Below are 70,338 nucleotides of genomic sequence, written 5' to 3'. Positions count from 1 at the left end.
GATAGCCATTTCTTGCAGGGCTTTAAATAAATGTATCATAGAATGGGTGACAACAATTGCATAAAAAGCAGAAGGGAGTTAATGTAGTTAAAGGTGTTTCAAAGTCTTCATTGGTAAAGCGGTAGAAGGAATAATTTATAGTACACCGTAAAAAATCAAGGCTATATATTGCAATGGCAAGCATGAACACCAAAAGAGTAGGAAAAGAATGAACAAGTTATAAGCTGATAGAGGAGGTGAGAGGATAATAAAAATGCTCAATAAAGACGAGAGAAGATGAGGAAGGAGAGGAAAAGAACAGAAACAACACTGTGTGGACGTCCACAAATGCCCAAATATTGCTGGATGGGGCCACACCTACACTCCTACTTGAGAGTTCCCGTGGCCGGGAAGAACAGCACTGGCCCAAGAGGAGGAGAGCTTGATATCTTTTCACCCATTCAGTTTCATCCCTCAAATCACAAAGGCTCTCTCAGTTCTGCTGATGTGAGTTGGGGAGGAATTGGCGATGGGAAAAGACTCTTCATCTCTTCATAAGCTTGCTTTGCTTCTTTTTTTTTTTTTTTTTTTGAGACGGAGTCTCGCTCTGTCGCCCAGGCTGGAGTGCAGTGGCACGATCTTGGCTCACTGCGCAACCTCTGCCTCCCGGGTTCACGCCATTCTCCTGCCTCAGCCTCTCAAGTAGCTGGGACCATAGGCACCCCCCACCACGCCCGGCTAATTTGTTTGTATTTTAAGTAGAGACGGGGTTTCACCGTGTTCACCAGGGTGGTCTCGATCTCCTGACCTTGTGATCCGCCTGTCTTGGCCTCCCAAAGTGCTGGGATTACAGGCTTGAGCCACTGCACTTGGCCTTTTTTTTTTTTTTTTTTCCTTTGAGATGGAATCTCGCTCTGTTGCCCAGGCTGGAGTGCAGTGGCACGATCTCAGCTCACTGCAACCTCCACCTCCCAGGTTCAAGCGATTTCTGGTGAATTTTTGTATTTTTAGTAGAGACAAGGTTTCACCATGTTGGCCAGGCTGGTCTTGAACTCCTGACCTCAAGCGATCCACCCGCTTCAGCCTCCTAAAGTGCTAGGATTACAGGCGTGAACCACGGCACCCAGCCTGCTTTGCTTCTTAAAATTAATGTTCAGTTTCTGAAAGCTACAAATTCGAAAACTCAATTCATCCTGAATATTTTAAGTTTGGCTTACAGTTCTTGTTTTTCTATTTATAAGACCTGCAAATCTTAAAAGTCACCTTTTTAAAGCTTTTGGATACCATAAATTTAGTTCTTTAAATACCTGCGAACATTTTAAATTGCAATAAAAAGTGGAATACGCTCGAATTTCTCCTTCAGTGTTTCAGTTGTCTAATGAGAAAAATCTCCTTAGCACTAATTAATCTTAAGAAATTTAATAATTTAACTTAGAAATGCAGTGCACCCAAAGTCTCTTAAGTATTCCAATACTGTGTATAAATGCACTAAGATTTCCATGTAAAATTACAAGATGATTTTGATTAGCTAGTTCCACATTTTATATTGGATTTGTGAGGTTCTTCATAATAGGCCAAATTATGTAAACATTTTAAGACTGTGAAAAATCAAACCTGTCCAGATTCCTTAATACAAAAGGCATATTTTGGCCAGGCACAGTGTCTCACGCCTGTAATCTCAGCACTTTAGGATGCAGAGGCGGGTGGATCACTTGAGGTCAGGAGTTCAAGACCAGCCTGACCAACATGGTGAAACCCCATCTCTACTAAAAATACAAAAAATTTGCTGGGCATGGTGGTGTGCACCTGTGATCCCAGCTACTTGGGAGGCTGCGATCATGCCACTGCACTCCAGCCTGCGTGACAGAGTAAAACTCTGTCTCAAAAACAGACAAACAAACAAACAAACAGACATTTCTATGGCTATTTTATATTTATATTAATCGTATTTATATTTTATATTTATATTAATCGTATTTATATTTTATATTTATATTAATCATTTCTAGACTTAACGCTGAGTCTTCCTAGGTTGTAAAAATGCTTACCTACTGAGGGACGAAAGTACTCTCCCAGTGGTGGATTTTGTGATGGACTAGAGATTGTGGCAGGGGCGTGGTAGGGTCTGGTTGGCCCCCAGTGGGCTACAAGGACTTCTCCTTACAGGTATTGAGTCAAGAACACTGGACATCAGAGAAGGATGTGCCTGTAGCTCATGTTCCTGGATCTAAGCAAGTGCAGTTTCTTTATAAGTAGTTTTTAAATTGTGGAACATAACATGTATCCAAAAGTGCATAAAGCAAAAGTATAGCTTAATTATTTCCATCACTGGTTAACAAACATCCTTACAGTCACCACCCAGGTCAAGAAACAACATTGCCAGGACCCCAAAGGCTTGCCCCTGTCCTGTCCCAGCCACCATGCAGTCCCACCCTCAAATACAATCACTTTCTTATTTTTCCTGTATATGTTTACCACCTAAATATGCATCCAAAATACCATCGGCTACTTTTGTTTCTGAAAAACTTTATCTACAATGGAATCCACAGCACACACCCTCTTGAAAGGGCTCCTTTTGCTGCCATGTTTGTGAGACTCACGCTTCTCGTGTGTAGGTGTCACTGTGTCATTGTCATGGCTGTCTGGCGTTCTACCCAATGGCTATCCTTGCACGTTTTCACATCCATTCTCTTCCTGATGGGTATGTGGGCTGATTCCAGTTTGGTGCTATGGTGAGTATTTGGCTGTAAAGATTTCTGGCCATGCCACCTGGGACACAAGATGGCCACATCCAGGCCCTGAGGTGGAATAGGCAGGTTACAGGACTGTGTGTCTTCTACTCCAACAGTTGATGCCAAGCCATTTTCCAGGTTGGTTCCATGAATTTGCATTGCTACCAGCAGTGTATGCACACCCCCCTCCCACAGTCACCTCTGACACTGGTGCTGTCTCTCTTTCTAACTTCTGTGGCTCAGATGAGGGGGATGTAGCAGTGACTCCTTTGGGTGCTAATTTGTATTTCTCTGGTAAGTGAAAAGTGGAGCACCTTTTGATAAATACCTTGCTCCTCTGCATGACATCTTGTGTGAAGTGTCTGTTCACGTCTCATACCTTTTTTTTTTTCCTCCAAACTGAGCTGCTCTAATTCTTTTATTATTTGCAGGAATTCTTTCAGATAGAAACCTGTGATATATTTATTTTTGTATAGGGCCTGGTAGGCAGAATAATTCCCCGCCCCCACCACTGCTCAGCCAAAGATGTCCTGCCCTAATACACACAAACTCAGAGCCTGCAAATGCCTTCCATGGCAAAAGACACTTTGCTGATGTGGTTGGAGATAGAGACCTGGACATGGGAGAGGATCCCAGATTATCTGGGTAGGCCTACTCTAATCCCATGAGTCTCAGGAGTGGAGAGACTGTCCTGTGGGGCTTGGGGGGAGAGGTGACAATGGATGAAGGGTCAGAGACATGTGGTGCCGCTGGCTTTGGGGTTGGGAGAAGGAGTCTCAGCCAATGAATGCCAGTGACCCCTGGGGCTGGAAAAGGCAAGGAAGCAGGTTCTCCCCTAGAACCCTGGAAGGACCTGCCACTGCTGAGTCCTGCCTGCTGGCCTAGTAAGGCCCTGGGACTCCAGACCTACCGAGCCAGGAGGTGACGAGTTCCCGTTGTTTCAAGCCACTCCGTTTGTGGTGACTGGTTGTGGCAATAGTGGAAAACTAAAGATGTGTGTGCCACCCAGCGATTCTGCCCCTCTGGCTTTCCTTCGGTTCTCTTAGTGTCCTTTGGTAAGTGGGAGCTCTTGATTGGAATGGGGTCACACTACCACATTGCCTTTGATGGCTCTTAGGTCATGGTTGAGAAATCTCCCGGGCCTGGGAGCTGGGGAAGCCCCTTCTCCATCATCTCCTAGCAGCCTTGTGCAGCTTTTCCCTCTGAGGTCCGCAGTACCCCCTAGCTGAGGTCTGTGTGTGGGAGGAAGGCCTCTTCGGAATCTTCTCTGTGCAGGTGGCTGACCAGACGCTCTCTTCCTGGGGGTGAGTGCTAAGTGTTTCTCTCTTCTCAGCAGCCAGCCGGCCCAAAGCACGAAGTCTGCCGTGGTGGGAAGCAGAAAAGTTCCTACTAAACTTTCCCCCTTTTTCATAAGTGTCTTCTGGACCCCAAAGTGACTTTTCTCAAGGAGTGCGAAGTGCTGTGAGTGAGGCCTGGGGGGACGGGGCGGCCTGGGGATGGAGGTGGGGATTGCCCTTTGTCAATTACTGGAGGTGGAAAATCGGAGGTGGGGATGGAGTAATCACCCTGTGTCAATTACTAGAGGTGGAAAATCCTTGCAAAAGTCACTCAACCTCCCTGAACATCGGTAATGCCATCTGCTAAGTGAAGGTCCTGACTCTTCCTGACTTGGCCAATTCCAGGGAAACACCTGCCGTGCAACAGATGTAGGAAGGTGATCAAAACCACTGGTGTTCAAGAAACACATACGGAAACTGTACAAACTTGTCTGTCCCAAAGCAAACATATTTAGAAGCATAATTCTCCCTCTGGTGAGGTTGTGGGCATGTGGGAGGTTGACCGGGCTGGGGGCAAAGGGGCAGCTGTGGGCGTCATGGGAGTGCGTCTGGCTGGGGAAACGGGGTAACTTCCATGCCGCAGCGTTTGTGGGTGTGGCCTCCCCACCAGCAGGTGCGTGTGGAGGGGTCCTGGCCCAGCTAGGCGGGCCGCATCTTCATCTCTGACACCTTGTAGCTATAGTTGTACCCCTTTGCCGCACTCCAGTTGATGCCGTTGGCATAGCTCTCATGGGGTCCTCTGAGGTAGAGACCATTCAGGTTTGAAGCGTGACAGTCGGAGTACCACCAGGCTCCCTGGAACTTCACAGCACAGTTCGAAGAACTCACATCGTTGTCTTGGTCTTTGGTGGAGAAGAAGTGGTTGTTGTGGGCCCCTAGAGAATTACCTGCTCACAGAAAATGTGGGGTTTGCAGATGCTAGAAAAAGCCGTGCCACCGTGAGACTCTCCCCACATCCTGCCCCTGAGCAGAGCCAGCCTCACTTTAGAGATGCATGAGCCGAGGTACAGGTGCGCAAAGGACCCACCCAGGCCTTGGAGGAAGGGGAAGCAGGAGGCAACCTCTGGCAATCTGGTCTGGAAATTCCTCTCCACAACCTGAGGCCCCTGCTCCAGCAACCACCTGTTTCCTCCAGGGCCCCCCTAAACTGTACGGCCTCGTGCTCTCTCCTGGGATGGCCTCCCTCCTCCAGCCTGCACCGCTCCTTCTGGTCTCTCCCCACGTCCCCTGGGGCCCTGGTGGCCCTTGGTAGGTGCAGGACAGCCCTCACCTGGGGGCTCTTCCTCCGTCTCAAGCCCTGAGCCCGAAGCTCATCCCTGGCTCCTACAGCTGAGAAGTGTCACCCCCTGAGCCTCGGTTTTACCACCTGCAAAATGGGGATGACATTCCCTGCCCTGCTGCCTTCCTTGGAGGTCACGCGTGAGATCGTGCCTGAGAGAGGACCGCACAGACTCCAAGGCTGTCATTTCCAAGGCTCCCCTGGGACTGGGTTGCTCCGTGGAGCAGTTAGTTACACAGGCTTCCTGCCGTAGCAATTCTCAGCGCCTTTCATGAACGAATGTGCACTGGGAGTTCCCCAAGCAGACGCCCTGTAGGAAATGCCTCCCCAAATCATGCAGCCCGAGACTCCCTTTGGTAGAGAATGTCCCACAAAGCTGGTGTTCCATGGAGCACAGTTTGGGAAACAGCTCCAAGGCACCCATGAGAAAAGGACATTGTCTTCCAGGTTTCAGCGGGTGACGCCGGTGGGTCATCTCAGCCCTGCCCAGACGGCTCACTGTGCGGCAGACATAGCCTTAGGAACGCCAGCCGCTATGTCCTGTGAGCCTCACACTCTATAGAGACACCAGTGCTAGTGTCTGCTTGACAGATGGAGAAACGGGATTCAGAGAGGGGAGGGCCCAAGGTCACCAGGGGAGACACAGCCAGGATCTCTCTGCTTCCCAAACCCCACTCAGGCCACCCGGCGCCCAGCAGACACTCACCCGCACTGCCCTCAACAAAGGCTCCCAGTACTAGCTTGTACTTCTCCGCCTCACTGGCCACCTTGAATGATCTATACTTAGCAAACTGGCGATTGCCCTCAAAGTCCACCAGGTCTACACGGAGCTCGCTGCTTCCTGTTGGAAAAAGATGTTAAGGTCCCAGCCTTCAAGATCTTTCTGTCACCAGGCGTGAGAGCTGGGGATGGGTAATTTTTTTTGTTTGTTTGTTTTGAGACAGAGTTCCACTCTCGTTGCCCAGGCTGGAGTGCAATGGCACAACATCAGCTCACTGCAACCTCTGCCTCCTGGGTACAAGTGATTATCCTGCCTCAGCCTCCCTAGTAGCTGGGATTACAGGCATGTGTCACCATGCCCAGTTACTTTTTTTTGTATTTTTAGTAGAGATGGAATTTCACCATGTTGGTCAGGATGGTCTCGATCTCTTGACCTTGTGATCCACCCGCCTTAGCCTCCCAAAGTGCTGGGATTACAGGTTTGAGCCACCGTGCCCAGCTGGGGATGGATACATTCTTAAGGGATATCTGAATGTGGCATCCAGGAAAAAAATCAACCGGGAATGGTGGAAAATCTCTTGTTGCTATCAGGCCCTCAGGGATGGCTTTCTGTTTCTAAACACCTTTCCCGCTATTTTGGAGACCTGAACATGCCCCACTGGAGTTCACTGGGTGGAAGGGAGCATTCTTTCATTTTGAAAGTGTACCTTCTCTTTCTAAGGGTTGGTGAGCCACTAATGCAGGAGTGGGCAAAGCTATAATTGTAGTTTCTCTTGCAGGAATTTGAGGCACCTGAGTGGATACCTTCAATCATGCCATGGGGCAGTGGGCAGGGATAATGGACCAGCGATGATACAGACTGCCTCAGGGCCAGCTGCAAAACTCATTCCCTGCCCCGGATGGTTGGGGCAAGGCCCTCTCACTCGGGTGGGTGCGGCTGCAGGGGGCCTGCTGAGGCGTGGGCTGGAGGAGGCAAGCATGGGCTCTCCATGGGACTAATATGCAAGCTTCAGAGGCACATCAACAGCCGGAGATGAAGGCCACCCCAAGCCCCAGTGGTCTCTCTCCTGCTTCCCACTCTCAGGATGTGAGATGCCAGTGGGGCCAAGACCTGAAGAGGCCTTCAGCCCAGAGCTCTATTTCCCTTCCCGGTGCTGCCAGAGCCTACGGCAGGGGACGCAGCCCTTAGAGGTCCCAGTGCCACCCTGAGTGTGCTCAGGGCCCACTCCCCTGTGGGCCAAGAGGCGCTTATGTTCCTGGTGGCCCAGGCCTAAGGGGCAGGGGCACCCCCATTCAGGGCCCCCTGACCCCCAAGCCCCAGCAGCGGCCCTACCCTGGGTGGTCAGGGCGTGGATGTTGTCGTTCCCCAGCCAGAACTCCCCCAGCCGACTGCCAAAGCCCTGCTTGTACGCGGCCCAGTCCCGGTAGAAGTCCACGGAGCCGTCCATCCTCCGCTGGAAAACCTGTGGAGGAGCCAGGGGACGGGAACAGGGGGGACAGACCGACGTCCCACAGCACGGGGGACCCGCCCTCCAGAGGAGCAGCATTTGTAGTTGGCAGAGCGTCGCAGGCTGGGGTCCCCAGCACGCCCACCTGGTCTCCTCACAGACCCCACGGGAGGAAGGAGGAAATGGGGGCTCAGATGGGGGAGGCAACAAGCCCCAAGGCACACAGCAAGAGAGCGCCAGGCCCCTCCCAGCCTCCCCCACGGCCTGGACTTTTACCCACGGGTCACCTCCCCCATCATCTCTGTCCCCGACCAGGGGAATAGAGAATTCCAGAGTGTGTTCTCCAGCCAGGTGTGCAGCCTGGACTCCGGGTCTCCCAGGTTGACCACCTCTGCCCAGGGCCCCTCAGTCTCCCACTCACGGTCCAGCCCCCTCCGTCCGTGTCCATGTCACAGAGCACAGCCAGCAGCCGGCAGTTGGTCAGGTAGATGGTGTACCAGCCACTCAGGAAGTGCCCTCGGTCTAGTAGGTCCTTGCAGGTGCGTGGACCTGGGAAGGGAACCCAGGGAATGGCTGCAGGATGGGGCCCCTGGGCAGGGCAGGGGCAGTGGGAGGGAGACCTGGCAGGGAGGAGCAGGGCCACAGGCTTCTGTGCGGACAGAGGAGGACTCCGAAGCCTAGACAGGGACATGGCTCCCAGGGCCATGCAGCTGTGATGGCCACGCCCAGTCGGCCTGACCCTCCCAGCTCCCAGTGTCTCCCCCACCTTTGGCTCCTGGGCACCCGGCCTTCTGGGGTAGATTATAATAGTGGAGCCCAGGTTGTCACGGAAGGGATTCAGGCGATGGCTGCCCATTACTCGAGTGATTGAGGGGGATGATAGGTGCAGACAGGGTTCTTCCTTAGAGTCTGTGGCGTGAACGCGTGCAGCTGGCCCTAGAGGTCGGGGCAAGGCTTGGGTACCGAGGTCAGGGTATGACCAGTCACCTGTCGCACAAGACTGAGACTGCCCAGCATCTCCTGTGTGGGGAGAGGAGACACTCATCATAAGCTTGAAATCAGAGCATCAGAACCCTCGTCCCGGTCAGCCCCGGTGGCTCCCTGAGCACAGAATAGAGAATGGGCAAAGGCAGCTCCTCTGATGTCTCCAGGACACGTGGCACAGGCCTAGGGGAGGGTGGCCACACTCTGCTTCCCCAGAGGCACCGGCCACATGGTTGTCCGTAGGCCCCTGCTGTGCAGCGGGAGCTTCGCGGGCTGTGGCAGGTGCTGCGGGTCCTGCTGGACTAACTGGACCCCTAGTGGAGCCTTCACCGCTGGTAACAGCAGAACAACTCTTCAAGCCTGGCAGGGTCGCTCCAAGCTTGCCCTGCCTCCGCCCTGGCATCTGTTTCTTGGGACACAGATATCGGTGGACCCTCAGCCCCCGGCTTTGCTTCTCATTTGCTTTTGTAGGCAGAGTGTGGGACTGTGTCTTAGAGTGTTGCACATTCGGCTTTTTTAAACTTTTACAATTTTTGAATAAATAAGCATAAGTGAGACAGAAATTGAAATATTAAAGTGTCACCATCTACACACTGATGTGGTCCTGCTGGCCACTGGGAGTGACTGCTGTAGACACCGGGGTTTGAGCCCTCACGGATTCTGACAGCAAAGCCCACCGGGTTCCTTCCGCCCCTCCCTGCCCACAGCCCAGATTGACAGGGAGGTGAGCGGTGGGTGGGTGGACTGAGGCCTCCGAGACCCCTCCCCTGGACAAAGGCTGCAGAGGCACCTGCCTGTGTCCACCGGTGGCTCACCTTTCTCTCCACGCATCCCCTTCTCTCCTCGGTCTCCTGGAGGAAGATGCAGGAGAATGAGCTTTTGGCCCCGGACGTGTGGGCCACGGAGAGGCCGGCCCCAGGGTGGGCTCCTGGCCTGGGGCACTGCATCTCCCCAGCCCTGCAGGCTCACTGAGGCATCACAACGCTCAGGTCTCAATGTTGGGGAGGGGCCCCGAGGCCTGGAATATGACAGGGCCCCTGTCTACCTTCCTCTGTCTTTCTCTGTTGATGTCTCCCCACCCTCTCTTTGTGTCTATGTCTCTGTCTCGCCCTCCCTCATTTCATTACAGACAGCTCCAACATCCCTGCTCAAGGCCTCCTCGCTCCCTGCCCCCTGGTTACCTTTGGGTCCCACTGGTCCCACCTTTCCAGGGGCTCCAGGGATACCGCGTTCTCCTGAAAATTCCAAAGACATATCATTGAGAAAAATGCAACCTAAACAATTCTCCCTGGAAATCTTTGCCCCAAGTGATAAAGTCCTGACCCTCCCCAACTCTGCCTTGAACCCATTCTGGTTCCAGGAACCCTCAGAATTGCGAGCCGTGGACTTAGCCGGGGGGTGACCGCAGATGGAGGTGAGGGAGTGATGGAGGGGCCTGCACTCCACCTTGGGCTCAAGGCAAGGTGCTCCTGGCTCCTGTTTGTGCCTTGGGAGCATCTTGGGTTTCACCCTTTGTTGACCATAAGCCTGGGCCCAAGTCACCGTCACAGAGCTCTACTGTCTAGCAAGGGACCATGTTCTGGAGCAATGAATGCGTCCTCTGAGAGCCTCGTCCTACCACATCCCCACACAGAGAGGGTGAGCCCCACGTGCGGCCGCTGCCGTCAGGGAGGATCCGGTTCCACCGTGCGCCTGAACTCCCGTGGTGTTACACAGCCCTCCATGCGGTTCCGACCAGAAAGGGGACCCTCCCGTTCCCCGATGCCAGCCAAGAGGCAGCCCCCAGTCCATTCGCTGATCCCGGTTGCTGGCTAGAGTGTGTGGGGACTGGTTCTTGCTTTAGGGTATACTGGCCAGCCATGCCCACTGGTAGAAGCCTGGTTCAAGGGACGTCCGAGCCAGACTTGATTCTTCTCCTGCCAGGGAATGGCTTCCTCCCCAGTGTTCCCTCAACAGGGGATAGAGACCCCACTCTCAGGTCCAGCCTGCGGAGTGGACACAGAGGACCTGGCCCTGGACACCCACACGGAAGCCTGGACACGTCAGCGAAAGTCCAAGTCATGGGGACATTTGAGCTTGTCCCATCTACATTGGGACATCCCCGCCAAGTGCTCTGCAGGCATCACCTTGAATGCCTCCAGGCATGGGGAGCTCACCCTCTAAGGCAGCGCCCTTTCCGAGCTTTTATGCACATCTGCCTTACACCATGCTTAGGGGGTACCCCAAACCACCCAAGGCAGGTACCTGCTGTTGGCTCTCCCACGTTCCCTGCAGACCCGCATGCAGAGCTCAGGGCTCAGGATTAGGGCACCCTCTGTGCCCTGAAGTAGACTGGTCCAAGTCCCATCCCCACTCCTTACTGGTTTGTCAAGTAGGAAAGTCTCTGACTTCTTTGAGCCTCAGTTTTCCCATATGAGGCAGGTGCAGAAGAAAGTGGTCACCTCAGATTTCAGGTGAGAAGGTGGAGGGACATAGAGCTTAGAAGTCATGCCAGTGGCCAAGCAAAGCTGGAACTGGATCAAGGACTAGGAGACAGAGCTACAGAAGCGTGTCCAAATGTGAGCTCATGAAATAGTTAGGAAAGACACTGCCTCCATTTCAGAACCCTGTTGGGCCCTGGGAGTCAGCTCTGTCCCTGGCTCTAGCAGGGGCCCGACCCAGGCTCTCGATCTAGGAATCATGGTGGGGGTGTTGCTCAACTCAGCATCTAGCTTCAAAAAGAGCAAGAGCCAGTGCCCCCGCCATGCCTGGCCTCCCCACCCGGCCCGCACCTACCTGTCTTTCCATTGATGCCTGCCTCTCCCTTTGGTCCTGGGGCCCCAGGCAGCCCCGGGCAGCCTCGGAGAATGGTGAGCTTGTCAGAGCCCTCCAGGCCCACCACCTTCACCTCTGCAGAGAAACACAGGCGCCCACTCAGTGCCTGGCCCAACAGTGGCTGGGAAGTGAGGTTTTCTGCTCTGCTGGGGCCTTGGTCTGTCCTCGCCCCTCGGGCACTGGTGAGGCGGAGACGTGGTGGGGGCAGAGTCCTGGCGTTGGAGACTACCCCGACATAGCGGAGCCTCATCTCCTCAGTGCTGTGTGTCCTGGGGCAAGTCACTTAACTCCTCTGGGCTTTGTGCCCTGGGCTACCAAGTGGGGATAATAACAAGGTTGTGGCCAGGGCTGGATTAGAGAATGTGCATTTTAATCTCTTAGTGTAATTCGTGGCATTTAGAAAGAGTTAATAAACAGTGGGCTCTTGCAGTAACCAATGACAATCAATGTTTCTAAGAAACTTGGGGAATTGAGGCTGACAAAGCCTTTTCCCTCCCAGACCTTGGGAATGTGGTTGTGGAATTACTGGGATGGAAGGGGCCTTCTAGATCCTCTGGAGAGAGGCAGTGTGGGGTCCAGGGACATAGAGCCAAGTGTGGCGCAGCTGGAGCCAAACCAAGGTTGTCTACTTCTTTGAAGAAATATTTTTCATTTTGTTCATTACAAAATCTACACGCCCTGCTAAGGGCCCTCTTAGAGACTGGAACGGAGCAGTGCTTTCACTGGAGACACGGCAGCTGCCATCTTTGGGGTGTTTCCTCTCTGTGTTTCCTGTCCTCCTTCCACTAGGCTGTAATTTACTATTTATGTTTCCTCCATAAATATGTTATCAGCCAGGGAGGCCGGGCCGTCCTTAGGAGCAGTCTCTCACTGACTGTCACAGAACCACCTGCTCCTGAATCAACGAGGGAAACACCTCGTCACTGTCCAAACCTTTGCCCCTATCGACTGATTCTGACTCTTTTGGGGGAGAGCCAGAAATCTGCCTTTTTAACAAACCCCCCAAGTCAGTGTGGCAGCCACCGTATTAGAGGGCCTCTCCAGTAAGCCCGTAAGAAGATAAAGTCAACAGTATTTTCTTCCTTCTCAGTGACAGATTCCAGACCCATCTGTGAAGCTCCATGGGGCAAATCCTGGGCTTTTGAGGCAGACAGACCTGAAGTGACATCACCCCCCTATCCCTCCATGACCCTGGGTGACGCCTCAGCTGCCCTGAGCCTCCATGTCCTTGCCTGAGGATAGAACAGACCTGCTGGGCATCTTTGCAGGAAGATGTGCATAAAAGGTTTTGCCTGGGACACCCGAGTGTCAATGAATGGGGTTGTTACCAGCTTTTTGGGACCAGAAAACCTGGGTTCTTCTCACCTGGACAGGTGTCAGCAGCCTGGGCAGGCAGGTCCTTGATATGCAGGAACAAGACTAGTAGGACAGCGAGCCCCCGGGCCATGGTGGCTCCACTCAGCTCCATGCTCTCTGGCCTTTGACTCCGAAGAGTCTCCCAGCTCTAATGGGGCAGAGGAAGCCAGCTCTCGCCTTGTGCCACAGTTTCTCAACTCCCTGGGGGACACCCACTTCCTATGGGCTGCTTCGTTGCACCAACAGGAGGTATGAGGTCATCTCAAAGGGTGTTTCCTTCCACTAGGCTCCAGCAAGATGCCCGCCCCGTTGGGCTCTCTTCCCCAGCAAAGACAAGCTGCTTCCGGTCCAGAGATCTCCCAAGACCCCTCTGCTGGAAAGGGTTGACTTTGTTTGTGGCTTAAGGAGAGCACACTCCCACACCCCTTTCCATTCCCCAGCTGTCCCCAAGCAATAATTGGAGAACTTGACCTTATCCTTGGGGGATAAGGAAGGCTTTGCTGAAGACGTTTCCTTGCCTCATCTATTCCCAGAAAATTCAGGGTGTGTCAGGCATCAGGCGATTAACGTGGATGGGGAGGAGAAAAATGTCGAGCACCTGTTATGTCTCAAATACTATTTGCATCATATCATCTTACGCCAGCCCCATTGGGTGGAATCAATTATTTGAAAGTTACAGCTGGAGAAATTGAAGTCCCTCCACTAGTAAGAGCCAGGCATTGGACTCAAGTCTGTCTAATGTCTTGTGGATCACCGGGATTGTTCATTTCACCTGAAGGTGGGGATGCCTCTTGTCCCCCCAAAATCCTTGAGGCCATGTTCCTACTCCACATCTCGTGCCGTGAATCGTGCTTAGCCAGGACGCGTTGTGGGCACTTTGTGTGGGATTGGTAGGAGGTATAGAAATGGTCACTAAGGAGAGTCAGATGGTAGTGGGACCGAGGAGCAGGGAGAGGTGCTGTTTTGTGGTTTGCAACTTCTCTGGGCCAGCGTGTGTAAACTGGGTTTGCAAACTCACTGGCTCCCCACATGGGAGAGAAGTGGAGGGGGGTCCAGGGGTGGGGGGCCCAGGAGACACAGAACCTTGTGTCCAGGCTCTGTGGGCACCACAACAACTCTAGGCTCTGTGTGTTTGTGTGTGTTGGCTCCAGCATGTTGAGAGACAGGGGCGGGGGGCTTCATTGCCTCAGACATCGCTTAATGTCCCTGAGCTACTGGCCCAGGCGGGAGAGGTCTGGGTGTCAGTGGTGCGACCTCCTTTATTGGAGAGGATCCAATTCAGGAGTGACATTCACCTGGGATTGGGTCAGAACAGGGAGAGAGCCAGCAGGTCTGTGCCCCTCAATTCCATTTGCCAGCTGCCCCCTGGGTGTGAGGGGACCTCCTCTTCCTTGCATCGTCCATAGGTTTATTTCAGGTAAGAAGTCAACAACACATTCAGATATCAAGCTAACGTTCCCAAGAGTATGTGAGCCCAAGAGTATGAAAGAATGCAAGATTCTGGCAAGTTAAAATATCTTAACATCAGATCAGTAAAAGTCATTTGACTCCTGGCAATGGCAGTTTAGGTATTTGGTGCCATCTTATTAAGAACAAACAGACGAAACCTTTAAAAAGAGATTTGCTTGAAGGCACAATCAAGCTAGCGATGTAGTAAAGGATCACTTTGCCAAGGTCTTGGGAGCCACAGAAATCTTAGAGAAGTGAAACTAGTCATGGAGACCTCTTTTTGCACAGGGATTTGCCAATCTCCAAAAGAGAGGTGAGAAGCTGGGCAGTTATTTCACTATCTTGCAGAGCTTAAGGTCAAAGACTGGGGCTAGGGCCTGCCAAAGGTATGGGTTTGGGGTCGGCTTTCAGAAGGGCTGCACCCTAGCAACAGCCCATGTGAAGCAATAACCAACCTTCACATGGGCTGAAAACTGGTTTTGAGACATCTAAATGTCCCCAGGAAAGGAACCTCAGCTCCTGGAATTATTGCTTGTGACCCCAGGCTCCTAGCTAAAGGAAACAAAAATCTTCTGTGAAGGAGAATGGCATCATCCCAGGTCATTATTTCTGCAAAGTGTTTTATTTTTTTCAAATGAAATTTTAGAACACAATCAACGATAACCAGGCTCGTGGAAATAAAAGACAACAGGTATAAGGACCAACAGAAACAACAGAATATAGAAAGGGGTGTTTGGAAGCTGTGGATACTGAAGCTGTGACATAATTAACAGGGAAAATGGAAAACCATCCTCAGAGACTGAGAACAAATAAGGATGCTTGTCATCACCACTCTGGTCAACAGTGTATTGCATGTCACTGTCCAGTGCAGTAGGAAAGAAAACAAAACCATAAAAAGATGGGAAAGGCAGACACAAGATTGTTATTTTCTGAAGATATGATTGAGGATGTAGAAAATTCAAGAGATTCTAAAGATAAACAAGCAGAATAAAAAGTTTAGCAAAAATCAATTGTGCTTCTAAAAACTAGCCTCAAAGAATTTCAAAATGAAATTTAAAAAATTTGTATCAGCAATGCCGAAGTCAAATAACTGTGAATAAATCTAACAACATCCATGCTGGTCTTCTGTGTACAAAACTATCAAACAGGAACTGAAAGACCTAAAAGAAGATTAAAATAATTAGAAGGATATTCTATGTGTGTGGATTAGAATACCAAATATAGGAAAAATATTTGTTTTCCCTTAATTTATCTAGATATCCACTGTATTATCAATTAAACTACCATTTTCTGTGACAATTGACAGGGTGAATTTAAAATTTATATAAAGGGCCGAGTGCAGTGGCTCACACCTGAAATCCCATCGCTTTTGGAGGCCGAGACAGGTGGATTACTTGAGGTCAGGAGTTCAAGACCAGCCTGGCCAACATGGTGAAACCCTGTCTCTACTAAAAATACAAAACTTAGTCAGGCACAGTGTTGAGCACCTGTAATCCCAGCTACTTAGGAAGCTGAGACAGGAGAATTACTTGAACCCAGGAGGCGGAGGTTGCAGTGAGCCAAGATCGAGCCACTGTACTCTAGCCTGGGTGACACAGTGAGACTCCTTCTCAAAAAAACAAAACAAAACAAATTTTGCAGAGGATGGTGGTTCATGCCTGTAATCCCAGCTACTCAGGAGGCTGAGATGGGAGAATCGCTGGAACCCGGGAGGTGGAGTTTGCAGTGAGCCAAGATTGCACCACTGCACTCCAGCCTGGGCAACAGAGTGAAACTCTGTCTCAATAAGTAAATAAATAAATAAATAAAATTTATATAAAGGCAAAGGGCTGATAGCCATGATACTCTTGAGCAAGAAAAAAGAAGGGCGAGTTGCTTTAAGTGATGCCAACAGTTGTTATCAAGCGATAGTGATGGAGGCAGTGTGGTACTGGCTTGGGCGTACACTGCAAACCTGGGGAAGTGAGTAGGGAGTCCAGAAACAAATCCAGGCACATATGGACCCTTGATTTATGACATGGTGGCTCCGCAGAGCAATAGTGAAAGAATAAACTTTCAGTGAGTGGCACAAACTACTGGATAGTCATATGGAAAAACAAGAAGTGACACTTAAATTTTATCAGACGAAAAGCATTCATGTCAGGAGAATGGTAGACCCAAATGTGAGAGGGAAAACAGCAGTTTTAGATCATATTACAAGATCTCCAATAGCCTTGCAGGTATTTCATATAAGATGGAAAATCACAAACCATAAAGGACAAGTCGAAAAATTGATCATGAAAGTACATTATTTCTTTTTCAAAATATATCACCATGGGAGGGAAAAGACAAGCCAGGGAGAAGGGAAGGAGGAGGGATTTCAACACACAGAAGTGACAAAAGACTTATATTTAGAATAAAGGGTTTCTATAAATCAACAATGTTGTAGAAAGTGGGAAAGTGACTTCAACAAACACTGATAAAAGATAATATTTAATAGATGATGGGAGTATGAAAACATGCTCAACTTCACAACTAATCCAAGAAATGAAAACTTCAATCTCATGAGGTGACTGCATACACTAAAATTTTTCAAAACAGCTAACCCTGCCAGGTTTTGGTGAAGATGTGTCGGAAACCTTAGTACAAGCACTTTGGAAAACTGGTCGTATTCCCAACAATTCCCTATGACCAGCATATTCCATAACCAGCCATGTTCATCTCAGTTCTCCTCAACAGAAAGGTATGCCCAGCTGGAGATATTCCATAACCAGCGATGTTCATCTCAGTTCTCCTCAACAGAAAGGTATGCCCAGCTGGAGAGAAGACACATGTGAAAATGTCCAACCCCATCCCGGAAATAACCCAAACATCCATCTGCAGCAGAAGGGGCCCGTCAGCTAAGGTTCGTTCATACTGGAGCATCCTCGGGACCCATACAATGATCGATTCCAGCTTCATGCAAAAGCTTTGTTGAAATCCGCAAGCACAGGGAGCATCCAGGACGCCAGCACTAAGGAAAGCAAACGGTTCAGTTGCATCTGTACAGAGTTTGAAAGTGGGCAAAGCTGAACCACAGTGTGAAGGAATGCACACTCAGTGGCAATGTGGAGGGAAAGGTGCAGACCATGCCAGTCAGATGACTGCTCCCTTGGGAGGGGCCAGTGAGACGACCGTTCCCTTGGGAGGGGCCAGTGAGACGACCGCTCCCTTTAAGACCGCTCCCTTAGGAGCGGGAGCCTTGAGGACTGGAAGGCACACCGGGGGCTGGCGATGGGTTATGGTTTCATTGGGTGATGCATGTTTAGTTTATGCTCTCTGGTGAAAGGGTATTACATTTCACTTAAAAGAGCAAGCTTAAACAAACTATTTAAATAAAATAAACAGAACACGTAAGGGCCATCATCGTCCTTTATTGCTCCCACCACAAGCTGCAGCCCAGCTATCTCCAGGAGGCTTGGGGAGGTTGAGCGGCTGCTGGTTCGCTTCCCTGTTGCGGCTCCGGCTTCTGGGAGGTTGAGCAGCCCCTCGCCTGGCTGTTGCTCCACGTGCTGGGTCTGCAGCCTGAGATGAGCCTTGGAAGGATCCAGAGGGAGAGGCCAGCCAGTGAGGCTGGTCAGAGTGGGGCTGGTCGGAGTGGACAGAGGGAATTCCTTCCCCCTGGACCATGGTCACCCCCAAGGGGTGCCGACCTCATGGGTCAGCAAGGCAGAAACTCTCACGAGGTAAAATGCGACGGTTTATCATGAAGTGAAGAAGTGTGGCTGCAACAAAATGAAAATATAATCTAGCAAAAAGCCTGGCTGCCCAAGCCCCAGGAAGGGTCCTTCTGGCAGATGACAGAGGATCAGTCACAGGCTGCTGTGTGGATCATGGTGGAGATGCCCTCACCACACCCTGCCCCTCGAGATTACAACCAGGGCAGCCAACGGGGTCCTGCTCCACTTCCTCCCGGAGTTAGTCATCCCCAGGACAGCCTCTGTGGCCTCCTCACCCCCAGGGTGTGCCGTGCAGTACTTCCCCTCTGCTTCAGTGGACCTGGGGGTCCTTGCTGTTTCCGTTTTTGTTTTTTGTGTTGTTTTTTGTTTTTTGTTTTTGAGACAGAGTCTTGCTCTGTTGCCCAGGCTGGCGTGCAGTGGCGCGATCTCAGCTCACTGAAGCCTCTGCTTCCCAGGTTCAAGTGATTCTCCTGCCTCAGCCTCCTGAGTAGCTGGAATTATAGGCACCTGCCACCATACCCAGCTAATTTTTTGCATTTTTAGTAGAGACAAGGTTTCGCCATGTTGGCCAGGCTGGCCTCAGGTGAGCTGCCCACCTCAGCCTCCCAAAGTGTTGGGATTACAGGCATGAGGCACTGTGCCCAGCTGTCCTTGCTGTTCCTGAAATAAAGAAACATCCTTATAACCGGTTTATGCTTGCCATGGGCGTGCCACACTGTGCTCACCTGTTGAAGCTCAGGTAATACAGTTAACAATGCCACGTAATAAGAAGCCACCTAAGAGAACGGGGGGGCTTGCTGCATACCTGCTGTGGGTCTGCACACCCCAGAAGCTGCATGCTGATGACTGCACAGAGAAGCCCTCCCAGGCACTTTAGCTGGGGACTCCACATATGCGGGAGGAACGGCAGAGACTCAAATGACACTGTCCAAATATCCCCAACAACTGTGGACAGGACAAAGTTGAGTTCCTGGCTCACCGCAGTGAGGGACAGTCCCAGCTCAGAGTGCCACAGCAGTGCCTCGGAGCAGGAGAGGAAGGAAAGGGAAGGTCTGGCTTCTCGAGAGCTCCAAGTCTGGTTTAGGGTGGATCTTCCAGTGGTGTGGGTCAGGGGATCACGACGGAGTAGTTTAGGGTGGGTGCACACAGTACAGTCAGTACCTTGAGATGAAGAGGGTTCAAGAGTCCTGGAGCATGCACTGTGGATTCCTGTTGAAGAATCAACGGGAAGAGTCTCTTGGTTGCAGAGATTAGTCCCACCATCAAGGACTTGAAAGACTCAGGGGTGGTGATTCCCACCACATCCCTGTTCAACTCTCCCATTTGGCCTGTACAGAAGACAAATGGATCTTGGAGAATGATAGTGGATGATCGTAAGCCTAACTGAGTGGTGACTCCAATTGCAACTGCTGTACCGGATGTGGTTTCATTGCTCTCACAGATTAGCACATCTCCTGGTACCTGGCATGCAGCCATTGACTTGACAAGTGCCTTTTTCTCCATTCCTGTCCATAAGGCTCACCAGAAGCAATTTCAGCTGGCAAGGCCAGCAACATACCCTCACTGTCCTACCTCAGGGGTATATCAACTACTCAGCTTCGTGTCGTAATCTTGTTTGCGGAGGTCTTGATTGTTTTTCCCTTCCACAAGGTATCACACTGGTCCATTACATTGATGAGATTATGCTGATTGGATCCAGTGAGCAAGAAGTAGCAAACACACTGGACTTATTGGTGAGACATGTGTGTGCTGGGGGGTGGGAAATAAATCTGACTAAAATTCAGGGAACTTTTACCTCAGGAAAATGTCTAGGGGTCCAGTGGTGTGGGACCTGTCAAGATATTCCTTTTAAGATGAAGGATTAGCTGCTGCATTTAGCCCCTCCTACAATGAAGAAAGAGGCACAATGCCTAGTGGGCCTATTTGGATTTTGGAGGCAATGCATTCCTCATTTGGATATGTTACTCCAGCCCATTTATCGAGTGACCCACAGGCTGCCAGTTTTGAGTGGGGTCCAGAACAGGAGAAAACTCTGCAACAGGTCCAGGCTGCTGTGCAAGCTGCTCTGCCACGTGGTCCATATGACTCAGCAGATCCAATGGTGCTTGAGGTGTCAGTGGCAGACAGGGATGCTGTCTGGAGCCGCTGGCAGGCCCCCATAGGTGAATCACAGCGGAGGCCTCTAGGATTTTGGAGCAAGGCCCTGCCGTCTTTTGCTGATGACTACTCTCTTTTGGAGAGACAGCTCTTGACCTGTGACTGAGCCTTAGAGGAAACTGAAAGTTTGACTATGGGTCATCAAGTCCCCACGTGACCTGAACTGTGTGTCATGAACTGGGTGCTTTCTGACCTATCTAGCCGTAAAGTGGGTCGTGCACAGCAGCATCCCATCACCAAATGGGAGTGGTATGTACGTGATTGGGCTTGATCAGGTCCTGAAGGCACAAGTCAGTTACATGAAGAAGTGGCTCAAATGCTCATTGTCTCCACTCCTGTCACCCTCCTTTCTCTCCCCCAGCCTGCACTGATGGCCTCATGGGGAGTTTCCTATGATCAGTTGACAGAGGAAGAGAAGACGAGGGCCTGGTTCCCAGATGGTTCTCCACGATAGGTAGGCACCACCTAAAGTGGACAGTTGCAGCACTGCAGCCCCTTTCTAGGACATCCCTGAAGGACAGCGGTGAAGGGGAATCTTCCCAGTGGGCAGCTTCGAGCAGTGCACCTGGTGCACTTTGCATAGAAGGAGAAATGGCCAGATGTGCCATTATTTACTGATTCATGGCCTGTAGCCAATGGTTTGGCTCAGGGACTTGGAAGAAGCATGATTGGAAAATTGGTGACAAAGAAATTTGGGGAAGAGGTATGTGGATGGACCTCTCCGAGTAGTCAAAAACTGGGAAGGTATTTGTATGCCATGTGAGTGCTCACCAGTGGGTGACCTCAGCAGAGGAGGATTTTAACAATCAAGTGGATAGGATGACCCGCTCTGTGGATGCCACTCAGCCTCTTTCCCCAGCCACCCCTCTCATTGCCCAGTGGGCCCATGAGCAAAGTGGCCATCACCACAGGGATGGAGGTTACACATGAGCTCAGCAACATGGTCTTCCACTCACCAAGGCTGACCTGGCTGTGGCCACTGCCGAGTGCCCAGTTTGCCAGCAGCAGAGACCAACACTGAACCCTTGATATGGCACCATTTCCCAGGGTGATCAGCCAGTTATTTGATGGCAGGTTGATTATATGGGATCTCTTCCATCATGGAAAGGGCAGTGGTTTGTCCTCACTGGAATAGACACTTCAGATATGGGTTAGCCTATCCTGTATGCAATGCTCTGCCAAGACTACCATCTGTGGACTCACGAAATGCCTTATCCACCATCATGGTATTCCACACAGCATTGCCTCTGACCAAGGCACTCACTTTACAGCTAAGGAATTGTGGCAGTGGGCTCATATTCACAGAATTCACTGGTCTTAACATGTTCCCTATTGTCCTGAAGTAGTTGGAAGTAAGACCTCTAGGCCAGCAGAACATAATATTGTCCTGAAGTAGTTGGATTGATAGAATGGTGAAATGGGCCAGGTGCGGTGGCTCACGCCTGTAATCCCAGCACTTTGGGAGGCCGAGGCGAGCAGATCGCCTGAGGTCAGGAGTTCAAGACCAGTCTGACCAATATGATGAAACCCAACTCTACTAAAAATTAGCCAGGCATGGTGGCGTGCACCTGTAATCCCAGCTACTCCGGAGGCTGAGACAGGAGAATCGCTTGAATCTGGGAAGTAGAGATTGCAGTGAGCCAAGTCATGAGTATTTCGTCCTTATTTTATTAGGAATATGTCTGTGCATGTATACCCTTGTACTAAGAAAATATCTTCACTTTATTTCTTCTTTTTCCTTCTACCATGTGACATAAGATGTATTGACTTCATATCAATATTTAAGTGTTGTTAACTTCATGTAATACCATTTAGGTTAAGGATTAGTGTGCTTCCAGTTGTACGAAGGACAGCAATATTATGTTAGGCCTAATTATGACTTTATTATTCTCTTTATTTGAAAATTACATGTGATCTCAGGAGATGTGTATGGGTTCAAGTTGACAAGGGGTGGGCCTGTGATGATTAATACTGAATGTCAACTAGATTGAAGGATGCAAAGTACTGTTCCTAGTGTGTCTGTGACGGTGTTGGTGGAGGAGAATAACATTTGAGTCCGTGGACAGGGAGAGGTAGATCCACCCTCGATCTGGATGGGCATCATCTAGTCAGCTGCCAGCACGGCTAGAAAAAAAGCAGGCAGAAGAAGATGGAAGGACTAGACTTTCTGAGTCTTCCAGCCTTCATCTTTCTCCTATGCTGGATGTTTCCTGCCCTCGAACATCGGACTCCAAGTTCTTCAGCTTTTGGACTCTTGGACTTACGCAGTTGTTTGCCCAGGGCTCTCAGGCCTTCAGCCACAGACTGAAGGCTGCACTGTCAGCTTCCCTCCTTTTGAGGTTTTGGGACTCGGACTGGCTTCCTGGTTCCTCAACTTGCAGATGGCCTATGGCGGGACTTCACCTTGCGATCGCGCGAGTCGATTCTCCTATTCAATTCCCCTTCATATATACATCTGTCCTATTAGTTCTGTCTCTCTAGGGAACCCCGACTAATACAGGGTCTTTAGGGAGATTCCTGCAATGAGCAGTTAAGTCCTTTGCAAGTTTCATCCTCCTGAGCAAGAGTCTCCAGGAACACTAAAGTTCTGCTAATGCAGACTTGGGGGTAGACGTCCAAGCTGTGGCCCCAGTAGGCGAGTAACATCACCAAAAGCCCAGTGGAGAGCCGTGGAGTCAGGAACTGACTCAGAGCAACACCTAGAGCCAGATTCTCCTTGAAATGTGCACCCTTGCTGGTGGAGCTTTCCAGGACCTGCCGGCCTCAGTGGGCACCTGAGAGCAGCAGGTGTGCCCCCCGCACCCACCCAGAGACCTGGCTCCTCCAGGCCCCAGAGCGGCTGCAGGGCAGTTGGCTCCCTCCAGAGTGGGGGTTGGAACCAGTGTCAAGGCCAGGCGTGTCCCCTGGGCTGGACGGTCCCAGTCCCTCTGATGGGACCTGCCCCCTCATTTTCCGCTTATCATGTCTGGTGGGTGGTGGGAAGATGGACAGCTCACCTGGCTGGACCTGGTGGGGCCCTGCACACACTACTCTTTAGGGTCCTGTGAGGAACCAGAGGGCACCTCTTCTTGGCTGTGAGGACAGACTGTGCCTGCAGCCCTGCCGCTGGGGAGAGGTTCTCTACTGAGTCAAACCAGAGCCCAGACCCCAGGAAAGGGACCAAGGGCTGCCTGCTGCATCTCTGTTTGGTTATTTCCTATTGGGGGAGAGAGGAATCCAGGACTTCCCTTGAGCAATGCCAGATGTGTCCACACCCACGGGCTTCCTCTCCTCAACCTCAGGACACACGGCCCTGCTTCCTCCTTGTGGCTAACTAGCCCCACGTTTGCCCCTGCTTCCTCCTTGTGGCTGACTAGCCCTACTCTTGCCCTAGGTTCGAAGGTGGCTCACTTCCTCTTTCTCTCCTCCAGAGAGGCACGCTCTGTCACCATGTGCCAGCTCCAGGACAGGGGTTTTCGGAAGACCCATGGAATCCTTCCATCCCCAACCCCTGGGCAGGGACCCAGCAGCTCACAGAGTTGACCCAGCCTGACCCCCACTACCTCTTCCTCACCAATATCCCATCTCGCCCAGTCCTCAGGACAGCCCAGGCCACCCTTTCCTCCTGGCTCAGGCACCAGGCCCCAACCTGGGAGCATGAGGTTTATTGAGCGCCTGTTATCCCCCTGAGTGGGAGGCCATCCGGCAGCCCCACACCTGCATGAGGAGCAGGGACTGTGGGCCCACACAGACCTGGGCTCTCCCCACCCGGGATGCAGGACCTCGGACCAGCTCCCTGCAGGCCATGCCAATAAGGGCAGGTGAGAGCTGCGGCCCCTTCTACTGAGAGGGGGAGACAACCCTGCTGACAGCTGGGATAGTCATGCTGAGAGCAGGGAGTAGTGGTGCTGAGTTTGGGGGACAGTCATGCTGAATTGGGGGACAGTTGTACTACACACAGCAGTCTTCCCCCTCCCCTCTCCTCATGTCCCCATGTCCAAGCAATGCTTTCTCTTGGCCTCCTTCCCCTTTGCTCCATCTCCCAGTCAATGTCCAAGCACTGGTTTCTCTTGGACTTCCTCCCCTTTGCTCCGTCTCCCAGAGAGACGGCCATAGTCCTCCCGAGGGTTCTTCCCGCAAAGGGAGCCACCTGGGTGGAATGCCAGTCCTCCTCGGGTCTCCAGGGAAGGGTGGGTAGATTTGCTTTCCCCACCTCCCGGTAGGTGTGCTTGGGGGGAACGCTGCTGCAGAGAGCAGCGTGTGAGGATGGTCTGGGGCTCGGTAAACACCAGCGGACACCAGAGAAGCCGAAAATCCAACCTCAAAAGGCCTGGGGCTGGAGTAGGCACCATCATCCACCAGTGCCACGTCCCCACAGACTCCTTTCTCTCCCTCTGCCTTTATACCGCACTCCTTCTTTCCCTGCCTCTCCTCCATGCCTAAGCACCACTTTCATGCGTTGAGTGCATAGCTTTTTATTTTAACCATGTTCTTGCAAAATGAATCTGTGTGTGTGTATTTTTAACTTAGGTAAATGGCATCTGTGGCACCTGGCTCTGAACATTACTTCCTCCACCGAGCTTGCATCGTGCACGTGTGACTTTTACCATCACGCATCGTGGTGCATCGGCGTTCAGCTCGATGCTTTCCACAGCCATGCCACGTTCCCCAGGCTGCACCTACTGGGTGATCCAGGTGGCCTCTAAGCTCACCTCCACTCCCAGCGCCAGTGCTGCAGTGCCACCCCCGCACCCCCTCCACCGCCTCCCCCAACCCCTGCACCTCCGCCAGAACCTGTGCCAGAGTCCTCCTGGCTCAAGCCAAGGTGAGGACTTCCGAGCAGTAAAACTGGACTGTTTAGAAAGCCTGGTGGGGACCGTGCTGGTTTCTTTTCTTTTCTTTTCTTTTCTTTTCTTTTCTTTTCTTTTCTTTTCTTTTCTTGAGACTGATTCTCACTCTGTCGCCCAGGCTGGAGTGCAGTGGTGCGATCTCAGCTCACTGCAAGCTCTGCCTCCCGGGTTCACGCCATTCTCCTGCCTCAGCCTCCCGAGTAGCTGGGACTACAGGTGGCCACCACCACGCCCTGCTAAATTTTTTGTATTTTTTAGTAGAGACGGGGTTTCACCGTGTTAGCCAGGATGGTCTCGAACTCCTGACCTCGTGATCCGCCTGCCTCAGCCTCCCAAAATGCTGGGATTACGGGTGTGAGCCACCGCACCTGACCCGGTGCTGGTTTCTACATTTTCCCACCAACTCTTTGCATGCTCCTGCTTCCTAAGTGTGCCCGGGATTTGGAATATCCTGTTGGTACTCACCAGCTTCACAGTGGACAATGTCAGCTGTCAATCAAGCAAACTGCTCCTTCCCAGCTTTCTCTGCGGGGACTGCTGCCTTTCACTGTTCATACCTTAGCTCTAGACGTCAACCTTTGTGTGCTTCAGACATTGCAAATCTCTTCTTCCATTCTATCAGCTCTCCAGGGACTTTGCCCCTATAGTTTTTTGAGCTAATAATTTTGGCTTCTAAAGTTTTCTTAGTTGGGTGTGACGGCTCATGCCTGTAATCCCAGACCAGGTGTGTGCGTGTGATCCATGGGGCTCTGCAGCAGAGAAGACAGACCAGGTGTGTGCCTGTGTATGTGTGTGTGTGTGCACGCCCATGCGTGCTGCCCCTTTGGAGCCTCAGTTTCCCTATGTGTAGCAAGTTTGAACCAGAATCCCAGCACTTCAGGAAGCTGAGGTAGGAGGATTGCTTGAGCCCAAGACTTCAAGACCACATGGTGAGACCCTATCTCTACAAAAAAGTAAATTAGCCAGTTGTGTTGGTACATGCCAGTAGCCCTAGCTACTCAGGAGGCTGAGGTGGGGGGATCCCTTAAGCCCAGGAGTTGGAGGCTGCAGTGAGCTGTGATTATACCACTGCACTCCAGCCTGGATGACAGGGTGAGACCCTGTCTAAATAAATAAATTTTCTTTAAGAAGTATTTTGTAGCCCTTAAGCTCTAAAAATACTCTCCAGTCGTTTAGTTTACCGACTTTCTTCTTCTACTTTTCTAATCTGGCCCTTTAATCCATGGAGTCCTCCTGTGTCTGTGACCCACAGGTGCAGAAATGCATTGCTGACCTCCCTCTGCTAAGCAAACGTCCCCATTGGATTTGCAGTGTTGCCTTTGGGATTTAAGTTCCCATGTGGGGTCAGTGTTGGCCGTGTCTCTGGGCTCTTGGTTCTAGGCCATCGCTCTTCTTGCCAGTGCGATGTGGCATTTATTTCTGTCTTTGCAGGGCGTCTTCCTATCTCACAGGACGAGCTTATGCCCTTTGCCCTTCTTTTCTGATGTTGAGCTAGCCATCTGAGGACCTTAACTCCTCCATCACGTCTGATTTCCCCAAACACTGTTGATTGTGATTGCATTGAATTTGTGAGTTCGTCTGGAGATACTCGGCACTGTCCTGACATTAGGCTGCTGCGTCTGAGAGTGTGGAAAACGCAGAGCCCTGCCCGTCTTCAGATGGTCTTCCACGTCTTGTATCAGAGTGGACAGTTTTGGTTGATTCCTAGATACTTAATGAATTCTACTCCTGCGGCGAATGGCATCTTTTACAAAATTATATTTTCTAGTTGGCATTGCTGGGGAAAAGGAATGGTTTGGACTTCTGTAGGCCCAATATGTCTAGCAGAAATAGGCCATGTATCTGTCAATCCTACTGGCTTTTTTTCTAGGTAGATCATTTGATTAGGAAGAAGTCAATGACTCGCTAAAAATGAAGCCCAGAAAAACTAGTTCTCCGTTGTCTAGAGTGGTAAGAACTCATTCTTTACACACGTGCACGAACGCATGCATGCGTGCACACCCCCCTATCCCCGATACACCTGGTCTGTCTTCTCCCCTGCAGAGCCTCATGGGTTCTGCTTGGTGTCATGTCTCGTGCTCCATCCACAGCACACCAGGGACACAGGCAGCAGAGCTCAAGCCTGCTTGAACAAACAGGCCAGGTATTCATAGAGTTCTGGTAGCAAGGGAGCAAATTCTCTCCCATTTCTGTCCTCCAGCCTCAGAGGTGTCTTATTCCTCTTCCTGGAGTGACTGGGGAGTGGCTACCAAGTTGGAAAGGCAAGAGACACCCCGGCAGACCCAGTCCCCGGCCCCTGGTAGCCTCACTGGAGGACACCTGATGGCGGGCCTCTCTGGAGGACGGGTGCCTCCTGCCACATGAACTCCCTGACTCCAGGTAGTCTAGGCTGCAGTGCCCAGCGGCAGCCCGGGCCAGGGGAAGGGTGGGCAAGAAGCCAGGGCTCCAGTCCAGCTTTGAGCAGGCTCTGCAACAGGACGGACTCCCCTGCTCGGAGCCTCGGTTTCCCCGTGTATAACCCGCGGAATGTCATCTGCAGCAGAGTCTGCGGAATGTCCCCGTGTATAACCCGCCGAGACCAGATGACATTTCAGAGCCTTCTCTGCTGAAGCTGAGGCTCCTTTCCACCCTCTACTCCACCCCCGCCCCCCTGCTGGCTCCATCTTCCAGCTCCAGGAGTCACTGTCGCCGTCAGCTGGTGATCCTGCCACTACTCAGGCCTCATGGGCAGGCAAGGGTCCCCCGGCTCTTGTGTCGGGATCTCCTTTGCGGTAAGAGATCCTGGCATCTGTAGAGAATGGGTTTAGGAAAAGACACACCTGCCCTCAGGGTGGTTTGTCCCAGGGCTTAAGGCAAAGCAGACCAATAACATGCTTAGGACGTGGGAATGTGAGATGGGGCAGCGGTGGTGGAAACAGGCTGGCAGCTCCCCCGACTGCCCCCAGCAGCAACCTCGGGGATATACCCAAGAGAAATGAGACAGGCCTCCACACAAACCCTCGCCCAAGCATGTTCACAGTAGCACACTTCACAATCAGCAAAAGGTGGAGGCGACCCGGGTACCCTGGACAGAAAGGAATGAACACAGTGTGGTCTCCCCACACAGGGGAGAGTCCCTCCCCTTTCCTCTGTCCCCGCGCCGTCACCTCCTCCCTGCCCAGACCCCTGGGCTGGCAGCAGCATTGCCCTTTCTAAAACCCCCTACCAGCTACAAAAGGGGAGGTGCTTCTCAGCCCTTATGAGGGAGCAGAGGGCAAGAGTGAGGCACAGAAGGCACGGAACATGGGTCCAGGCAACTACAGGGCAGCCCTCCTAACACGCCCCACATGAGAAGCCAGGCCACACGGCCCAGGATTCCACTGATGGGAGCTCGCCACAGTGGACCGATCCACAGACAGAGAGGAGATTCCTTGTGGCCAGGGGATGGGAAGAAGGGTGGCAGGGGGATGACAGCCAAAGGGTCCAGGGTTTCTTTTAAGGTGAGGAAAATGTCCTAAAACTAGAATATGATGATGGCCGCACGACTGCGTGACTATACAGAAAACCATGGACCTGTGCCCTTTAAATGGGTGGATTCCGCCAGGTGCAGCGGCTCAACGCCTGTCATCCCGGCACTTTGGGAGGCCGAGGTGGGTGTATCACTTGAGGCCGGGAGTTTGAGACCAGTTTGGCCAACATGGTGAAACCCCATTTCTACTAAAAATACAAAAATTAGCCGGGCGCGTTGGCGCACGCCTGTAACCTTAGCTACTGGGGAGGCTGAGGCAGGAGAATCACTTGAACCCAGGGGTCGGAGGTGGCAGTGAGCTGAGATCGCACCACTGCACTCCAGCCTGGCCAACAGGGCGAGACTCTGTCTTAAAAAAGTAAATAAATAAAACAAAATAAATGGGTGAATTCTATGGTATGTGGTTTACATCTCAACAAAGACTTTACATTTTGCAAAGAGTGCTGGGATGAAGGTACTGAGTAGGCCTCCCCCAGCACCCAGGCCCAGGGGTTCTTAAATGGCGAGGTGGGGGAGCCTAACTCTGAATACTTTAAAGGGGGGATTTTCTCTATCCCAGGATTGCAGGGTGGGACAGGCCCCGCTCTGCTACACAACATGGTCTTTTCTTCCTCTCCCCTCTTCCTTCCTTCTTTTCTCCTTCCCCTTTCCTCTGTCCCAGCACTGTCACCTCCTCCCTGCCCAGACCCCTGGGCAGACAGCAACACTGCCCTTTACAAAGCCCCCTACCAGCTACAAAAGGTGAGGCGCTTATCAACCCTTACGAGGGAGCAGAGGGCGAGAGTGAGGACGTCGGGCAGCACCAGCCAGAGGGACAAACACATTCATGCTTGGAACTATTTGGAGGTCAGCCGGGGCCTGGAGGCAGAGGCACCTGGGGCTCCAGCAGGAGGTATCCCTCACCCTGAGGCCCACTTTAATTTCCCAGAGATAATAACACCGGCGCCGAGTATCTGCCAGGCACCTGAAGACGGATGACCAGTGTTTGCAGGGTAATAGTTTGTGTCAGAGTAAATTGGAATTTATACCCCAGGAGGCAGATAATCCCCTTTAGAACTCTCCAGCCTCCCTGGGACTGGAGGGGCTTTCACAGGCTGCTTGCTGAAGACATAAACAAAGACAGCTCCACAGAAGCACCCTGCTGGCCTGAGTCCTATTTTTAATATCTTAATTGAGTCTCCAAGCCCTAGAACACGGTGGCGCGACCAAATCTCCAGCCTCCACCTCCAGCTCTGTGTAGGAGAGAGGTCAACGTCACCTTCTGCGAAGCCGCGGAAAACAAACTGGGAAGTAGGGTCTGTTTGGGGGAAGGGGCAATTGCTGGTATTTTGGTGGTGGTTGTTTTGTTTTTGTTGTTTAGCTTTGTGTATATTTTCAAAGCTTATGAAAAGCTGAGAAAAATCCAGGTTCACGTTCTCACCTAAGTTAAACCAGTGGTTCTCAAAATCCCAAATTATTTTATTGCTTTTTGTTCCCCGGAACCAGCTCACAATCTGCTTTGTGCTTGATTTAAAGGCGCTGACAAGCTGCTGCCCGTTCCCCAGCACGGTGGCGAGACTGGATTGGGACTGTCATATATAATGCATGGAGTCGGGGCTGGGAGCCGTGTTGGATGCCTGTGTGATCCGCTTTGGAGCGCTGTTCCCAGAGCCATTGTGCAAACATATTTACTCTGCATAAAAGAATGGGATGAAGCTGCAAAGGACATTCATTCATCGGAGTGGATTTAATTTTTAAACTCGCATTAGGACAGGATTAACCTTGCTGAAGGGTATGGCGATGTGGGTGGAATGTATAAAACTAATCTAGGATCCACGTTGGTATGGGAGGAGCGCTGGGTGGAATTAAATATTTATTGCACATAAATGCCTTCTCCTCCACCTCCCTCACCCCTGCTCAGTCACCTCTGTGTAGCGGGTTCTCTGCTACAGTAGAGGGCAGAGCACGGGACCGCAGCTTCTTCCATCCTCCCAGCACCCCGATCTGGTCATGGCAGTGACAAGAGACACCGGGGGGTGGGCACGTGGGTTTGCAGGCTCACACACACACACACACACACATGCATGCACACACGTACACACTCTGTCCCTGCCTGGGTTCTTTCTCTCCTTCTACAGAGGAGCACTCTCTCAGAGGCAGAGAGAGCCCAGCCAGCCATGGTCACCACTAAGTCACCTCCATCATACTCTGAGTTAGGGGGGCAAGTGAGCCTCCCATCCCCAGTGAAGAATCCTAGGGAAGAATCTGATTGGCTAGTCACCTGCCAGTCATCACAACTGAGGGAAATGACGGGTGGAGCTGCTGGGCGCAGACAATGACCAGGATGCAGGCAGGCTGACCATCCCTTCGTTTTGCCTGGAACTGTCCCAGTATTAGCAATGACAGTCTCACGTCCCCAGGGCAAACCAGGGTGGCTGGTCACTGAAGTTCAAGTCTCTCTAGAAATTTCCACATCTAATGAGCAAGTTGGGTAAGTGGGCTATAACCTGTTTCTCAAGCACTTTATTTGTGTGATTTGCCCAGAAATTGCTTCAATAAGAGATGTTCAAAAAGGAACAACAAATAAGAAGTGAAACAGTGTCGGAGGGTACCTTGCGGTTTCTTCAGCAAAATGCACATCCCTCCGTTATCTTGTGGTTTAAACCAAAGCTGCCTTTTGGAAACTCCCACTGATTCCCCAGCCTCGTGGAGGGTGGCAGGTTCCTCTTTTAAGTGTTGCAGGCTAGGAGTTGCGTGGTTAATGCTGGGGTCATACACACTCTGTATTTGCTACCACAGCCCCCCACCGCTAGAAGTCTCCCAAGAGGAAATCGGTGGCGTGGTCATGCACAGCTCCTGTGCTCCTGATGGAGACTGTCATGGATCCAGGGCCATCTAGACATCTAGGTATTTTCGGCTTTCTTCCCTTAGGACGAGAGGACCAAGGCCTGAGCAGCCCCGAATCGCTCCCATGAGGGCCCAGACAGGCACGGAGGAGGGTGATTGGTCCCTGAGAATGTGGATGCCTGGAGCGGTGCATGGGGCTGTTTCTGCCTCGTTCTGAGCCTGCACTGGGGCCTCGGGTCCCTGCAGAGCTGGTGGCCCACAGCTGGTAGCACTGTCCAGTTGCAGGTTGCAATCATTTTCCATGTAAAGGATGTGCACGTGACCTAACAATAGTGGCCGACCTTCAGTAAGAGCCACCTGGGATGGTGCAGGTCACCGGACTGCCTTTCTTCACCCGTGTCCCATCCGCAGAGGGGAGGGGAGACTTCACTGTACATTTTACATTTGGGGAAACTGAGGCAACCTGGAGGCGGTCGCAGAGCTAACCATTAGCGGGAGAGCATCAGGCACATGAGGACCTGCAGCTTTGCAGGAGGAAGCCCCTGGTGCCCCTGAGTGTCCTCACGGGCACTCTCGGCTGGAGGTTCATCTTTCAAATCAGCTCTGCCTCCTCCAATCAGCTCCGTCTGGTTTAGCTCAGCTAACAGGATGCGTCAGCTTACCCAATTAAAACACTTTACACTCTCGGCCGGGCGCGGTGGCTCAAGTCTGTAATCCCAGCACTTTGGGAGGCCGAGACGGGCGGATCACGAGGTCAGGAGATCGAGACCATCCTGGCTAACACGGTGAAACCCCGTCTCTACTAAAAAATACAAAAAACTAGCTGGGCGAGGTGGCAGCGCCTGTAGTCCCAGCTACTCGGGAGGCTGAGGCAGGAGAATGGCGTAAACCTGGGAGGCGGAGCTTGCAGTGAGCTGAGATCCGGCCACTGCACTCCAGCCTGGGCGACAGAGCAAGACTCCGTCTCAAAAAAAACAAAAAAAACTTTACACTCTCACGTAAGGACCGATAAGCTTAACCTTTAGGGACAGGTTTGGTTTTGGTCTTGCATCTTCCTGTCACAGGCTTTAGCTGCCGCATGGATGAGGAAGTCAGGGAGGTAACTGACCAGACCAGCGCACCTTCTCCTTGCCCCTGGCTGGCTAGCTGGGACTTTCCCCCTCTGCCTCTCCAAACCTGAGGCTGGAAGGGGCCCATGGGCTGTGTTTGGGAATCTGGGAGGTTGCCAAGCCCCATCTATCAGGGTGGCTGGTTCTGTCCCTAAGTTGGAGCTCAGGACTAGCTTCAGCCAAGGCAGTGCCCAGAGCCTGTGAGAGACCCCAGGTTGGGGTCCGTGGGGTGGGCCTGGCTCTTCAGGGAAGGCTGCTGTCAGGGAGCATGGGCCGCCGCACGCTCTCCTCCTGGTGTTGACAGTGACGGATGTGGTCAGGGCAGGACCCAGACAGGGAAGAGCTGAGGTTCCTGGCGGGTCACTTTGGCTCTTTCCTGCTCTGCTCTGTGGCTGCAAATACAAACCTGGGGCCCAGCAGGGACAGGCGTCCCCACCTGTCAAAGGCCTACAGGCCCAGAGAGGGGGACGCTGCTCCTCCCGGCCCTGGTGTCGGAAGCACGGGATGACTGGCCTTTGTCAAGAGGCGGAGGAGGGCGGGATGCCTGCTGGGCACAGGGACGCTCAACTTCCAAGCAGGTCTTGCTGCTCTCCTGCCCTGCAGGTGACAAAGCTGAGGCTCTGTTGGGAGTGGCAGTCTGCCCGTCATCCCTGGCAGTGGGTCACCATGGAGCCTGGCTCTGGGACCTGGAATTGGACCTGGGTTATGCAGCTGGCCCATGCGGGTGCTGGCCTTGCCTCTCTGGGCCTCCAAATCCTGAGCTACACAATGAGGACGAGGCCGGCTCTGCACTGAGAGCAAAGCCGATGGCAGAGGCCATGTACCGCAGGCCTGGACTCATCCACCTCACTATGCAGGCAGGTCCCAACCCCCAGAAGCTTCTGGAACTTGGAACTCTGTGCAGAAGCCCTCAGCAGAGCAGCCCAATTCTGCCTCTCCCAGCTTCCCCAAGAGCCTGCTGCCTCATTTGCAGGGGCAGGGAAGACCATGACGCCCCCCACCCTACATCCAGGCTCCCCCACAATCCACAGACCTGTCCATTTCACCTTCGTCCACGTCCCTTTCCCCTGCTGCCACTGCCCAGGCCCAGCCGCCCCCACCCCTCCACTGCTGGCACGCCTCTCTATCCCAGGCAGTCCTGCGCCACTGGGCCCAGCTGTGAGATGGAGCATAAGGGGCATGTGGCACCCCTGAGCACAGACCCTCCTGGGCTGTCCTGTTACAGAGAGAGGCAGATCGCCCTCCTCACAGCCTCTAGGCCCTCTGGGTCCAGCTGCGTTCCCTGCCCGACTCATCGTGTGAGTGCCAGGCATGGCCCTCGCCTGGGCACTCACCCTGCCACCCCCAGGACTCCCAGGGCCGGAGTCTCTGCCCTGGGCACTTGTATTTGCCTGATAACTGCTACTCGTCCTTCCATCTTGTCTGCCCCAGCCAGTCATAACCCTCCCGTCTCCCCACTGACAGGACACGCTGCACCTTCAGAATCCCACCGTGGCCCTGGGACCACTTCACGTGTCTCTCAGCACACTGAGGCCAGGCACTCAGGGATCACATCTCTTTCCTGAGCAATGTACCTACAACCGCCACTGAATGAATGATGAACGGACAAGTGAATGAACACAGGCAGGTCTCAGGAGGTCCCTCCAGTCCTAAAACTGACTCGGGAACTTGATGAATGCCAGTGGGTGATTTTCTGGCTCTGAAGGCAGATGGGGGGAGTGGAGGACTCAGCCCTGCGTGCGTGCAGTGACCCAGCACTAGGAGAGGTGGGTGGCTCTGGCGGGGTGGCCGCCTGCGAGATGCTCCCCGGGGCTTGCTGGGGAGAGGGATGAGTAAACATCAGTCAGAGTTTTGTGACGAAGCCTCTGCCAGGGGAAGCCCACGGTATCACGGAGACAAGACAAGGGCATCCACCACAGGAGGGTGGACATAAACAGGGTGGGTAGGTGTGGGCTTTGTCATTCATCACGGCCAGGGCTGGGAGTCCTCAGCGCTTCCAGCTCTGGAGACAGGCCCAGAGCCCTGGAAAGGGGAGCTTCCATCAGTCCACAAAGGGCTGGGCCAGGTGTCCAAGGCAGACATCCGGGGTCCTTCTATTTGAACTGATGGGTGGACCCTCAGCTGCTGCGGGGGCTGGTCCAGGTTCCATCCCAGTTATGGCTGTCTATGCAGAACGTGGCACCCAGGCCCCAGGACTAGCAGATAATCCTTCAAGAGGGTCAGAAATGGTGTGCCGAGCACAATTCTCCATGAGACAGAGGCCTCTGGACACCGGCCTGAGGGGCCCACATTGAAATAGGACTCTCTAATCACAACTGGGCACCAATTGGGCACCGGCTTCCATGGCTGAGGCCTGCTGGCTTCTCTCAGTGAATCGTGCTCTCGGCAGCCTCTGCGTGACATCCCTCAAGGCCGCAGCCACCTCTTGCTCTGCATCCGGGAGCAGGAGTGTCCGGGGTGGAGGCTCTGCCGCCCCATGGGCTATGGGACTGTCTGTGCCAGGAGGAAGGCCCCCTACCCGTGCCCGCTGTGTGCCTACTCAGGGGTTGAGGCAGCTGCACAGCTTACGAAGAGGATGGCACCCCCGTCCCAAGCTGCCAGGGTGCTCTGTGACCTCCTGTCCTTGGGCTCCTCTGCTGGTCCCCTCCCGTTCCTCCTAAGCCATCCTCGTGCCCTCCCCTTCTTTCCTGGAAAGCTTTGCATCCACTCATCAGAGCTTCACTGAGCACCCAGCCCGGGCCTCATGTGCCCCAGAAACACAGCCTTGAACACAACAGCAGGTTCCCTCTCAGAAGGTTCCCCACCTCCCCCTGGGCGGGGGAGAAGGAGACCAGCATTGGCATGCACTGTGGCAGGTGGAGATCAATTTGAAGAAAAGCAAAATGGGGCGGTGGTGGGCAGGGGACCGCAGGGGGTGCTATCTCAGAGCTCTCTGTAGGGGCGTCTGTGCAGAAGCCCATTGCCATCACTTGTAGCTCATCTGTCCTTGTGGCAGCCCCGTGCCAGTTCTGCAGACCAAAGGACAAGGTTCAGAGAGGGTGAGCAGCTGGCAGGAGAACACACAGCAGCTAGTAGCAGGAGCAGAGCCCCGTCTTCCCTCTATCCGAGCCCTTTCCTTCTTGTTAGCTTTGCCCACCAAAGCCCTTCCCGTCTCCTTGCCTAGAGACAGTCAAGTGTGATGCTGTGTTCAGGATGACCCTGGCCAGGTGGAATAATTACAGTCCTAGGAAAAATGACAGAAAACAAACATTCCAAGATATTAGCAAGCTGGTGTGGCTTTTTCTACTGCTTTACATTATTTTCTTCTTACTTTCCAAATTTTATGCAGTGAGAATTTATTACTTTCATTACCAGGAGCAAAAAAATAGAAACAAACAAAAAACCCTGTCTGATCGTTCAGACTAGTTCAAATGTCTTCTTTTCTAGAACTGGGATGACCAGGACATCTGCGTGTGAAAGGCGTGAAACAAACCTTAACAGATACTAAAGAATGTCAGACAAGCAGAATGAGGATGGCCCCAAGCAAGGTGGACCCTGCCCCAGCTGCAGGGAACAGAGAGGCTGCAGGTCAGTGTTGAGTGGCCCTTTACAAAGGACCATGACCCAGGTTGGGGGCAGTGGCTCACATACTTCGGGAGGCTGGATCACTTGAGGTCAGGAGTTCGAGACCAGCCTGGCCAACATGGTGAAACCCTGTCTCTACTAAAAATTAGCCGGACATGGTGGTGCACACTTGTAATCCCAGCTACTTGGGAGGCTGAGGCAGGAGAATAGCTTGAACCCAGGAGGCGGAGGTTGTGGTGAGCTGAGATTGCGCCACTGCACTCCAGCCTGGGCAAGAGTGAAACTCAGTCTCAAATAATAAAAACAAACAAACAAAAGAAAAAAACACATACACACACACACACACACACACACAAATCAAAGGGCCGTGACCCACAAGGACCTGGGACACGGCTTTGGCTAAGCAAGCCCGGGTGTCCAGTGGCTATGGCCCCAGGAAGGGTCAGCAAGGCAAGTTCCGTATCCCTAAGACTCTCCAATGACCGAGTCTTGAGACAGAAACAGACAGTAGGCTCAGCTCTCTGGAGGGCCCTAACCAGGACAACACAGGTCCAACTCCAGGCAAAGTCATGCTCCCTGCCCCGCTCTGCCCCTTGGAGCAAGCTGTCGGAAGGGCCGAGGACTCCTCTCAGTAGGCTTGGGAGGAAACAGGACCGAGTTCTATTTTTTAAATCACAAAATTAGAGCCATTTCTGTCTCTCCCTGGTCTGTCCCCTCCGAACCTGGGAGGCCCCTCTCCAGCAGAGGCTGCTTTTGTTCTCTCTCATTCTAGAAAAACACTCCCGAGCCTTTCTCCTGCTGCAAAGAGAGCTTTGATTCTTTGCCGAGAATCTGTACCGCGGGCTCCGAACGGGAGCGTTTCTCCGGAGAGGAACAGGAGGAGAATCATTTTGTCGAGGGCAGGTAATTAAGTCGGCACGCAGAGAGGGAGGATGCGTTATGCGATGATTAATCCCCAAGACGGCAAGGACATTTTTCATCTTCAAATCTCTCCTCGGTGGTTCATGAATCATCTCAGCTCCTGGGAGAGAAGGGCTGGTGCTCACCGTTAAGAGCAAGGGAAACTGAGTCAGCCGTGCCCACCGCCCCCGCCGGAAGCAGGCTCGGGAGGGCATGCTCTGGGAGACCACGGGGTTTCTCCCCAGGCACCTCGTCCATGTGGCTTCCTGCCTCCCCAGTCGCGTCTGGGCAGGAATTCAGGAATCAATAAAAATGTTATTTTAAATAAAAAGTAAGCCGCCCTGCTCTGCTTGGCACAGGCTGCCACTGACCGCCTTCTGCACCTGCTTTTGTTCTGTTTTTCTCAGGTACCTGCCCATTTCCAGCTCCCAGCCTCCCTCAGAACACAGACTGTCTTGCCATTTTCTTAGCGAGCAGTTTGCAGCGAAGTGCTATTTCGCTCTCAAACGCCTTCCTTTCCAATTGGGACAAACGGCTATGAACACGGCGCACCCTGTTTTGCATTCAAATTGTTGTGAAAGTTTTGCGGCCGTAAATAACAGGCTGTTGGTGCTCAAGACAGAATTATTATTACTTTTTTCTCAGTTCTCGGAACCAGTGATAAATTAAACATTTCTTTTGCCCCCGCCCCTTGCAGCTGGCAGGCAATGTGGAGCTGATTGCTCTGCCTCTGTCCTGACTGATGTGCCCCGAGGCCGGGAGAGGAACAAGACGACAGTGACTTGCCAGGGGCACAGGCACATGGGTGGGGAGCAGGTGTAAATGGGGGAGGGGGCACGTGCAGGGGGCTTTTCTGAGACAGGGCTTCTCTTCGGTGTTTTCTCTGGACAATCTTCCAATGATGAATAGAGTTTACCCTCAACGCTCAGAGGCTGACATTTGACATAGAGGGAAACTGAGGCACAGCGGAGGTCTCCAGAGAGATTCTCTGCCTACACACCGTTCCCTTTCCACAGTCCGCTCTGGGTCAGATCCTGGGAAGTGGTGTTTTTCCTCCGGGACGGGCGCTGGGCATGTGGATGTGGGAGAGCCTGGTTCCTGGGCCCTGCCAAGTGGAAATGGAGGGTGCCGTCCCTCTTGGACTAAAAGGATGAGAGCCTGGTAGGTGCACTGGCCTGACTCACGTTCCTGCTGCAAGGTCCTGAGCACCTCCTTGGAGCCTCGGTTTCCTCACCTGCAAATGGTCTTGAAGATGTTCAAATGCCTTCTTCCTTCCCAAGGTCCTGAAAATGGCCGAGGGAGGTCCGGGCGGGGAGGATTACATGAGACACATGGGATCCGCCGTGACTCAGACCACAGGGTTCGCCGGGCACCCTGCCCAGACTGCCCCCCACCAACAGCTGCCATGCACAGGTGGGTGGTGGAGGCTCCAGCCCCGCTCAAGCCTGCAGGCACACTTTCTCATCGACGGACCCTAACGCATCCCTGTCTGCGGGCCGGGCTGGCAGGGGATTCACGCCCACCTGCCCCGCAGCACCCCGCCGTTCTGCCTCCACCCTGTCTGCCTCGCTCAAGTGCACGACGGCCAGGTGGATGGACGACCCTCCCAACCTCACCTGCCAGGTTTCCCGGAGGGAATGCAGCCCCTACTGGATCTTACTAGACCTGGGTTCTCAGATGACCCTTCCACATGAGAAAAGAGTCCGGGGCTGATGGGGGCATCGCAGCTTCCTGGGACCCTGCAGGAGACGGAAGAAGCCAGGGTGCTCATCACACAGGCCTCCAGCTTGCTCCAGGAGCTGGACCTGGGGACCAGCCTCGGGGATGGGCTCTTCCCTCTCCCTCTCCCTCTCCCCGTCTCCCAGCCCGCCAGCCCCTCCCAGGTGGAGGTGGGAGTAAGATGCCCCCCACGGAGCGCCTTTTTCTGTAGCTGTGCAGAGCTGGGAGTGGCGGAGACAGGGCTTTGTCTAATAAGAGGAATCCATCTAGTTTGCTAAACCGCTTTCCCCTCTGGCGTCGTGCGGCTCCTCTCCAGGGAGCTTGGCCTGGCCGGGCCTGCAAGCGGCGCCTCCTCCCAGCCCCACCCTGCCTTTTGTCTTTTGTCTCTGATACCTGCGTTCCTCCTGCGTGTGCTTTGCTTCTTTCTGCTGCTCGCTGGCTAATAGGATCGAGCGGGAAGGCGCCAGGGGAGCCGGCAGCCTGGCCTGGGAGGGGCTCTCACTCTTCCTCTGCCAGGAGCCTTACTGAGTGCAGGGTGTTTGACTTCAGAAGCGCGTCCCCACGGCTTTCCTTTCCGCCTTCGTTCTGGGACTGATTTGTTTACTTATTTCAGAGTCTTGCGGTCCCTCTTTCTGGAGGGGTTTGCTGGATCACAGCTCCCCATTGCCCCGGGCCTAGTGTGTGGAGAATGTGGGTATGAGAGATACTAACATAGGCAAAGTCGGCTCATCTCATCCAACTTCACCACCCTGCACATTGCAGCCCCATAGTGCAGTGTAAAGATGGGAAAACTGAGGCCCAGGGACTCAGGAGAAATGGAATGAGTGGAGGTTGACGCTGAATTGGACCCGGATCCTCCGGGCCCCACAGCTGAGCTTGTCCCAAGGCTGCGTGCTGCCCCGAGAGTTCCTCGGATGGAGAAGTGCTCCCTGCCCCTCCTGGCTCCATGCCTGGCTTAGACACAGGGCACCCCTGCTCATGCTCGAAATTCCAAGCTTAGCCAACCTCCTCTGTCCGGCATCGCCCTCGCACCTCCTCCTGAGGGACACACAAACCCTGCGTATGGGTGTCCTCACTGCAGGTCTCCCTACCTGGCAGGCGGGGAATGTTTGGGGGGCAGGTGGTGGGCGAGGGGGAGATACAGTAGGCGGGGATTTCATGAGGAAGAAAACCAGTAAGCAGGTCGACAAAACCTCACCTGTGTCAGCTTGCACACCTTTTGTCACTGGAAAGCCTGACCTTAACCTTGCACTTGTAAGATCTGATCCTGGCCCTCAAAGAGCATGGAGATCCTCTTTATACAAATGGGAATACTAGGTATGGAGCTCGAGAGGATTGACCCAGGCCGCCTGGCTGGTTGAAGGTAACGTCCTGGGTTCCTAATTTCTGCCAGGAGACCCTTGCTCCATTCTCTTCCCAGGGCAGAGCCGCACTTGGTCCTGGGGAAAGTCACCTGGAGAGCAGAGGGAGGACAGCGGAGGGCGGAGGGCAGAGGGCAGAGGGCAGAGGACAGAGGGCAGAGGGCAGAGGGCAGGGCGGAGGGTGGGGAAGCCCTCCGTCACCTCTGCCCACGCAGCCTACCCCGTCCCCAATTCACAAGACAGTTAACTTGGTTCTTGCCCTAAGCCAGGCCCTGGCCCGGAGCCTGGGGCCACAGGTGCCCTCAAATGCACATGGGACTCAGGTTCACGAGCAGTGGCCTCACGGCAGGAGGGTGGTCACCGTGGGCTGGGGAGGCTATGTGGCTCCTCTGGCAGCTCCCCTGCGAAAGCCAAGGTCGAAGAGTGAGTTGAGTGTGTCTGACCCTCTCCCTCTCCGCTCAGGGCCCAGAGCCGCCCAAACAGGCAGCCGTGACTCTGACGAAGCCACCTGGTGCTAGGGGCGTGGGGTGGGGTTGGGGGCACCAGTGGAAGCCCACTGCTTGGTGGTCCCAAATGTCACAGTCTGCGACCCATGAAGGATGGCTGGGCCACTCCTTGGGACAGGGTTACACCAGACACACACACACAGACATATTCACACCAGACACACACAGACACATTCACACCAGACACACACAGACACATTCACACCAGACACACACACACAGACACATTCACACCAAAAACACAGGCACATTCACACCAGACACACACACATTCACACCAGACACACACATTCACACCAGACACACACAGACACATTCACACCAAAAACACAGGCACATTCACACCAGACACACACACACACACATTCACACCAGACACACACACAGACACTTTCACACCAGACACACACAGACACATTCACACCAAAAACAGACACATTCACACCAGACACACACACAGACACTTTCACACCAGACACACACAGACACATTCACACCAGACACACACACAGACACTTTCACACCAGACACACACAGACACATTCACACCAAAAACACAGGCACATTCACACCAGACACACACACATTCACACCAGACACACACACATTCACACCAGACACACACACAGACACTTTCACACCAGACACACACAGACACATTCACACCAAAAACACAGACACATTCACACCAGACACACACACAGACACTTTCACACCAGACACACACAGACACATTCACACCAGACACACACACAGACACTTTCACACCAGACACACACAGACACATTCACACCAAAAACACAGGTACATTCACACCAGACACACACAGACACATTCACACCAGACACACACAGACACATTCACACCAGACACACACACAGACACTTTCACAACGGACACACAGACACTCACACCAGACACACACACAGACATATGCACACCAGACACACACACACGTTCACACCAGATACACACACAACCATTCACTTCAGACACAGACACATTCACACCACACACACACAGATACATTCACACCAGACACACACAGACACATTCACACCAGACACACACACAGACATATGCACACCAGACACACACACACATTCACACCAGATACACACACAACCATTCACTTCAGACAGACACAGACACATTCACACCAGACACACACACAGACACTTTCACAACAGACACACAGACACATTCACACCAGATACACACACACAGACCATTCACTTCAGACAGACACAGGCACGTTCACACCAGACACACACAAAGATACATTCACCCCAGATACACACATACACACACACACACACACACACACAGGCAAAGACACATTCACAACAGACACACAGACCATTCACACCAGACACACACACACGACACAGACACACCCCTGCACACAGCCACTGTACTCATGCATGCCTGGGCACACCTGCTTGCACGCTCACACTTGCTCACCCCCACACTCCCCTGCTTCCTCGCCCACTTTCTCTCCTGGTCCTGCAGCGCTTGTTCCCACTAGGTCACTGGGGGGCCAGGAAGAGCCAATCAGGCCTGCCGCCACCCCCACCCCACAGAGTGATGCCACGTGCCCAGAGCAGTGGGCGTGGGAGGCAGAGCCTGGAGCTCCCAAAGCCGGCCGCCCACAGCCTCGCCTCCAGCCATGAGGGTGTGGAATTCTCCCCCACCCAGCAGAGGCTCCGGCCATCTGTCTCCAAGGATGCTGGGGGCGGACAGGCTGTGCCGCTCTAGGGCTGCTCCACTTGACGGACAGCAGTGTCGACCACCCACGTTTGCTCCACAGACTTCCACACCCCTCCCCACCCAGCAGCCCGGGGAAGGCAGGCTGGAGGTCCCTGCATGACAGGTGAGGAGAGCGGAAGGGAGCCCGGCGCTCTGAACACCACCCCCAGCCCAGCTGCACGTCAGGACCCCGCACTGGCCTCTTACATTCGGAAGCCGAGCCCCACCCAAAACCCAGCCATCAAAGTCTCTGGGGGCAGCACCAGCAGGGCAGAGGGCACTGGTTCCCTTAGAATGTGCTAGAAGGCTTATCCTCAGGCGTCCTTGTCCCCACACTGCCCGGCGCCGCCCGCCTGCTCACTTGCAGGTGACCCTAGTTTCTCAGCGGCTTGGTAGCCTCGCGGGTTTTGTAACACTGACATCACGTGTGTGAGACCATTGGCTTGGAAGATTCAGCTCAGAATTGGACAGAAGGGCCCTGCCCTGCCAGGGACAGCTGCAGGTCCTTGTCACCTGCAGCTGCGTGAGAAACTAAGGTTCAAACCGATCTTCCTGACCTGAAAAGCAGGTCCTGCTCCGTTACCCCTTTGCCCAGGCTCTCCGTCAGCCGGGTCAGGGCAGCCGGGTCAGTTACTCTCGTTTCCAGAGGAGGCGAGAGGCAGCACGAAGGCCACGGACAGCAAGCCTCGGGGCCACAGCACAGCCTCAGATCGTTGCTGACACCCCTGTGCCTCCCACAATCCTTCCCAGGAGAGCCACGACAGCGCTCACCCCACTCCCAGGGTGCTCACCTGGGACCTCCTCACCTCTGCACCTGCCCTGGATGTCTCCAGCCCTGACCCTGGCCTGGCAGTGCTGGCGGACAGGTTGCAACCAGTCCATCTCCCCAGGGGTGAGAGGGGCCCATCACCGGCCACCCACAGGGATTCCTGGGTCTGTTTTGTGGAGCAGCGTCCAGGGTTCCCTTCATGTCCTTTAAATCTGCGTGAACCTGACCGGCACACTCACTCCAGGGCCACGTGTTCTGTAAGCACTGAACACCGTGCTGTTAACCAAGGTTATGTTAAGAAGCGACTACGTGGCCAGGAAATAGATTTTGTATAGTTAGGTGCTGTTAGGATAGAGACGGGTTTTCGTCTGCGGCTCCTGGCTTATAACTCCCATAGCGCTTGTTCCCATTTGCGTTAGAATGTTGAGGGTGTTGGGCCTCATGGGCAGCCTCTGACCTCTCCTGCCCTCCTTTTGCCTGCCCCAAGGCGGCACCCTAAACTTCTCCCGCCTTTCGGATTGTGGGTCTTAAGACCCTCTCATGAGAGGGTCCCATCCTACGCCAAGGGGGGAGGAATGCTGACGTCATGAAGCTTCCCTAAAATCCCAAGGGGACTCGGTTCAGTGAGGTTCCTGGAGGGTGGTGCAGCCAGGAAGCATGTGGGAGCTCTGAGTCCCTTCCTCCCGCCTCAGCCTATGTGGGGAAAAGAAAGAGAGATCAGCCTGTTACTGTGTCTATATAGAAAGAAGTAGACATAAGAGATTCCATTTTGTTCTGTATTTGAGATGCTGTTAATCTGTGACCCTATCCCCAACCTTGTCCTTGCAAGAGACATGTGCTGCGGTGACTCAAGGTTTAATGGATTTGGGGCTGTGCAGGACGTGTCTTTGTTAAACAAGTGCCTGAAGGCAGCTTGCTGGTTAAAAATCCTGCCCGTCCCTGGGCAATGGAACATCTCGGTGTGAGACCTGATTGTATGCTCTGTTTACTGAGATAGGACTTGCTGGCGGGACTTGCTGGTGCAATGCTGCTAAGAGGTTTATGGAGATGTTTGTATATGCATATCAAGGCACAGCATTTGCCTTTGAACTTATTCATGTCACAGAGATCTTTGTCCATATGTCTTACTGCTAATTTTCTCCCTTCGATGATCCTATTGTCCTGCCACTCCCTTATCTTTAAGATGGTAAAGATAATTTCAATAAATACTAAGGGAACTCAGAGACCGGTGCTGGTTGGGTCCTCTGTAAGCTGAGCGCTGGTCCCCTGGGCCCACTTTTTCTTTCTCTATACTTTGTCTCTGTGTCTCATTTCTTTTCTCAAGTCTCTCGTTCCACCTAATGAGAAACGCCCACAGGTGTGGAGGGGCAGGCCACCCCTTCAAGCCTATGCGTCTCTTCATCTGTGTCCTTTGCAATAGTCTTTTTCATTAATCCGTAAATGTAAGTGTTTGCCTGAGCTCTGCGAGCTGCCCCAGCAAATTAACAGAATCGGAAAGAGTGGGTCATGGGAACACCAACCTGAAGCTGGCTGGTCACAAGTTCCAGGGGCCCAGACTTGCGGCTGGTGTGTGTAGGGGGCAGCCTTGGGGGTCACAGAAGTCTTGTCCTGTGTTGATGACTGTTGAAGTGTGACAGTAGAGGAGAAACACAGTTCAGGCAAGAGGTTTCCCTGCACAAGTTACGAACCACATGACCTGGCACAACTTTCCCGACCTGTGCCCCTTCCTCGCCTACTGGGGGGTAATGAGATCAATGTCCTAGCCTGAGCAAGAGCCCAGAAGGCGGCTGGGTGCATGGGCAAACCTCGAGAAATGTGAGCTTGTATGTGAGGCATATGACATGCTGACAGTGTGCCATGTCCATGGTGCCACGCCCCCGTGCAGCTTTGAGTGCAGTGACTTTCTGATTATAAAGGCCCTGCGTGCTCAGTAAAGAGTCTGGAGAAAAGCAGAAAATTTAAAGAACATGAAGAACTGCCCAGAAATAACAACTATGAACGTTTCAGAGGCCCCTCATCCTTTTCCTGTGTACACTGTGGCATAGCTACACCGTCCCCTGCCTGGGGGCCTGGAACATGAGAGCATCCACTGCCACCCTGACTCATGCGTGTCCTCAGCTGGGCTCCTGTGCCGACCACAATCCCATTCCCTGATGACAGCCGGCCAGTCTGCCAGGATATTCCTCCTCGGCTCAGGACGGCCCCACTGCCGAGTCCCCAGCATGCGCTGACTTGGGTACTCCCTACGTTGAGTCGACCATTAGGCCCATCATGCTGATGCAGAGTAGGGAGCCCCAAAGTGGGGCTGGGCCTGCTTGGGTTCTTCTCTTCACCCAGGAAAGACTTCAAGGGCGAGCCCATGGTGGGGTGGAAGAAACAGCTTTATTGACGAGGCAGTGTTGCAGCTCCGTGACGGTCCCTGCAGAGCGGGGCTACCCCACAGGCAGTGCGCCGAGAGGAGCAGCTCAGGGCGGTTCTGCGGTCATGTCTATATCTACTTTTAATAACATGTAGATTAAGGGGTGGTTTATGCAGAAATTTCTAGATCCTGAAGTTATTGCCCTGGAAAGAGGAGGTAACACCCAGGTGTTGCCATGGCAGCGGTCAGCTCACACTGGTGGGCGTGTCTTATGGAAAGGTGCTTCTACCCCATCCCTGTTTTATTTGGTCCTCAATTTGGTCCAGCGTCTGAGCCCCGCCCCTGGAGTGGAGTGCCACCTCTCCACTGCAATGTGAGTGGGGACAGATTCCCGGGGGCACCCAGCTGAAGGTCACATCCTGCCGGAAGAGCTAAGACCACACCTGTCTGTCTGATTTCTGAAGCTGGGCTCTCATTCCTTGGATCTCTGGCTCCCTTCTTGTCCCAGAGGCCAAGGGGTGGGGGGGCTAAATATTTCGGGACCTTTAGACCACACTTGTAGAAGGGTGTGCAGGCGGGGGGACTGAGGCCAGTAAAGGTCACACTTGTAGAGGGGTGTGCAGGCGGGAGGGACTGAGGCCGGTTCCGGCTCTGACTGGCGGCCTTCCCAGGCCCTGAGGTTTCTCCAGGGTCAACCCCGTGGCCCACTGGCAGCTGAGTCACACAGAGTGATTGCTGGTTGTGTCCTTGATTGAGAGCAATGCACTCAGAGCATCCTCTGCTCATAAATAGCAGGAAGCAAAAGGCCATTAGGAGAGCATATGGTACCTCTAGGCCATTTCTGCCTCTGGCCCCGTCACTGCCACAGTGGCTGAAACTCGTCTTCTGTCCTGACAGGTTTCCCTAGAAACCCATCGATTTATAGCGTCTGTAGCTGGCCTTTTGGAGACCCCAGACCAAACTGTGTTAGAAAACAACAGCAACAACAAAACTCCTATTTCTCCAAATGGCCCTGGAAGACGCACCGACTGTGCCCTCAAGACCCTGTGTGTGGGGCGTCCGCCTCCCTGGGCGCATGGAGTTGGCTGGTGACCAGGGTGTAAGGGTGCATACTGGGCAAGGACGGGCTGAGGCAGGCGGCAAGGTCCGCATCATCCTCACCCATCTGTGGTCCCTGGTCACGAAGGATAGACCCATCCATCCACCTTTCTGAAACTGTTGCCAATGCACCCTGAATTCGGGAATGCTCTCCTCTCTCTTCTTTCTCCCCTTGCCAGACTCAGGGCAGAGATGGTGGCTGACGTTTTTCCCCAAGGGTGAGGACAAGGAATGACCAAAAGATCATCATCCAGGGGCTTTGGGAATGTGGGCCCTGCTGCGTTTCCTCCAGCAGAAGGGTTTCTTTCCTTCAGTTTCCATCAGTTTTCAGGGAGGACAAAGGTCCCTTTTGCTACCTGATCTCTGTCTCACGCTCTGCAAACCCATCCTGCAGGCTGCAGGCACGGCCCCACTTGGGAGTCCATCCCCCTTTCTCTCACTCCTTCTCCATGACTTCCCACAACTCTTGGCTGGGTGTGTGCTCCAGGGAACTTTCTAGGGTGGTGGCACTATGCCACAATTTGGGGGTTTTAGGGTGGTAGTTACGTGGGTGTCTACAATTGTTAAAATTTACTAAACTAAGATCTGTGCATCATATTGTATTAAATTGTATCTCAAATAGAAAAGGACGAGAGTGCACCTTGTGTAGGGCAAAGCTGTGCTGCACATCCCAGCCCCACCGGCGCTCTGGGGCTGGCCTCCGCTTATGCCCTGCAAGGCCTCACCCTCAGATGCAGCTTGTTCACTCAGCACACTCATGCATGTATGCCACGGGTCAGTTGAGATCTGGACCAGGGGTAGGTACAGAATCTTTCTTGGTCATTGCGATTGTTTTAACAGCTTTGTTGAGCTATCATCCACATACTATCAAATTTACCCATTTAAATTACACAACTCAATGCTTTTTAGTAACTGTCTCCACGGAGCCGTGCAACCATCAGCACAGTCTAATGTGAGAACATGTTCATTGTCCCTTCCCAAAGAAGGCCTGTATTTATTAGCAGTCATTCCCCAATCCCACACCTCCCCTAGGTCTTACCTGACCCCAGACCAGCACCAATCTCCTTTCTGTCTCTACGGATTTGCTGATCCTGGGCATTTTGTACAAATGGAATCAGACAACAGATGCTCTTAGTGACTAGCTTCTCTATTTAGCAGAATGTGTTCAAGACTCATCCATGTTGAAGCACACAACTGTACTTCATCCTTTTTTGTTGCTGCGTAATACTCCGTGGTTGCTGAATACTATTCCAAGGTATTACTTGTCAGTTGGTAGACATTGGGGTTGTTTCTACTTTTTGGCTGTTAAGATCTAAGGCTGCTATGAAATTCATGTACAAGTTTTTATGTGCACATGTTTCCAGTTTTTGTGGGCATATACCTTGGGGTACAATTGCTGGGTCATATGGTAACTCAGTAATTAATTTTTTGATGAACTGCCAGACTGTTTTCAAATCAACGGCATGATTTGACATCCCACCAGCAGCATATGAAAGTTCCAATTTTTCTACATCCTTGTCAACACTTGTTATTATCTGTCTTCATGACTATAGCCATGCTAATGGATGTGAAGTGGTATCTTACTGTGATTTTGATTTGCATTTCCCTGATGGCTAATGCAGCTGAACATCTTTTCATGTGCTTATTGGTCAGTTGTGTATCTTCTTTGGAGAAATGTCTATTCAAGTCTTTTGCCCCTTTTTTAAAAATTGAGTTATCTGTCTTTTAATTATTGCATAGTGAGTTCTTTTCTTTCTTTTTCTTTTATTTTAATGAAATGGAGTCTCGCTCTGTCACCAGGCTGGAGTACAGTGGCTTGCTCTTGGCTCACTGCAAACTCCACCTCCTGGGTTCAAGCAATTCTCCTGCCTCAGCCTACAAAGTAGCTGGGACTACAGGTGCGCACCAACATGCCCAGCTAATTTTTGTATTTTTAGTAAAGATGGGATTTCACCATGTTGGCCAGAATGGTCTCAATCTTGTCAAGACCAGGATCAGGTGATCCTCCCGCCTCAGCCTCCCAAAGTGCTGGGAATACAGGCATGAGCCACTGCGTCCAGCTGTGAGTTCTTTATTCTAGATACAAGTGTCTCATCAGAGAGATGATTTATAATTTTCTCCCATTTTGTCAGTTGTCTTTTTAATTTATTGTGTCTTAAAGCACAAAAGCTTTTAATTTTAGTGAAGTCCAATTCATCTGTCTTTTCTTTTTTTCCTTGAGCTTTTGATTTCATGTCTAAGAAGCTGTTGAGTAACACAAGGTCACAAAGATTTATGTGTTTTTTTTCTAAGAGCTTTTATAGTTTTAGCTCTTACATTTAAATCTTTGATCCATGTTTTGTTGTTTGTTTGTTTGTTTGTTTTCAGACAGAGTCTTGCTCTGTCACCCAGGCTGGGGTGCAGTGCTTTGATCTTGGTTCACTGCAACCTTCGCCTCCCGGGTTCAAGCGATTCTCCTGCCTCAGACTCCCAAGTAGCTGGGACTACAGGCACATGCCAGTATGCCCAGATAATTTTTGAATTTTTAGGAGAGACAGGGTTTTGCCATGTTGGCCAGGCTGATCTTGAACTCCTGACCTTAGGTGATCTGTCCCCCTTGGCCTCCCAAAGTGCTGGGATTACAGGCATAATCCCACTGAGCCTGGTGTAAACAAGCCACTGAGCCTGGCCTAATCTTTGATTCATTTGAATTAGTTTTTATATATGGATAATTTTTTAATATGCATGTGGATATTCTGTTATTCCAACACCATTTGTTGAAAAGGCTATTTTTCCCCATTGAATGGTCTTGGCACCCTTATCAAAAATCAATAGGCCATAGATGTGAGGGTTTATTTCTGGACTCTCAGTTCTATTCCATTGATCCATATGTCTATTCTTATGCCAATAAACACAATCTTTATTGTTGCCTTGTAGTTGGTTTTGAAATCAGGAAGTCTAAGTCCTTCAACTTTGTTCTATTCAAGAATATGTTGGTTGCTCTGGATCTCTTGAGTTTCTGTATGAATTTTATGATCAATTTATTTATTTCTACCAAAAAAGTCAGGCAGAATTTTGATTGGGATTATATCAAATCTGTAGGTAAATGTGGGGGCATACCACCATCTTAACAACAGCAAGTCATCCCCTTCAAGATTGTGGGATAGATATCCCACATTGTGTTTATCTAGGTGTTTATCTAGGTCTTTAAACATTCCTGTTAACAACCTTTTGTAGCTTTCAGTGTGCAAGTCTTGGGCTTCTTTTGTTAAATTTATCCCTAGGTATTTTATTCTTTTTAATGCAATTATAAGAGGAAATTTCTTTACATTTAATTTTTGGCTTTTTCGTCACAAGTGTGTAGAAATAAAATTGATTTTTGTATATTAATCTTGTATCCTGCCACATTGCCAAACTTGTTTATTTGTTCTAAGAGTATTTTTCATGGATTTCTTAGGAAGATCATTTCATTTGCAAATTGAGATTGTTTTTCCTTTCGTCTCTGGATATCTTTTGTTTCTTTTTCCTGACTAGGTTTTGCTAGAACCCTATTGTTGAAAAGAAGTGGGGAGAAGGGACATCCTTGTCATGTTTCTGATGAGAGGTAGAAAGCTTTTTCAGTCCTTCTGAATTAAGTGTGAAGTTAGCTGTGGGCATGATGAGCACTCTGAGTATTTTTAGACGGTGCCAAAGCAAAGCCCTCCTGTGCTCTCAGCAGACCCCTGAATGGCCATGAACCCCAGCGTCCTTTGCTTTCTCTTGTTCCTTCATGCTCGCCCTCCACCCTCCTCTGTGCTAACTCCTTCAGGCTGCAAATAAAACCCACCAGCTGCTTCCTATGCTACTCTCAATGCATCAGCTAAAGTTGGAATCTCAGCACCAAACCCAAGCCCTTTGTGCCTAAGGCCCCATGGCACAATAATCTCCAACACAGTCGTTAGGGTGAGACCTTGAGGAATGAACAAGCACTATGCAAATGCCCAAAAATGTATTCAGATGTCACCTACTTTTGTACTTGTAGCTGTTACAAATCCTTTAGAAGTGCGCCATTGGGAGGATGGCTGGATGGATGAAGATAGGGGATGCTTTCTGATTTAACAACCATCAAGTGTCAGGAGAGAGAAACACAGTCTGCGAGTAGCGCTGACTCTGGCAGAGATTTTATAACAATTCATGCAAAGTTTATTTACTCAATAAATATTTATTGAGCTCCTATTATGCACTTGGCACTGGGGAAAAAGAATGAAGACATAGAAGTCCTGCCCTCTGGCACCTAAGCCTGGTGGGTTCGGGGAGATGCATCCGGTAGCCCTGCCAGGGCCTGAGCATGAGAAGGCCAGGCCGTCTGTCCTAGTCATCTGAGCCAGAACTTGGCAAACTTCTCCCCAGCTGAGTGAGTGTGTCCAGAAGACTTGCATTACCAGGGACCCCACCATGCAGCCACGGCTTAGAGTGCCCTAGAGTCTGAGCTCAGGTCCCGCATTTCAGAGCAGAGGGAAGGCAGCTGGCAGAGTAGGGAATTAAGGAGAATCCACGCTCACTTTTGTCTCCCTCTATGTGACCCTGGGCCTGGGGCTGGAGTGGCAGGTGCTACAGCTGGACAATAGGGGTTCCAAACCCCAGCTTCTGTCACTGTGGGAGCCACCATGTCAGAGGAAGGTGATGATTAATGCACAAATACGTAGTTTCTCCATCAGTCTGGTCTGTAACTGGTCTCTAGATTCATAATACCCTATCCAGGACAGGGTTTTCAGATGGAGCATCAATAATGCAGGTGCACACACACAAATTATGAATGAGGTTTATCCTGGAGCAGTGATAAGTGAGACTTTCTTGGAAGGCAGGGCTCGGCTGGCTGCTGTGGGCCCTGCAGTGACTCCTATCTACGCTCAGGAGGGCTCCAGGAGCCTCTAGCTCTGCACCCCCTCCTCTGATGCAGTCCACATTGCAGAGTGGCAGGCTCTCCTGTCCCTCTGGCTCAGCTGGTGCCAGCATGGCCAGCCAGCCCGGGGCCACCAAGTGCTTCTGTGCCACAGTAGTGTGTCTCCTCCCCTTGGCCTTTGCTGTGGAAGGAGCTCGCTGGAGAAGATTGTGGCCTGGGCCAGGGACGTCTGTGCCATCACAGCTTGGCATGGCCATGCCATCTCCCTGGCAGGAGGTGAGGAGGCAGTAAAAGGGCAGCCTAGACTGGCAAGAGAGGGGCTGCCCACTTCAGAGACATCACACCTACAGGAGACATGTCCTCCAGCACGTGGTCTTCATGCTGCCCCGACTCGGACTTCCTTTTAAACTGTGCCACACTGGGAAGTCCTTCACCGTGGTGGGGCTCACCCTCACCACTGGTCCATGGCAAGGTGGAATAATACTTCCTAAACCCCTTTTTCCCTCCAGCTTCAGAGAATGAATAAGAAAGAGTCTAGAAGGTGGAGCTGGAGGTGCCATTTTTCATGGCATGGTGTTAAAAATTTTAAACGGGGCTGCAGTAAACTCTCCATCTGTGTGTGTCTCTAGCTGTGTGTCTATCTGTTCATGTGTGTTGTGTGTATGTGTGTGTCTCTGGGTTTCTATGTATGTATGTTCATGTGTATTCATGTGTGTGCATGTGTTTCTGTATATTTGGGTGCGTACGTGTGTGTCTATGTGTGTGTATGTGTGTGTCTATGTCTCTGTGTGTGTCTGTGTCTGTTTCTGTGTATGTGTCTGTGCTTGTATCTGTGTCTGTGTCTCTTTGTGTGTGCATATCTCTCTGTAAGTGTCTGTGTATATCTGTGTGTGTCTGTATGTGTATCTCTGTGTGTATTTCGGTATGTGTCTGTGTGCATTTGTATCTGTATTTCTGTGTGTGTTTGTGTCTGTGTGCATGTGTGTCTGTGTGCATTTGTGTCTGTGTGTATTTGTGTGTCTATCTGTGTCTGTGTCATGTTTGTGTGCATGTGTGTGTGTATTTCCGTGTCTGTTTGTGTCTGTGTGCATGTGTGTCTGTGTGCATTTGTGTCCGTGTGTATTTCTGTGTATGTTTGTGTCTGTACCATGTGTGTCTGTGTGCATTTGTGTCTGTATTTCTGTGTGTGTCTGTGTGTGTTTGTGCATGTGCACACATGGGTGCTCCAGCCACCTAGCCCAGTCCTAGGGGCACAGAACCCTCTGGGCACAGGGGCCTGGTCTCTGCTTCTGAAAGGGCACAGCCGATGTCTATGAGTTTCGTGGGTGTCCCTGTGTGATGCCCTCACTGGAAAGTCTGGTTGGCTACAGGCATTGCTGCTATCCTCCTGGCAACGGCTGCAAACCACAAAGAGCTTCTTTCTTATCCTTTGGGAGCAGGGGAACAGGGCTTCACTATACGGGGATTAGGTTTATATTAGGCTTTGATCACAGAGGCAGAACCACCGGGAAATGTGACTGAGGGATTTATTGTAGGATTTGCCCATGTTTGATAGCAGTCAAAGAAGGCTTTTGCTTTTGTGCCTGTTGTGGCAGCCTAGAGTCAGAAGAGCGGGCGGTGGGGCAGGAGAGCTGCATGTCAGGTTGGACAGCAGGAGCCCCCTGGAAACTGCCTAAACACCAAGTATATTTATTATCTATTGCTGTATAACAAGTCACCGCAAAAGCCCAGAGGCCTACAACAGTAAATGTACATGATCTCACCCCTTCTGTGGACAGGAGTCTGGGTATGGCTAAACTGGCTGCCTGTGGCTCACAGTTCCTCACCAGGCCTCAGCAAAGCTTCCAGCCAAGGCTGTGATCTCATCTGAAGGTGGACTGGGATGGATCATCTTCCAGGCTCACGTGCACGGCTGTTGGTTTGCATCAGCAGCTTCCTCCCATGCGGGCCACTCCCTGGGGCTAATCATAATGTGGCAGCCTGCTTCCTTCAGCAAAAGCTGCAAAAGAGAACAAGAGACTGCATGCAAGATGGAAGTCATGGTCTTTTTTGTGACTTAACCTCTAATATTGGAAGTCATAACCCTTTGCTTTTGTCATATTCTGTCCATTCTTTGGATTGAGGCACTAGGTCCAGCCCACGCTCCAGGGGAGGGGATTACATAGGGCCATAGATACAAAGAGGAGGGTTTCATGGGCCCACCTTAGAGGCTGCCCAGCCTGCTGAGACAGAAGGTCACTACTATCAATGCAACATATGTTGGATGCAGGGAAATGGAAGAGGGAGGAGAAGTGTGGTTTGTAACTACTGATAGATTCATAGTTAAATAAGGAATAAGAACTCGTGACTGTTACACCTTGTGTCTCTACCTGGTCATGCAGCCATAGCTGTCCTATAACCACCCTCCTCATGACCGTCTATAGTTCCTGTGCCCTCAGCAAGGCCCTCGGAGGGTTGTGGTTCCTTGTTTGGTGAGGTGACCTGAATCATCATTCCCAAAGCATCTGAACGTCTGAAACCTGCTACCATTTTGGGTCATTGTTGACCAGTTCAATGTGGTTCATGATCATCCTGGAGAGAAGGCAGGTACCTCAGGGCCCAGGTAGTGGGACTTCAGGAGCCTGTGTGCTGCCCTAGGGCCTCTGGGTAGAGTGCAGCCTGGCCTCAGGTGCCCTGGGGGGTCTTGGAGTTGGGTCAGTAGAGGGTCTGAGTCATAGCCATGTTGTCCTCAGCCCCTCCTCCCAAGACCATCTCTGGAACATTTTCCCCTGGTAGGTGTCAGGTGGGACATCCCTGAGGAAGACCTGGCTCCCGGTGGGGGTGCCCTACGCCACCTCAGCTGCAGCGGCTGCCAGTCCTGGCCACAGCTCCGACCCCTATGAGGCACCAGCAGCCTCTTTGGCATCCACAGAGGGGGCAGGAAACTGTCTGTCCATCCACGCCTTCATCCACTCATTAAGCAAAAGGCACCAGGGCTGACTTCTCAAGCTGACTGTGAGCAAAAGCCACGTGGGGCTCTGCCATGGTGGGGCTGCCACCCCAGGGGCCAGGACAGCCCACCCTTGAACACATACCATGTGGGTCCATTTCAGATTGCAACCAAGGCCCTGGACAAAACAAAGCGAGGTGGCTCCGGAGCATCACTGCCGGGGGGTCCTCCTTCGATAGGTGCAGCAAGGTGTTCTCCACGGACCCTTGGATGGGCCTGAAGCCAGAGGACCTAGGAATAAGCAAGCCCCGGACACACCCCCCAGGCAGGGGGAGGACTGTGTGAAGGCTGGAGGTGCGGGGCGCTGTGCTTAGCTGGATGGGGCTGAGGGAGGAGATCCATTCAGATGCTGGGGCCTGCTGGGTCAAGGGCCGATCAGCTCCTCTTCTTCTCAGCCAGGTCAACCCTTGCGGGTCTCAGACTTCACTGTTCACCACTCCCCCACACACAGAGAGCCTGTGAAAGTCACTTCTCTGGATCCCCAGGGACGAACATCCCCCAGCGCTAGCTTGGGCGGGGCCTGAGTACCAGCTGGGTGGCCAGAGGTGGGCAAATTCGAGGCAGATGGCAAAGCCATTCCCACCCCAGGGCCACCGGTGGGCACAGCTGGGCACAGCCCACCACCTGCCAGACCTTTCAGAGGGAATGTATCTCCCACCAAGCCAGGTCCCAGCTGGGATCTCCCAGCTGAAGAGGTTTCCTTGGGCAGAAGCAAGAAGTAAATTGGAAGGAAGAGGCCCTGACCCTCCGGGAGGCTCCATTCTGCCTGTGGCCCTGAAAAAGACAGCAAGAAGGAGCGACTCTAACTTCTTCACAGCGACTTTGAGAACTGGAAGACAGAGGCCGCTCCCCGGCTGGAAACAAGAAGCCGACGGAAACCAACACCTTCCCGTCCAGCCTCATCTCCCTGCTCTTCAGAATGTGCAGGGAGACGTGTCACGAAGGCCCGTGCAGCTGTAAGGATTAGTATTCCAACCCGGGCGGCAGGGTTTTAATTAGTCATTAGGCCGTTTCCACAGAGCCATGCTGAACAGGCAAGGGCAGGGTGACCTTTCTCCGCCCGGCACCGCGGCAGCCTGTCTGTTTTGCAGGTGCACTTGGGGCTCTGTCAAAACTGCTAAGGGGAGAGGACCAAGGCTGGGCCGGGAAGGAGGGCTTAGGCTCTCTGTTCCTGGGCATGGCCCCCACCATGGGGGCACTGCAGGCCTTTGCTCCCATCTGGCTCCAGCTCACAGCTCGTACCACTCACCCACAAGGGACGCTGACAGTTGCTCACGCAATGGCTGTCCTAGCGAGCCCACGGGCAACGCGGAGAGCGAACCACCCAGCACTTCCCTGATGTGTGTGACGGGAGAGGGGAGGGAGCCGGCCTCCTGCAGCCAGTCCCCGCCGGATTCCAGGAAGGCAAGTGGACCCCTGAGGAAGGTCAGCCCTCAGCCAGGCATCCGGGACCCCCACTGCCGAGCTGCCCTTTCTTGGCTAAATGTCACCACATACCATAAAATCACAGAGAACCTTCCAGCTTGCCTGCCTTAGAAGCCAACCCTCCCAACCTCCTGGTTTCTCGAGGACAGTGAGGCCAAGAGCAGCTGCAACCAGGGGCGTGCAGAGGCCGGTGGCTGAACTGGGGCCAGGATCCTGGACTATGGCTGTCTATTTACAGCTCAAAATAAAACGCTAATTGCCACCAGCACATGCTGACGGAGATGTCAAATCAGTGTCCTCACGAGGCCTTCTTCTGGGGCTTTCCGCCAAGTTCATGATGTGCTGCTATCCAGTGGGGTCAGCAGACTCCAATGTCCGAGGGCACAGCACTCCTTTCTGCCACTGCTCCCAATTCTCTGCCCCAGTCTGGCCCCTCGGCTCCTGCCCCACCCACATGCTCCCAGGCCTCCCTCCTGTGGGCTATTCGGCTCCTGGTCTCCCACCTTCTCTCCACCTTGGCACTCGTCCATGGCCACAAGCTTGCACCCGGGTCATGCACTGAACGTCAACTCAGGTACGAGGCTTTCCTTCCCAGCTTCGCTGCAAACACTGCAGGCGGGTCTTGTGGTCCTCTGGCTCAGCACACCACAGGGACCCCACTAGCTCTTATCCGCTGTATGGGGGTCCCATAGCCATGGGCTGGGCACTTCATGGGAAATGGACGTCTGTTACCTCCAACAGGTAACAGACACACCCTCAGCGGGGAGGTGACAGAATTGCTGGAAGTCGCCACCACGATCACAGCCCGGAGCCACTGTGGGGACCTTGGTGCGTGTGCCCCATTCGTCTTGTCACCAGTGCAGGTGCCCTGTGCCTCCGCCTCTCAGGAGCAGCCGTCCAGCTACAGTCTGGGCAACTGCACATCTAGCTCACTGCAGCTCCCTGTATGACAGCAAGGACAGTGTAACAGGTTGCCTGCCTGCTTGTCTGTGCTGTTAGTTCCTGATGCCAAGCCCTTCCCGGGAGGCTGACGATCTGGCGGGCTCTCAGGCCAGCAGCAGCAAGGTAGGAAGTCCTCCTGCCCGGCTGCCTCCAGCCTGCAGACTTCATAACAAAGGGGAGGCTGGCTTTCCCAGCCAAAGCCATAAACTTTAATTGGGCTTTTTAAAGACCACAAAAGCAAATACACACCCTTAAAGAAACTCTTCGGTAACTTGCTCAGAACATAAAGGTGACTATTAGCATGTGCTGATTTGAAATACCAAGAAGAAAATATCTCCCACATCAACATACGCTTGTGGAAGGCATGTCCTGTTTTGCATAGCTCTCACGGTTCCCCACCCTAACACTAGGGCCTGCCTGTCCTACAGGGCAGCATGCTTGAAATCAGAAGACCGCATCTGGCCTGGCTCAACATGTCCCTTAACATTGTTCTTTTTCGTTTTCTTTGAGAGAGGGCCTGTCGCCCAGGCTGGAGTGCAGTGGCGTAATCTTGGCTCACTGCAACCTCTACCTCCCAGCAACCTCCACCTCCCGGCAAACTCCACCTCCGGGGTTCAAGCCATTCTTGTGTCTCAGCCTCCCGAGTAGCTGGGATTATAGGCATGCACCACCACACCTGGCTAATTTTTGTATTTTTAGTAGAAAGAGGGTTTCACCATGTTGGCCAGGCTGCTCTCGAACCCCTGACCTCAAGTGATCCGCCCACCTCGGCCTCCCAAAGTGCTGGGATTACAACCATGAGCCACGGCGCCCGACCGCTCCTTAACATGGTTGAACCTTCCTTTCTTCCTCTGCGTAACTGGTAAGATCTCTTCCACTTGCCTCATGGGCTGACTGTGGGAACAACCCAGACAGGGATGATCATGATGGGGCTGCTGGCTGGCTGTGGGGCTGGGTACTGTGCTGGCCACTTTACGCATCTGAGACGGAAATGGTCTCAGCCACATGCACAGAGAGGAACCCAAGGCAGAGAGGTTAAGTAACTTACCCTTGGGCATGCAAACAGTGGCTGAACCAAGATTCAGCCCCAGTGTCTTTAACTCCAGGTTAAAGACACTCCGCAGCGGCTCCAGCACGGGAGGCCCCGGGAGCCAGACGCCGCTCGCAGCGTGGGTCGCTCACGTGTTCTTCAGAGGCACATGCATGCGGCGTTCCCACACACGGACACTGCAGGTTTTTTTTGCACCTTTTTTTTCTCTTTAACTCATCCTAGGGCATGACTTCTCTCCGAGCCGCCTGAAATAAAATGAATAACTTTTTATGTGAAGTTCTTCATGCTGAAGAGAACTTGTTCCAAATGGGGAATAATTGGCCTTCCAGGGCTCTGTACTGGCAACGAAGTGAAATATGCTGACGTTTCAGAGGTGTGGAAATAAAAGGACTAAAAATGGGATTCGGAGCAGCTAATGAGGGCAAATCCGCAGGGTTTGAGAGACAAAATGGGGATCGCGGGTGGGAGCTGGCACCGCGGCCAGGGGCAGCCCACGCAGCAGTGAGCGGGGCCGAGGTCGCAGGCGGGTGTCCGGGCCCTCGTCGCAGGAACCCGCTGGAACCCCCAGAGGCCCCTGGCCTCTGCCGGCTTTGAGGCCTCAGACCTCCCTAGTGTAGCCACAAGCTACCGAGCCCCCGTATGAGTCTGCTCGGCGGCTGTATGAAGCGTTATGTTTGGTGAAGGATTAAACGCCAGAAATGTATTGTCCCTGGTTCTGGAGGCTGGAAGTCTGAGATCAAGGGTCTGGCAGGGCTGGTTCCCTCTGAGGCCTCTCTCCCTGGCCTGTGGGTGCCGTCTTCTCTCTCTGTGGGTGTCCATGTCTTTACCACCCCTTCTCCTAAGGACACCAGTCCCATTGGATTAATATCCACCCTAATGGCCGCATTTTAAGTTAGTTACCTCTATGAAAATCCTACCTCCAAATACGATCACAGACTCCAAGCTGCTGGGGTGAGGACTTCAACATGTGAATTTGGGGTGAGGGGCAGCTTGGTTCAGCTCCTAACATGCACGTCAGCCACGCGTTCACTCACGCATCCTTGTTTTGATTCGTTCACACGGTGCATGTCTCCGGTGCCTACCGTGTGCTAAGCTAGGCCAAGACAGAAGCTGCCTGCCAGGAGCCCAGTGCCCAGAGGAGGAGGACGGAGCAACAGGGCAGCAGGACAGGGTGTGGCTGTGCCCCAGCTGGGGAGGAGTTAGCCCTGGCCCCATGTGCAGTGCAGCCCCAGGGCACCCACTGTTCCGAGACTGCAGAGTAGCTCCTTGGATATTCATGTCTTCAGAACTGAGCGCTGAGATGACCCAGTTGGCCCATATTAGGCAGTTTCCAGTCCAGGAAAGGAGAGGGTGACATCAAGACCTGAACTCTGGGGAGTGCATTTTGGGGTTCACACTCTTGCTTTGTTTGTGGAACGCCTGCAGGAGCTGGAGGCCAGGCCACAGAGCCCTTGGGAGGAGAAACGGCCACGTGTGGAGGGCCGTCTGATGGTGGGTGTCCACGCTGAAGATACATGGGTCCTTTGATCCAGCCCCCAGTTCCCTTGGAGAATGTGTCAGATCCCTAGACAAGAGCACAAAGATCTGGTGACTTTACTGCTGTAAGAGACAACTCCAAACCTTGGCGGTTTCACCCAACAAAGAAACCCACAGAGAGATGCAGGGATCTAGGTCCTGCCTGCCCAATGGCACCACCCTTCTCTGGTTTAGCAGACAGAGAGGGAGAGAACGTGAGGACCACAAGTGAGGTGTTTTATGGCTGACCAGAAGCAGGGCACAGCACTTCCTCTCACGTCCCATTGACCAGACTCCAGTACACACAGGACTGCCTGGGAAATGTGTGCACCAGGGAAAGAGAGCATGGTTGGAACACCAGCCATCTCTCACGCAATATTTATCTAAATTCTAAAATAATTGAGCATTGAATACAACTGGAATGCCCTGTAGGTGAGGGGTTAAAGACATTTAATGGTGGCACCAGGCATTTGTCCATTATTCACTTAAGAAACATTTATTAGGGCATGGTGTTATTTGAAATATAATGCCTAAAATATCAAACCTCATGACACATATCCACATTTCCAGATGCAAGACCTTCTCCTTGACATGTTTAAATGAAAAGATCAAGATTCAACACGGGTTATATACTGCCATCCAATTTATAAAAATTGAATATTTACATCTGCAGGCATGAGCCAGCATAGAGAAATATGGAAAGATTTTCTCAGAGATTCTGAGATACGGCTACCATTTCTTTGGTAATCCTCACTTCGAGAGGTGGGGTTCAACTCATTTCCCCTTGAACGTGGGCTGGACCTGGTGTCCAGATGGGTTACAGTGTGGCCTCAGAGTTGGTCGAGCCTGGCGTTGCAGCCTCTTCCTGCTTTCTCTTGTGGGTCACTGGCTCTTGGGGAAGCCAGTTGTCACATTGCAGAGACCCAGGAACAGCCCTACTGAGAGGCCCACATGGTGTGGACTGAAGTCCTCTGCCCATGGCCAAGTGTACCACCTTGGAAGCAGCTCCTCCCACCCCAGTTGAGCCTTCTGATAAACACAGCCCTGGCCAACAACTTGATTGCAACTTCATGAGAGACCCTGGGGCAGAAGCACCTCAATTCCTGACCCACAGACCCTGAGATAAGAGATGTTTCTTGTTGAAATCTCTATGTTTTGGGTTAATTTGCCGCACAGTAGCAGATAACAAACACACCGTCTTTGTGAGGTGACGGGCGGTGATGCTGGCCAGCCACAGCCTTCCCCCATCCTTGCCCTCTGTATCCCCTCACAGCAGAATCTGAGAAACCCCTGGATCTGGTGCTACCAGGCCTGCCTCCCTGTCCTGCCCAGCCCTTCAGCCATCCCTTTGCAAGGACACGCGCCTCAGTGAGTCATTGTAACTGTTGCCTCTCCGAGGCCCAAACCCACGGCGACAGTTGTCTCCAGCATGGGGCACGGCAGAGCCCTCAGTAAATTCTTGGCAAATGAGCCAAGAAGGAAGGCCTGCAGGCTTCTCTTTACTGTGCAGCCTTCCACGATGAACACGCGTGGCTTTTAAAACTGGGGAAATAAAGTTTCTAAAGTAATCGAGCTGAACCAAGGACTCTCATCGATAACTCCAAAGGCTCCATGATGAGCAGGAAGACGCATGGTGACCAGTTCCTGATGCCGCCTCTAGGGAGGTAGCTGAGATGCCAGGGTGGAACCGCCCTTGCCTTTCTCACCTCCTAACTGTCTGGACGCAGAGTTGTTTGCCTGGGGTCATTAGAAGGGTGGAAACGGGTTTGTTGCTTGGTAAGACCAGGTGCCAATGCACCAGGGGTGAGACAGCAAGCTTAACAGAGCCAGGTGGGCGTGTCCTCCCCTTCACTGGACCTCCTGTCTGCTGACATCAGGGTCTTCCTGAAAAGGCCGCTAGGGAGCTGGTCCTGATGCGCCTATGGGACGAGCAGGAGCCTAATAGCCTGAGGCCGCTGCCTATTTAAGAACCACTTTTCCAAGCCCCCGTTTCTCCCATGACAAAGAGAACTCATGGGTGAGGCCTGCAGGCCCCGTGTGCCAGGATGGCCAGCACCAGCCAGTCTGTGACCTTGTTCTGGGGGATGGAGAGAGGAGGAGGAGGGGGCTCCCAGCCACCCGGAGCCTGCAGCTCACCCAATGCCTGCCCTGCATTTAGCAGCCACGCCCCTGGCGGGGGACAATGGCCTTGCCAGGCTTGGTGGGCAGTGGCACCAGAGGTCTGGGCTGGTTGCTACCCTCTGGTGGCCCTGGGCCCTCCTTTCTTGAATGTTTGGGCCAGTTTCCTCCTCTGCTTCAAGGCTGCTGGTGGACTCTGGGTTCGGCAGATGCCACGTACAGTTCTGGTCTCGGGAACAGCTTTGCAGCTGGGCTCACTTGATGTGAAAGCAATAAATGGGTCCCCCAGTGCCTCCCAGCCCAGACTGGGCCAAGAGGGGTTGCCCAAGGGGTTTTCAACTCAGGCTGAGAGCAGCCATCCTGAGAAAAGCCTCTAGCTATGCTGCCCAATTACGCAGCCTCCTGGGGGCGCTGGACCATCCACATCCCTCAACTCAAGTCCCTCAACGGTGACACGGGGACAGGCCCCCATGCCCCCTCAGAGCCACTGCATGGATGAAAGGAGGGAGAATGTCCCACGGCAGCACCCCGCGCAGGATCACTGGGCATGGGTGCCTTCGCAGGCCACCGTAGACAGGCAGTTTCACATTCATGCTTCACAATCGATCCGTGGGCTTCGTGTGTCCTCAGCTTTAGGAGACACGTCGGGGTGCCCCTCAGCAGTGCCTGCGCCACTTGCATCCCAAGAGGCGGTCAACCTTCCTGTGCACCCTCAGCTCGTCCTGGTGGAGAGAATGAGGCTCCCCGAGGCGACTCCCTGTCTGCACTATTACTGCTCCCTTCTCAGACGATGAGAAGGAACCCTGAGAAAGAATGTCTTCAGTTTAGAGGGAGTGCGCCTGTGTCTGCGGTGGGCAGTAGCAGCTGGCAGTGGCCCGGGCGTGGGCAGCTGCTGTCAGCTCAGAGCTGGAAACGGGCAGCCAAGGAGGCCAGGCCCCTCGGGCATCTGCAGCTCCATCCGCCCGCGTGGACGTGGGGCTCGCTCTCCGAAGCCCCAGAGCGCAGCCTCCGCAGAACCAGCCTGCTCACAGCAGCCTCCCGTCTGATTAATCAGGGGGAGGAAGGGCTGCCTGTAAGCAGACTCATTTTATTCTAATGCTGCTTTCTCAAGATTTTAATTTTCCATAGTGCTACATTCCAGTCCCTTTTCCTAAAAAAAAAAAAATAAATAAAAATAAAAATAAAAAAAAAAAAGAGAGAGAGAGAGAAGAGACATAATTGGGACAATTCTCTATCATATACATGCTATCTTATTCAACCTCAAGGTGTACTCCCAAAAAGCAATTGTGTGCTACTTAATGGACAAGCACTCAATGACTATGGGGGTAGAACAGAGTTCAGATTTCAAGATTTCAGCAGGATGTGGGCGGCCTGACTGTTCCCATGGCAGGAGGGACCATCCTCCATCCCAGCTCCGGAGCAGCTGCCTGGCCTTGCACAGAGCCCCTGGGGCCCTGTCCTGAAGCTGCTTCCCTGGAATTAATTGCTGCAAATTCCGCCCACCCCCAATGGCACTGAAAGTGGGCTGAGCACCTTCTCTCTTTCACTTGTCAATTGCAGCAAATCCAACACAGGCTTCGAGTAATGAAAGGAAATGAAGACGAGTCCAGGTGGGCTGCGGGCAGTGATGCCTCCAGGGAACCTGAAGGAACTCCGGTCCCTTGGGTGCATTTTAAATGTTGCCACCCTAGGGACATCCAGGGCCTGGCATGTGTCTGGTCAGGACAGTGCAGCATTTGCTGACCGTGTCTAGGAAGGTGGAGGGACCGGAGCATTTCAGGAGCCCCTCTCTATGCCAGGCGGAGGACTGGGTGCCCAATGTCCAGGTCTCAGTGTCTCACTGACATCTCCCAGCATGGCTCAGAGAGGTGCAGTGAGCTGCTCAAGGTCACACGGCCAAGGAGCAGCAGAGGGGAAGTCCATCCGCTATGTGGGTCTCCCTGCCCGAGCTCACTCCACCACATTGCAAGGTTGCCAAGGCAGCTCCCACTCCAGAAGGCCAGTTGCTTGGTTCCAAAAACAGTTCCTGGGTCCGGCTGCATAGACTTTATGCATATCCAGGAGGCAGGACAAAGACATTTCCTGAGGACAGCCCTAGGGCCTCATCTCTGCAAGATCCAAACATCTGCAGGGGCCAGAAAGTTCTGTTGACGGAAAAGGCTCAGGTCCCAGCTCCTTTGCTGACAGTCTGTGACCTCAGCTTGCCTGGCCCGGCCCTATTTTTGCACGTGGAAGAGGAGATGGGGAACTGCAGCTGGGGTGTGAAATGTGGACCTGGAAATGCCTGGTAAGCCGCAGCGGCCGACAAATACTAAATCCTCATTATTCGGACGGAGCACAGAGAAGCCCCAGCGTCACTCTTCTGAGCGTATAGGTGGCCGTCTCGCTGCCGCAGCTCAGCTCTCAAGAAGGATGGAGAGGAACAAGCCATTCATCACCTCGCGGAGTGGAATCTTGTTAACTTAGGGCCAATGTCACCCAAGGGAGACAAACCTGCACCAGGGCAGGGGAGGCTGGGAGGGCCAGACCAGGGGCTTGGGTCTCATCCCCGGGTTTCACAGCTGGAAAAGCCAGACGGAGCCTGAGAGGCAGCCTCTGAGGCTAAAGCCTGGGCTGGGAACAGGAAGGCGTGCGCGAAAGACACCGTGTGGCCTAGGACTCAACTTCAGCGGTGATTCCGAGGGAAGTACATCAGCAGTGAGTGTGGGAGTGGGGAAGGCACAGGCGGCGCTTGCTTGTCACACTGACTGCCTGGCCCACCCGAAGGCTGCCTCCTCCAGGAAGCCTGCCCGGAGTCCTGCTTCCCAGCTCCTGACCCCAGCCGCCTACAGAGAAACACCTCAACAGGACCTCAGTTGCGCGTCACTTCCCGCAGGCGTTTCAGTGGCCCAGGTCCACAGTCCCTGACAGCCCTGATGGGAAATCTCTGTTCTCTCTGCTGTGTCAGCCCCATGCACTGGGAAGCCTCCTCCTCTCCCCCTGCATCCTAGGCTCCCCACTGCCAGCCATCTTGAACTCTGCTCCCCTCTCCCATAGGACCCAAACTCCGCCTGTGATCTCTACTTTCCAGGACCCCAAGGTTTGTTTCCTGCCTGCTTTTCACGACTCCAACTGAAAGACCTTGCCCTGGAGTGAGGGGAGAAGGCAGCCAGGCTGGTGCCATGTGGCCTGGGGTGGGGGCTGGTGCTGACTGCCTTCCTCATAGGATGCTTTTCCTGCAATCACGCTCGGATCCCAGGGAGGGGCTTGTGCCCTCCTTGCTCACAGGCACCTGTGGCTTCTCCTGGGAGGCCAGGTCTCCTTGCCTGGCTGTTCCCTGTTCACTTTCCTCCTCTCCTTTTCTTTCCTTACTTGACTGGGAGCTTGGAGAGGAGTTGAGCTGTGTCTTCCCTGTTTCCGCAGGTTCACTCATTCATAGCATGTGGCTTAGGGCACATGAACTATGAATGCATGCATGCATGCATGAATGAATGCATGAATGAATGAATGCACGAATGAATGTATGAATGAATGAATGCATAAGTGAATGAATGCACAAATGAGTGCATGAATAAATGAGTGAATGAATGCATTAATAAGTGAATGAATGGATGCACAAATGAATGTATGAATGAATGAATCATAAGTGAATGAAGCACAAATGAGTGCCTGAATAAATGAATGAATGCATGAATAAATGAGTGCATGAATGAATGAATACATGAATGAATGTATGTACAAATGAATGAATGTACAGATGAATGAATGCATAAGTGAATGCACAAATGAATGCATGAATAAATGAATGCATTAATAAATGAATGCACAAATGAATGCACAAATGAATGCATGAATAAATGAATGAATGCATGAAAGAATGTATGAATGAATAGAATGCACAAATGAATGCATGAATAAATGAATGAATGAATGCATGAATAAATGAATGAATGCATGCATGAATAATTGAATGAATGAATGCATGAATAAATGAATGAATGCATGAATGAATGAATGCACGAATGAATGTATGAATGAATGCATGCATAAGTGAATGAATGCACAAATGAGTGCATGAATAAATGAGTGAATGAATGCATTGATAAATGAATGAATGTATGCACAAATGAATGTATGAATGAATGAATCATAAGTGAATGGATGCACAAATGAGTGCATGAAAAAATGAATCAATGCATGAATAAATGAGTGCACGAATGAATGAATACATGAATGAATGCATGAATGTATGTACACATGAATCAATGTACAGATGAATGAATGCATAAGTGAATGCACAAATGAGTGCATGAATAAATGATACATGAATGAATGCATGAATAAATGAATGCACAAATGAATGCATGAATAAATGAATGAATGCACAAAAGAATGTATGAATGAATGAATGCATGAATGAATAGAATGCACAAATGAATGCATGAATAAATGGATGAATGAATGAATGCACACCTGGATGCCTCCCTCAGACTCTGAAGGTCTGTGGTGCCCATTCACTTCTAGCAGGACCAGACGGGTATCACAGTTCCTGGTAGGGCTGTCTAATGTCTTAAGCCTCCATCAATCTGCTTTTAATAATGAAGTGACATTAAACCACACACAGTATCTGTCTTATCAAATTGAAATTAAGTTTCTCATGGAGACATTAAAGTTGACTGAGTTCTTGGCAGCTGTGCGTGGGCCCAAGAGCAGGTGGTTAGGCTGATGCCTGGCACCTCTGCCCCCCAAGCTGACCTTATTTGTAGCCTGGGAACTGCCTGCCCTTCCCCGGTCTCTCGTCACCTCCAGGTGGGAGAGAAGGCTTGGCCAGCTGCCTTTCTAGTGCAGCGTTCGTATTGATTCAGAGGAGCAAGGGTGGAATCGTTTATCATTCAATTAACGGTGTCAGCAGAGCCATTATTTAAATGACCAGCCACATGTGTAATCAATCTTTAATGAAACAATAATTGTACTTCCTAGTCAATGAGTGCCCTGCCTTCCCTAAAACCTTCTCAGTATGAATAATAAATAGCAATGGGTCCATGGCAAGGGCCAAGAGTTGGTGGGTTGATCCTTTCCAAGACACCTGGGACGAGAATACCAATGGCACTGAGGAAAGAGGGGCCAGTAACCCACAACGGGGGTGAGAGTCCAGGCAGAAGCCCCTCAGCCCCACCCACCCCAGCGTCATCAGAAAGGCCCTGGTTCAGAAGGGGCCTGCCCACGCTGGCAAGGGCAGGGGGCACTTGGGACTGGATATCTGGGGACATGGAGGTCTAATTCCAGCTGGGTCTCCATCTCCTGTGGGACCTCCGTTGACTCCCCTCCATCTCCCTGCCTCCTTTTCTGCATCTGAAGGGCAGGGTGGGCAAGAATAGGAGAGGCCTCCCAGGGCTGCTTTGGGGCAGATATTTTGAGTACGTGGGCCATGCAGGAAAGAGGAAAGAAGACAGGGACTGGCCCAGTTGCAGGCGTAGATGAGACATCTTCCCTCCCTGGCAGCTTCCCTGCAGCCCAGCAGCCCGAACTCAAAAGTCAGCTCCTGCAGTTTGCCACAGTTGAATGTTCTTTCCCCATGCAAAGGTTCCAGGGGCTGGGGATGCGCAGAGCTTGGGGACAGAGCCTGGACTGTCCAGGGCCTACTTTATGCTGCCTGGGAGAGAATGCTGTCCTGGGACAACTTCCTCCCTGGGTCTGTGTGCCAAGTCCTCCTGGTCACATCAGGGGTCTGAGCAAGAAACAGGTGCTGCCGATGGATTGTCACATTGGTCTTTGGGGTCTTTGAATAGCTCAGTCTGCTCATTTCTTCCTGCTGAGATGTAGTATGGGGAGGTGTGGAAGACGGGACTCAGCAGCAGCACTTTCCGCAGAACAGGTAGAGTCCCTGTGCGTGCATCTTGTCCTCTTCACAGTGGAGAAACCGAGTCACTCCACCCAACCCTGCCGCTCTTCAGTGTCCTCCCCAGAATCTCCCACAGCCCCTCAGAAGGCATCGTGCTGACCCGTCCACTCACCTAAGAAGGCGCAGGACGCTGACCTCTCCACCTGCCTAAGAAGGTGCAGGGCACTGACTTCTCCATTCAACTATGAGCTCTGGGGGTCATCATTGGATTCACAGTGCCCAGGACATGAAAGGGGCACCCTTGCCTATCACAACTGAAATTAAATAACAAATTGTGAGATTCACTTCATGCTTCTCTCACCTCTGAGGGCAGAGATCCTGTCTGTCTTTATTCACAGCTCCAGGTATATTAACCTCCACGGAAAATAACACATAAATACTTGTTGAATAAACGTTTCTGGTAAAACTTTCTCTTGACAGAAGTACATTTTTAAAAAGTAACGTAACTTTCAGCTAAGAGAGAGTAATGGGAACCAGAATATTCTCTCTGGTGAGACAAGAAAGAAGGAAAGAAGGAAGGAAGGAAGGAAGGAAGGAAGGAAAGAAGGAAGGAAGGAAGGAAGGAAGGAAGGAGAAGGGGAAGGGGAAAGAGGGAGGGGGAAGGGGAAGGAGGAGGGAAGGAGGGCGGGAGGGAGGAAGGAAGGAAGGAAGGAAGGAAGGAAGGAAGGAAGGAAGGAAGGGAAAGGAAAAATACTTGACAAAATATATCTACCAATGGTTTGGACAAAACATATCAGACAACAAAAGAAACCCACCCTGAAGGGTGTGAAACAAGAGGGAGCCCTGCATGGCTGCTGTGACTGCTCTACCTTACTGCCTGGAGAAAGTTTTCAGGTAGCAGCACAGGAAGGGGGAACCCATAGGTCTCCTAAAGTGGAGAAAACAGAGCTAGGAGCTCAGGAAGACCACAGAGGGTGGAGCCCACAGGGGAGGGCACTGGAGGGGAGACGGCTGCACAGAGAACTCTAGAAATCAGCACGTGTGTGTGAAAAAAAACCACCTGAGGCCAGGGAAGAATCACCAAATGAATTACAGGGAAGGATCCCAGGGGCTCATGCAGGATTAGGAACAGTAGCAGTTTCCACCAGCCAGAGTGAAAGTACCCGACGTCACCCGGTGTCAACTGCACTCGCAGAGGACTATGGCGGTGTAAGGAGAGTCAGCCCTAGACTAAATTCTGCTCTGTTTTCACTTGAGAAAGCCTAAAAGCAAGACCCAAGAGGACAAATTGTTTACATGTAATTTAACTGTGTTCCAGAATAAGCTCAAGGGTATTATGTGTGTGTATGCACGTGCATGTGCGTGTGTGTGTGTGTGTGTGTGTGTGTGTATCCAGCACCAAAAAGGTAAAATTCAGAATGCCCAGCATCTAGCCAAAACTTATCGGGGTGCAAAAAGCAAAAAAATACAATCCATACTAAGAAGAAAAATCAGTCACTTGAAAGTGACCCAGAAATGACACACATCATGAAATTAGTAGGTAAGGACATTAAGTGGTTAGTATAACTTATTTTCATGTGTTCAAGAAGCACAGGAAATAATAAACATATCAGCTAGAGACATAGAAGAACTAAAATTTAAAAGAGAACCAAATCAAAATTCTACACATGGAAACCATAATATGTAAGATGTACACTGTATAGGATTAATGGCAGAATTCACATAGAAGAATAAAGATTAGTGCAATTTAAAACATAGTAATAAAAACTATACAACATAAAACCCAGAGAAATAAAAACTTAAAAAATATCAGCCTCAGTGAGTCTTGGGACAAGGTCAAACAGCCTAATATACATGTAATTGGAGCCTACAAAGGAGAGAAAAGGAAGGTTAGAAAAAATATTTGAAGAAATAAAATATGTTTTCTAAATTTGATCAAAACCATGAATCTCAGATCCAAGAATCTCAATGAACCCTAAGCATGAAAAACCTTGAAACAACAATACCAAGGCACACATAAATCCCTTAAACCAATATTAAAGACAAAATCTTAACAGTAGCCAGAGAAAAAAGACCAGGAAAAAGATACAAAAGAAATGAATTAACCCAATTAGGACTGACAGAGGTGACATTTACAAAAATTTCCCAGATAGTAAAAGGATAATAATAAGATAGTGTAAATAACTTCCTGTCAACAAATTCAACCACGTAAATGCAATGGACATATGGTTTGAAAAACAGGAACTACCAAATACCAAAGCCCACTTAAGAATAAATAGATACCATGAATTTTCCAAATCTGTTAAAGAATTTAATTTGTAGTTAAAGCCCACCCACAAGGAAATGTACAATTTCATATGGCTTCACCACTGACTTCCACCAAATGAGAAAGAAAAATATCAATTTAAAACAATCTCTTCTAAAATCTTGAAAATCAATCTTTCTTTCTTTCTTTCTTTCTTTCTTTCTTTCTTTCTTTCTTTCTTTCTTTCTTTCCTTCCTTCCTTCTTTCCTTCCTTCCTTCCCTCCTTTCCTCCCTTCCTTCCTTCTTTTCTTCCTTCCTTCCTTCCTCCCTTCCCTCCTTCCTTTCTCTTTCTCTCTTTCTCTCTCTCTCTCCCTCTCCCTCCCCATCCCCTTCCCCCCTCCCCCTCCCCGTTTCCCCTCCCCTTCCCCTCCCTCACTCCATCCCTCCTTCCCCCTCCCCTCCCTTTCCCTTCCCTTCTTTCATCTTTTTTTTTGAGACAGGGTTTCACTGTCACCTAGGCTAAATGCAGTAGTACAATCTTGAAAAGAAGGGACTACTCAAGCCATTCCATGAGGCCAGGATTGCTCTGAAAGCAAAATTAGACCAAGAGGTTACGAGACAATAAGCCGAAAGACCAATATTCCTTATGATCGTCAATGCAAACATTCTTAACAAAATGTTGGCAAATAGAATCTAACCATTGCTAAAAAGAGATAACACCTTATGATCACATGTCTATCTCAGAAATGTAACATTGACCTAACATTTAAACAGTAAGGTAACTTATATTAAAAACACAAACCAAAAAACATATGATCCTCTCAAGATATGCTGAAAAGGTGTTTCACAAAATCTAATTGCATTCCTGATAAAAACTCTCAGAAAACTAGGAGTAGAAGGGAGCTTGCTTGCGTAATAAAAGGTGACTATAAAAAACCCAAAGGTGGTACCATATTTAGGTAACTAGGAGTAGAAGGGAACTTGCTTGCGTAATAAAAGGTGTCTATAAAAAACCCACAGGTGGTACCTATCTACTAGACAACCCAATGCTCTCCCCTAAGGTAAAAAGCAAATAAGGACACTGGCCCTCCTAACTCCTACTCATCATTATATTGGGGATT

General features: G+C 51.9%; 1 protein-coding gene and 2 long non-coding RNA genes across 12 annotated transcripts in view; 1 reads left to right on the top strand and 2 right to left on the bottom strand.

Annotated features, from left to right (window-relative positions):
• LOC144334966 (uncharacterized) overlaps positions 1-905 on the bottom strand; it is a 2,609-nt gene extending 1,704 nt beyond the window's left edge. Inside the window, exon 1 of the long non-coding RNA XR_013405309.1 lies at positions 844-905. This is a non-coding gene — a long non-coding RNA (uncharacterized LOC144334966). The remainder of the gene's footprint in view (positions 1-843) is intronic.
• Positions 906-4,475: 3,570 nt separating this feature from the next.
• FCN1 (ficolin 1) lies at positions 4,476-12,871 on the bottom strand. Of its 10 annotated transcripts, none has more exons than XM_015116399.3 (9): positions 12,659-12,871; positions 11,255-11,368; positions 9,661-9,714; positions 9,295-9,330; positions 8,483-8,515; positions 7,917-8,044; positions 7,381-7,510; positions 6,034-6,168; positions 4,476-4,935 (listed from the first exon to the last, which is right to left on the bottom strand). In XM_015116399.3, the coding sequence occupies exons 1-9, from the start codon at positions 12,759-12,761 to the stop codon at positions 4,688-4,690; spliced, it is 981 nt and encodes a 326-aa protein (XP_014971885.3). In that variant the 5' UTR covers positions 12,762-12,871; the 3' UTR covers positions 4,476-4,687. The 10 variants fall into 10 exon arrangements, with proteins under 10 accessions (XP_014971885.3, XP_077823273.1, XP_077823266.1 ...); XM_077967147.1 differs by having other exon boundaries at positions 4,476-4,890; XM_077967140.1 differs by having other exon boundaries at positions 7,917-8,515.
• A 10,787-nt stretch (positions 12,872-23,658) lies between these two features.
• Positions 23,659-37,392, top strand: LOC144334964 (uncharacterized). The gene is made up of 5 exons (XR_013405307.1): positions 23,659-23,669; positions 29,012-29,031; positions 31,201-31,419; positions 35,652-35,792; positions 37,097-37,392. It is a non-coding gene; the product is annotated as an uncharacterized LOC144334964 (long non-coding RNA).
• Positions 37,393-70,338: the final 32,946 nt, after the last annotated feature.

Source organism: Macaca mulatta, chromosome 15, assembly GCF_049350105.2.
Source record: "Macaca mulatta isolate MMU2019108-1 chromosome 15, T2T-MMU8v2.0, whole genome shotgun sequence".
NCBI lineage: Eukaryota > Metazoa > Chordata > Mammalia > Primates > Cercopithecidae > Macaca > Macaca mulatta.
The sequence above is the reverse complement of the archived record's forward strand: the minus strand, read 5'-3'. Positions and strand labels throughout refer to the sequence as shown.

Coding starts and splice junctions, on each gene's coding strand:
- FCN1 (XM_077967140.1), bottom strand. CDS start 12,761: ATGGAGCTGAGTGGAGCCACCATGGCCCGGGGGCTCGCTGTCCTACTA. Junction 8,516..9,294: donor GGGGATGCGTGGAGAGAAAG/GTGAGCCACCGG, acceptor CTCCCCACACAG/GAGATGCTGGGCAGTCTCAG. Junction 4,936..6,033: donor CTTTGTTGAGGGCAGTGCGG/GTGAGTGTCTGC, acceptor TTCTGTGAGCAG/GTAATTCTCTAGGGGCCCAC.